The sequence below is a fragment of the Gopherus flavomarginatus genome, chromosome 2 (genome assembly GCF_025201925.1).
Source record: "Gopherus flavomarginatus isolate rGopFla2 chromosome 2, rGopFla2.mat.asm, whole genome shotgun sequence".
NCBI classification, from domain to species: Eukaryota; Metazoa; Chordata; order Testudines; family Testudinidae; genus Gopherus; species Gopherus flavomarginatus.
The window spans coordinates 63,889,739-63,952,738 of record NC_066618.1 but is presented as its reverse complement, the minus strand read 5'-3'; the positions used below and the strand labels follow the sequence as shown (position 1 = coordinate 63,952,738).

General features: G+C 42.6%; 1 protein-coding gene and 1 long non-coding RNA gene across 7 annotated transcripts; one reads left to right on the top strand and one right to left on the bottom strand.

Annotated features, from left to right (window-relative positions):
• Positions 1-15,308: 15,308 nt before the first annotated feature.
• On the bottom strand, positions 15,309-24,545 carry LOC127044216 (uncharacterized). 2 transcript variants are annotated; one of them, XR_007772424.1, is made up of 4 exons: positions 24,423-24,545; positions 20,796-21,034; positions 17,327-19,530; positions 15,309-16,094 (listed from the first exon to the last, which is right to left on the bottom strand). It is a non-coding gene; the product is annotated as an uncharacterized LOC127044216 (long non-coding RNA). The 2 variants fall into 2 exon arrangements; XR_007772423.1 differs by lacking the exon at positions 24,423-24,545 and adding an exon at positions 24,073-24,202.
• Positions 24,321-59,555, top strand: GSDME (gasdermin E). 5 transcript variants are annotated; one of them, XM_050938636.1, is made up of 11 exons: positions 24,321-24,474; positions 30,186-30,416; positions 31,998-32,190; positions 38,262-38,357; positions 44,722-44,776; positions 46,254-46,374; positions 51,669-51,857; positions 53,777-53,904; positions 54,114-54,306; positions 56,413-56,486; positions 57,936-59,555. In XM_050938636.1, exons 1-11 carry the CDS (start codon positions 24,456-24,458, stop codon positions 58,164-58,166), a joined length of 1,530 nt encoding a protein of 509 aa, XP_050794593.1. In that variant the 5' UTR covers positions 24,321-24,455; the 3' UTR covers positions 58,167-59,555. The 5 variants fall into 5 exon arrangements, with proteins under 5 accessions (XP_050794593.1, XP_050794590.1, XP_050794591.1 ...); XM_050938633.1 differs by having other exon boundaries at positions 44,722-44,893; XM_050938634.1 differs by having other exon boundaries at positions 24,321-24,493; positions 44,722-44,893.
• Positions 59,556-63,000: the final 3,445 nt, after the last annotated feature.

Sequence of the window (63,000 nt, the reverse complement as noted above, 5' to 3'; positions counted from 1 at the left end):
GAGCAATTAAGAAGGGGGGAGCCCTGCAGAATTTACACCATCTATTTGTTTTACCCTTGTTATTTTATGTTTGCTTTGCTTGGTACTGTTGGTGTTATATGTTGAGAATTGCATGAGTAAAAGTGAGCCCTAATAGGATAAGGAAACACTATCTGGTTCTGGTTCTGTTCTGTTTAACCGGTTACTGTTGGTTTTCTGCTCTGTTCATTTGGGCGTTAGGAGTGTGGGCCGAACTGAACCTCTTGTTCGTAATTCCTCCGAGTGGAAGCCATGCGTGCGAGAAAGTTCTGAGGTTGAATTGAGATCCTTCTGTCCCATCCCCTGTAGCGGTCAGTGTATAGAAGTGGGAAAGCCTGGCTTAGACTGTAATTCCCTCTGCTCTGTGTAATTCTCTTTTCTGTTAAAGTGTCAAACAGATGAATGAGTCTCTGGGTAAACCCTCTAAGAATAGTCCTTTAAATTATATGTTAAGTAAATGGCCTTTGCCCAATGGGCCATGTGTTTTTGTCCAGGTGACAAGCCTCATGAAGGAGGACTCGGGTAGTCTTGTAAGTAAGAATGTTTAAGGGAAAAGACCAGGAAGGGTGGGGGCTAGTTGAGAAGCCCACCCTCCTAGCTAAACTGGTAGTGGAACAAGTTGGTGCCCATGGAAGGGACGGTTCAGTGAGAAAGGCAGGATCGGGCCCAGGCGGGCAGGCAACAGACAGAGAGATTGGAATATGAGTTGGAAAACTTTAAGGGTGTAGTGGAAGGAAGGAGTCAGTAGTGTAAGCATGGAGATTTCAAATACCCAGAACTTACTTGGAATGGTGATTTAAGTTGATAAAAGTGGCTGTTGGAAGACAAGCAAGTGATTTAAGGAAAAGTGAGAAGTTAACTCTGTAGTTGCTGGAGGGAACAGCAGTTGAACTTTGTGAAAATGCTAAAGAAAAAAAGGTTTTTGGTGTCTGTGAAATGTTTGTAAATAAATTCAGGCAAAGAAGTTATTGGATTGCAATCATTTGGTTTGCTATGAACAATTTAGTTAAATTAGCTGAAGAATGTATACAGTGTTATGTAATTGAAAACCTGGGCTGCCTATGAAACAAATACAAGAAAATATGGGGTAATTCCTCTGTTTTTGCCTGAAGTCAACAAGGGTATTTGTATATTTCAAGCGATGATTGTCTGCCCAGAAGGGGTGGGTAGACCTCTGTTTTTTTTGTCTTTCAGATAATCAGAGAAAACTGATGCCAGCTGAACAGCATTCAACGTACCATGCATTTACTGGCACAATAGAAATTATGTTTTGTGTTCTATGTTCTGTCTTGTGGTGTTTGTTTTGTGGCCGGAATTTTTGTGTTTAATATTTTTATAAAATAATCTAGTTTAAAATCAAACAAAAAGATTAAATTAAAATGCAGATACTTGTTTTGTTCAACTTGGAATACAAAGTATTTGGGTAAATCAGAAGAATGTAATATACTAAAGTCTAATGCATTTCCTTAAGTAAGGAAAAGAAACTTCATTGGTCAAACTGTTAATTGCAAAAATTGTTGTTAAAATTTGCATACCAACAGTCTTTGAAAGCAAGGACATGAAAAGTTAACCCACTCCCCATATTGTACATGGGATCTTTCTGGCTACCTCAGATTTCTAGCCAGACGGCTGGGGATGGTGGAAAGCTATTGGACTAGAGGTTAAATTTAATGAACTCCTCAAAGTGGGTGTGCTTGTCCTGGCTTGTTGCTCCAAAGCTCTGTAATAAGGTTATTTTAGTAAAAGGGTGTGTGTGGCATATATTAAATAATAAGACTAATGTACTGTATAATGACAATGTTTATGTCTTCATTGTTGAGAAAAAGGTGTATAAGTAAAAAGTGGAAGTTTCCTTTGCAGGTTAAAAGAAGACAAGAAAGGAAGAAGAACAAAGCACAGAATGAGTTAACGGGGAAAAAAAAGAATTAGCTAGCAAGCTCAGGCTATAGATAAGACACTGACTCCATTCAAGGACACTGCTCACAGTTAAGACTTGGCTAACAACTAGGAAAAGGAGGGCTTAAATTTGCCCACACAGCTATGAGATCTAAAAAACACTGCCAGGCACTAATGAAATGTGTAAGTTTCTTTTCTCACAGGTAAAGAAGCGCTACCCATAGACCCTAGCAGCCCTGCCACTCCTTGGAACCAGGAGACGGGATTGATGTAAAGGTCCACCGACGAAAGACTGCCTTGGCTCCACCCTGAAAAGGCCCTTAAGTCCCGGTGACTACCAACATTGCTGTAAAATGTCAAAGACTGACTGCTTGGACCCAAGATTCTCACTGCAAAAAGACCCCTTCACATCGGGAGAATTCTCCTACTGATGATTAGCTTATTTCACCTTCTAGCTCCACTGTGCCTTTTGGACAGCAGGGAAAACGTACAAGGTGACGTGCTAGTAACCTCTCCCTTATCCACTGACAGATCTACTGTGCCTTTGACTTTTTCTAGAAGAATCAAAACCGTTACAGGGTTATGTGCTAGTAACCTCTGCCCTGTAGGATGCTGTACCACGACTGTTTTGGGAAAGAAGAAGGAACGCTCGCTCCACTGAAATTGCCAAAGTCCAGGAATTCCTGACTAGAAAGGACATTAAGAACTGACCCTGGTGAAGAAACAAAGAATTATACACTGGTGGGAGGACATTTGTGGGACCCATGTTTGGGAATGTGGTATTGAATGGATTTTGGGGTTTATTCTACAGGCTGCGCCCTGTGTTTTGGATAAATCCCTCAGCATATATAGCTCTCTCTAATTGGATTTTAAATAACAAGTACCCAAAAGTTTGTTCTGCTACTAGTAATTTCACCCATATTGAAACCATTCCAGTGACTAATAATGTATGCTATTAATGGCAATGCCTTTTGATAGTACCTGAGAATAGTTAAACAACAGGTGTATTATAGTACTACACCAAGAAAAGATGGTATTAAATATAACTAAGGCTGGGAAGGCATTGCAGTGGGATCTAGTATGTTTAGGAATTCGGGATTTCCTGAATGACCAGCTGATGGCCATTCGGAGTGATCTTGAGTACCAGACTTGGCCCACTGCCCTTACAGACGCATCAGGAATACCATCTGATCTGTGATCATGGAGACATATGTGGACACTTCCTGGGTGGAAGTGTGGCTTCCCAGGGCGGGGTATGCGCCCTTATAGGGGATGAATACTGTACTTATGTCCCAAAAAGCGCACAGGATATTAACAAGCACATCCTGTCAGCCAAACAGGTTTTTGAACAGTGGAAGGCCCAGGAAAGGAAACCTACTATATCTGATTCCCCCTGGGGCTGGTTGCTCAACCTGGGAGAACTAAGGGAAGGTATTGTTCACCTCCTGCTCACTGGTGTGGTGTTGTGTATCGTTACTCTTTTCTTGCTTGCTTGCTATAAAGCACTCCAGTTCCCTAGAGCTTAATCACATGTTATCCTTTAAATGTGAGAACACTCAGCCAAAAGTTTGTTGAGTATTCTCAAAGGAGGGAGTTGTTGGTGTCACTCTGGCATAACCCTAGGTAACTCGGAAAGGTGATAGACCACAAGTGTCAGTGAAGCCCTCCTGTTTTAGGCCTCAATGAACCAGTGTTGCTCCATGTTAAACACTTTGTGTAACCTAATGTACTAACAGCTGCAAAAATGTAGTGTTAGCAGTTAGTTTTGGTTGTAACAGCCAGTTCTCTGCTGTAATACACTGAAGCTCGGCTAAAGCCCGCTCAAGGCCGTTTTAAGATACTGTGTACATGTCTCAGCAGCGGAGAGGGAGGAGGAAGGGGGAGGTCAAAAGATTGACTGAGAAAGGATACTGCAGCTGGATGAGAAAGTACAGGGGAGTGAAAGATCAGCTAGTCAGCATCAGAAGAGGAATACAAGAAGAAGGGTATAAATATTCCTGCCCTGCCTGTGTGCTGTGTGCAGGATCTGAGATTGTTATTTCTCTCTGGCACCTTATTTGAGCTCAAATAAATTTGGTTGTTTGCTTCTCCACCCTAGTGTGTTTATTGGCGCTTAAGCACTCTAGGCAACGAACCACTGTTGCTTGCCTCTGGCACTGCTGTGTCTGCAACAAGGGGACTGTTATCCCCTTACTAACATTCAGTGGGGGTGTTTGGTTGCTAGCTCCCAGCACGAAAAGGGGAGTGGATCGATGGCAAATCAGGACCCTGAGACTGACAGTCCCCAGGAACAATGGCAAGAGGCCAATGCTCCAGGTCCGCCTGACTGACAGGGCGGGCAGGCTAATCGAAGAGACAGAAGGCCAGGGTGGGTCCCGTCCTCCATGTGAGCTGCAATTGCCTGGGTCTGACAGAGTGGGGCCAAGCTAAGGAGAGAGCAGGGGCCCAGGCTAAGCTGCTAGGAGCAGAGCTGCAGCCCAAAAAGCCAGAGCACAGCCCAGAGAGAGCAGACCTGCCCTGGGAGGGGAACTGCAGCAACCAGAGCCAGAGGGGCCAGACAAGCAGCCCAGGAAGCAGGTGAGAGCTGAGAGAGAGTCACAGAAGCAGCCTGTAGAGCAGCCCTGCCCTGGGAGCAGAGCTATAGCAACTGGAGCCAGAGAAGCAGCCCGGGGAGCTGGAGACAGAGCAGCAGCAGCAGCCGTGCTGAGGCAGTGTGGAGCTGGGGCTGGAGCACTCCAGAGCTGGGTGCGGTGAGCAGCTGGGGAGAGCGAGGGGGACCCTGGGCAGTGGGCCCAGCACAGGGAGACGCCTCAGCCAAGAGTCCCTGCAGGCCAGACTTGGAGGGGGATCGTAACCCTGACAGAGAGGGGGTGACCTGGGGAGAAGGGTCCTGCCACCCAGAGCCTGAGAGTGTGTGGCCACCGCCAGAGCAACTGTCTGACCCGCAGCGTCCCTGCAGCACAGCCAGGGCCTGAGAAGGAGGCCTGGGACCTACAAAGAACAGACTGTGAACTGCCCTGACATTCCAGAGAGACTGTTTGTGATGTTCTCTGCCACAGAGCAGGGTGATGTGTTTTCCTTTAACCTTTTCCACTTTTAAATTAATTGTTAATTAAATAACTTGTATTTGCTTTAAATTGTATGAAATGATCAGTGGGTCAGGGAGGTACTCAGTGCAAAGAGAGTACCCCGGAGTGGGGACACCCTCGCCCCTGTCCTAGGTGACCGCAGTAGGGTTGGGAGTTGAGCCCCCCAGGAATCGTGGGCCCAGCCTTGTTAGGGTTACGAGGACTCTGCCAGACAGGAGAGTGGAAGGGGAGTCCTCAAGGGCAGGGAGGCCTCTGGCTAAAGGAAGTGGGAGCGAAGACTCAGATCCTTTCACTGGCCCACTTCACCGGGGTAGTGCAGAAGCCAGGAAAGTTCCCTACAATAGCAGGACCATTCCCTGCCTTACATTTATACAAATTCTTTCAATACTTCTTGTTACTGTTTTGAGCGTTGCATAGTTTTGTTTCACAAGAGGACTTTTGAGGGTTGCTCCACAAAAGAGAGGGAGCTTTCTCAATTCTGCTGAGTTCGGTGGGAGTTGAGCATACTCAGAATCTCTCAGGATCATGTCCTTTCTTATTTGTTTTTTGCTAGTTTGTGTTTGGAAAAGTGTATTGTGTATGTCTGAGCTATTACAAATATTAAACTGTTAAAAGAATTAAAAGATGTATTTGATTTTCAGTGGGGCACTAGAGACTAGACAGGGGTAGGAAGCCTATGGCGCTGGTGTCAAAGGCAGCACGTGAGCTGATTTCACTGGTCTACAATTTTTGAGAAGTCGTCTGCTTCAGAGATAAAATGAAATATTTATTATGTATTTTGATGTGCTGAATTCAAATATGAGAATTAAAACAACTGATTGGCTACCGTTTCTAAGATACTTAAGTTTTTACATTTTATGTCTATGTATATTGTATAGATAGTAGAGTTTTAATCATAAATTGTAAACCTAGGTCTTTTCATGTGTTTATGGTTGCCCTACATGATAATATTTCACCTGTCCTGTTTATGAAACACTTTAAAAAGCAGCAAAAGGGTTATATAAATAAAATGTATTATGAAACAAAAGGCAAAAAACTATTAGGTACATAGTTTAGTCCTATTCAGTGTCTACTCGGCGCTTCTTGGCTTGTCTCTTGTATTCGTTAAATGGAGCATCTCTTGTCACTGTCCAGCAATAGTCTGCAAGCATTGATGGGCTCCATTTGCCCTGATAGCCTGCCAGGAGATTCCACTGCTGTAGTCTGGAGCCCAACAGCTCTGCCTTACTCTTGGGTAGTTCCAAATCCCCGACAAGGTCATTCAGTTCACCTTGTGTTATGAGGTGTGGTTCAGAGGAGGAGGATGGGAGAAAATGTGGGTCCTGTGACATTGATGGTTCAGGACCAGAAGTTTCATCCTCTTCCTCTTCCTCGTCTGACTCAAGTGAGAATGATTCTGGTGCATCAGCAACCGGCAGTCCTTCTCCGTGGGGTACTGGGCGTATAGCTGATGGAATGTTTGGATAATGCACAGTCCACTTTTTCTTCTTTGACACACCTTTCCCAACTGAGGCACCATGCAGAAGTAACAATTGCTGGTATGATCTGTTGGCTCTCTCCAAATCATTGGCACTGCAAAAGGCATAGATTTCCTTTTCCTGTTCAACCACTGGCGAAGATTTGTTGCACAAGTGTTGCAGCATATGTGTGGGGCCCAACTCTTGTCCTGATCTCCAATTTTGCAGCCAAAAGAAAGGTGATAGGCTTTCTTAACCATAGTGGTTATACTGCGCTTTTGTGATGCAAAAGTCACTTCACCACAAACATAGCAGAAGTTATCTGCACTGTTCACACAATTACGAGGCATCTCTGCTCACTTTGGCTAAACAGAAATGTGTCCCTTTGCAAAATCAAACAGTGACATAAGAGAGCACGACACTGTATGATTTCTAGAGCTGAAATAGGGCAATTTGCTCAGCAGAGTGATGTAAGCTTCATTATGATTGCATCATCCATGATTCTAGGAATAACATGATGCAATTCATATCATGTATGATGCAATACCAGCTTCAGATTGCATCATTCATTGCTTTGCCTAAAAAGCAAGTACTGTCCAAACCCAGTCATAAATTTATTCATAGATCCAGTCAAAGATGTATTTTAGTCATTTCTGGTTTAAATTGAGGTCCCTTCTCTTTATAACTCACTTATCCTCCGCCATTCCCAAGTCAAGGGTCGTATATACTGACCCAGTAGCATATCTTGAAAACTAGAGCCAATCAACAATTTTAAGCATCATTTTCGTTCTCAGTGACCCAGAATTAGTAAAGTTGGACTACATTTATTTCAGAAGCATTTTGGCTGTAGAGCAGTGTTTTCAGTGGCACTCACACTGCCTGGGTCCTAGCCACTGGTCCAGGGGGCTCTGCATTTTATTTAATTTTAAATGAAGCTTCTGAAATATTTTAAAAACCTCATTTACTTTACATACAACAATAATTTAGTTATATATTATATACTTATAGAAAGAGCCCTTCTAAAAACATCAAAATGTGTTACTGGCACACACAAGCTTAAATCAGAGTGAATAAATGAAGACTGAGCACACCACTTCTGAAAGGTTGCCGATCCCTGGATTAGACATTATGCAGGGAAGGTTTCAGAGTAGGAGCCATGTTAGTCTGTATCCGCAAAAAGAACAAGAGTACTTATGGCACCTTAGAGACTAACAAATCTATTTCACGAAAGCTCATGCTGAAATGGGGAAGGTATTCATTCATTACAGTTATCACTATGTCTATTTTGAAGATACTACTTCCAGTCAGAATCACTTCTGTCCTCTTCATTTGCTGAGCCATTACACACATTGAATCTATTTCCCCATGTTAAGTATCCTCACACCTTCTTGTCAAACTCTGAAATGGGCCATTTTGATTATCACTACAAAAGTTTTTTTTTCTCCTGCTGATAATTGTTCATCTTAATTAATTAGCCTCTGAGAGTTGGTAGGGCAACTCCCACCTTTTCATGTTCACTGTAGGAGTATATCTATCTCCTTACTATATGTTCCATTCTATGCATCCGATGAAGTGGACTGTAGCCCACGAAAGCTTATGCTCAAATAAATTTGTTAGTCTCTAAGGTGCCACAAGTAGTCCTGTTCTTTTTGTGGATACAGACTAATACGGCTGCTACTCTGAAACCTGTAAAAATACTGGATCATCCTACTGTGTAATTTGTGGCTTGTTTTCTCTCTCTAACCAGTTTAGCTAGATGTTAATGAATATTACATCTGAAAGGTCACAGAACATCCTCATTTTTGTTCAGATTTATTTCAGTTGTCATTTATACAGACGCCAACAATTCTATCTGCTGTAATGCCTTATGATTTTATACTTTCAAAATGGACAGGCTGGAAGTACTCTCATCTGGTGGAGCTGATGCATCTCTTTCACAATCCTCCTAGGACTTAACTTTGCCATTCCCCAGTGAAATCTATGTGACTGTTTACCCTTATCTGCACACATGGTAAAACACCACATCATGGATATTATGCTGAGGAGTGGATGGAGGGAAAATCATGGAATACATTCATACCAAAGAGAAGATTAATCTTAATGAGAATGATCAATAGAAAAATGCACAGCCCAGAAATATGCTATAACACATCTAGGGAGACCACAGTCTTCACATTCTATAAGCAACAAAATCTTTAAACATAAAACTAGTACTTATGGCTGCAGAGAGAACATGAATGTGAACCAATACAGTGCTTTCTTCTTGAGTCCACATATAGACACTGAATCAATAACACTATGGTGGAAATCTTGCTCTTCCTTTTATGGGTGCAGGGATCCTGAGGTGTAGTTTGGCTGCACAGGGGATGGGTAGAATAGGATGTGGGGCGCACACAGAGATGGAATATACTCTGATCAGCCTGGAGCACAGCTCTGCTGCATTTCCTATACTCTGCTTGTAGAGAGGGCTTTGGAGGCATGCCATGGTAGAACTGGGAGAATGTGATAATTGAATTCACCACCATAAGATTACAGTCATTTCACTAGGCAGAACAAGCATAGAAGCCTAAGGTAAGTGTGGCTACAGCGAGTGAGAATTCTTTCCTGCTCATTCCCTTAGGGAAATCCAGCCACTTTGGCCACATGCTGGATTGAGGATTTGGCCCTACGTCAGTGAACTATCCCTGGTTCATATCGGTGAGGTGTTAACGTCTTCCTGATCATTTACATGGTAACTATTTCATTGGCTGAAGTTTCTATCAACATGATCAGCAATGTACTTGAGCCAGTGTGGCTGGAGGAACTGTAAAGAACACTTCACAGAAGCAAATGTTGTTTATAAAATATTTGATTGGAGATGAGAGCAGCAGGATCTTCAAGGTTGGTTGCTCAAGAGGAATAGGGTGCAGTGACTGAAGACTTAAGGGGAAAGGAAGATGTGGGAGAAGAGATTGGGGGAGGGAGTAGGGAAAAAAGTGACAATTTAAAGAGGAAGGTGAATGGTTTGGGTTTTTTTTTAATACAGAAGACAAACATGCAGTTAACTTACTAGATTAGACAATTTATTAATGTGTTGTATGTGTGTTGAGTTAATGGGCATTAAAAATGTCCGACTTCACAAAACATTTCCACATATCCTATAGGATTAAATTCTGCAGCATGTGGTATATTTTCTACAGATTGCCGATGGCCGTTATAATAGACCAACCATCAACAGTGCGCACAAACAACCCACTACACAGTTCCTACTCCTTAGGAGCTTCCAGTATAAACTGAGCCACATTTGCTGTACTTACATTATGCTGTTCAAGTGTCCTACAGGAGTCTCCATTTTAAAAGTCAGACTTTGCCACACAATGATTTGAGAAGATACTGCCTCTAAGTATAAGAATACATTTTGACAGTCGAGATGTGCTAGCCCTGTATAGTAGCTTTTTGCAAATGTTAATTTTTTAATAAAATTGTTTTAAGTTTCCCATCTTGCAAATGCTTATGTCCATGCTTAATTTGACACACAAGACTTAGTTCCATTGTGTTATATATATGCACAAGAATTTTTAGGACCAGGGCCTAAGTCTGTAAATCAGGTCAAGTAGAAAGCCTGGATGCTCTAATATATCACTGTGTGTGTACACTTTTGATTCCCGCCCCCCACCGCGTTATCAGTAACACCCCTCTTTATTTGTTTCTGAGAAAAACTATTTCCTAATGTGTCAGATTCTCAAATTATATAAATCAGCATAGCTGCATTGAACTCAATGCAGCTATGCTGATTTACATCTGAGGATTTGGCCCCTAGAATTTACTGATGCAACTTTTTTTACAGTTTTTGGAAAAACAAAAAACAGTGAATTCCTGGAACAGAAGAACTTGTACATACAGTAATTTACACCAGTGGAAGTTCTGGTCTGTATTTCCTTAGACGTCAACAGTGATTTGACTTCTTGTAACTTGGTGAGACACATTCCTTTCTCTTATTAAACTTTATTTGAAATGCTTCCTATAATTCCATTTTAACTTCTGTTGCCCCAAGGCCAATGATAGTAATCAGAAAATAATGATATTTGCATAATAAACAATACTTTTCTTTTACCAAAAATTGAGTTAGCTGTATCACCAAACATATTACTGGAATATTTAAAAAAGGCATGAAAAGATTTTATCTTAAGCAAAAGACTGCACTAGAAACTAGTCTAAAAAGAAGTATTACAATAGGTGGCTTGAAACGTATTTTTCTCTGTTTTTTCTCAGAACATTGCTGCAATGTCTGGAATTTTGGAAAGATTACATGGATTTATCATTAGATGCGATCCTGTCTAACAGCTGAAAGAGAGAAATGATTTACCATTGTGAAATGGTGCTAGACACAAAAGTAAACAGTCGTTATTAAACTGAAGATGGAGTGAAGTCAAGAGATCATCCCTCTTGTATTCAATGTATGCTACTTACCCATTAGTCAAAGAAACAAATCTTCTGGAAGCAGCTAAAGACACAGAATTGTTAAACAGCTTTGAAAAAGACTGCATTTTCTTAAAGATTTTAAAATACTGAGCTTTATCCTGCAATCTTTATTCAGACAACCCTCCCCTCCCCCACAGATTCCAATGAGAACTTTGGCCAAGTAAGGACAATCTGAGGAGGCCAATTACAAGTGTAATTTATTCTAAACGAAAATAAAATGATATAGTTATTTGATTTAGTACTATTTATACTAAAACATGGAAAACCCACTCCCTTCTCTGTCCTAAACTGCTACCTAGCCTTCTTTCAGAAAATAAACAAAATCCAGACTTTTACGTCTGCCAGATTAAATGTTGGGGCAGGGAGGACAAAATGAAGTTAGCAGAAGATGGATGCTCATTGCCTAGTTATCCACTGCAGTGCTTGTCCAGAAACAGTTGACTGCTTCAGTGTGTTTAATCTATAGAAACTCTGGCTCAAACAAAACCATCTTGTTTGCCCTGTTGTACAGTGAGGGTCTTTTGTTCAGGGACACCTGAAAGGTGTTCAACTGTCTTTATTCAGAAAATAATGTAAACCTCCCGTGACAGAGTGCTGACCAGAAAGACTGCAGAATCAGACCCCTGCCACGCCAGCCCCATTTAGGTGAATAAAGTGGAGCTGGCTGGAAAGAACCTGCCCTAATTGGGGAATGAGAGCTAGCTGCCAGCCCAATTAGCCCAGGACTATACAAGAGGCTGGGAAGAGGGAAGGTGGAGTTGAGTGGGAGCAGCCTGCCCACCTGCCTGCCCTGGGGTTTGGACACCAGGGACCTAGAGCTGTGCACACTGTATGGTGAGAAGACAAACTTGTAAATAAAAGCACCCGTGGTTTCAGAACCCAAGGGTCTCTGAGTGACTTTATCTGAGCCTAGCAGAGCCAGGTGTGCTTTGTTACATCTCCTTCCAACTAAATTTGCAGCTGATAAAAGAGGCCCTGACAGTAATTAGTCAATTTTGCACAGCTCTTTGAATATATAAAGTACTCCAGAAATGCTATGTTATTACTTTTCATTAATACTGGGCTGACAAGGGCACACACAAATGCCAGCGCCTACCCATGACTTTGAAATTACAGGGAAAAAAGCATGTATAAAATTCATGGAAATTAAGTACCAGGACTTCCTGCCCACATAAAGAGCACAAGGGAGTACTCACTGTGCCTGCACCAGTTAATCATTTTTTCCTGTTAGCGTAACATTGGCTAGCAGGACATAACTCATCTTCCCTCTTGATCAAAGGCTGCATGACTTATGTCCTGATGCACAGCCAGTAATTCCTGGAGGGCTGTGGCTCAGCCTCATCAGGCCAGGCTTAGACCTGTCCCATAGAAGGTAGTATGTTTCCAACTGCAGCAAAGTGAAAAGGCCACAGCCACCCATAAGAAAGCCATCAATGGAAGCTACTTGCATCATCTTCCTCAGCAGCTGCTCATCTGCTTACCTTCCAACCTAACACTCCATTCAGCCCTGCAGAAAGCTCAAAAGGAGAGAAGAGCTGGAGTGTTTGTTGGAACCCTGTGACTGAATGCCCAGCTGACATTGTAAACTCTTTGAAGAGGAACCTTCTCTTTGCTCTAGGTTTGTATAGAGTCTAGTACAATGGGGCTCTGGTTTCTACGTACTACTGCAATATAAATAGGCTAGGCAGAATTAGATTTTTTTTATAATTGTTTTAAAGCACATCCTTTTAAATTTAAATTTTCACAGTTGTGCAAAATGCTGGGTTTTAAGGATTTTTTTTATTTAAATTTTCACAGTACCAGGAAATTAGGGGGAGAAGGGGTATGATCAGACTATGAGGGGAGTCAAACAATTATTTAATGACAGTAAAGTAAAAACTGTATAATTATTAAAACCCAAACTGTCAACATCATGTGAAAATATACAAAGTAAATAGATTTGCATCAGACTCTAATAAGTGCTCAGGAAGCATTTTTCTTACTTTGCTTATCTATCTATAAATTCCAATTAGCAATTACAATATTTTTTCCTGGTTTCTGTGTGTAGGGTAAAATTGACATTACTGACATTTACCAATAAAGATGTTATCTTTTCAAACCTAAATATAAATAGTAATAATTATCTGGAATTGGGCAGTTTTGGCCATTTCCAATATTCCACTGACACACTGAGGTGGCTATTAAATCTCTTCCCATCTGCTTCCTCACATGTAGCCCCTTTGGTTTCCAGTTTAGCCCGTGTATTTTGTCACCATACCTGGTTTCTGATTTCCCACGCAACTGGCAACCCTTGTAATTTTCAGCAATATGCCTCCAGTGTTGCTAGCTCTTCTGATGTTATGGCAAGTCTCACAATATTTGGTGTATGAAGCCACAGCTCCTGGAATCATGTAATTATGCAAGCATCTTAGCTTCATATAAAAGGAAACAATAAGTGAGTTACTGTTGAGAAGAAAAGCTTGAAAACTTGACCCAAGTGCACCCTAAAGTCTCAGAACCAGATTATATTTACTTCAAATACATTTTGTAGGATGATGCCTAATTTTCAAACATTTGAGATTAAATCTGCGTCCTGTATCTCCATGCTGCAAACATTATCAGCTTACGAACTTCTACACTTCCGACACCAGGTGTCATCAGAGCCCATGTCAATTCTGCAGTGACAAGGAAAAATTGCTTGTGGTCTGTGTAGAAAAGAGACGGAAGAAGATGAGAGCAAGAGAGAGGATTTTATTGAAGAAAATGGGAGGAGAAAATAACACAAAGAGAGAAAACGGGGAAGGGAAAGGGAGAGAAGAGAATAGAGCTTTTCATACAGAATGTTTTGCTGATAGAAAATGCCAATTTTATCACAATTAAAATGTTCCAAAAGAACGTGTCAATTTTGATGAAATGCAAGTGGAACCCTACCTGGCCTCCTGCCAAACTCCACAGCAGCTCACCTGGTGGGGATGCTGGAGTTCCAGGCTCCCTGCTCGTCAGCAGCCTAGAAATTTTTCTAAATTAAATTTTCAAATTCTCTTTCTCTGGGAAATTTCAGAATTTTGGTTTCTGTTGTTTCGGAATGAAATGTTGGCATTTCCCATACAATGGGAATTCCGGTTTTCAGCCAGCTCTAGAGGAGAAATTACACTGAACATAAAATGACAATGAGAAAGTCAGGAGGAAGGAAGAGGGACAGCAGGATCCCAGAAATAATAAATGAAGGGACAGAAAAAGGAAAGCAAAAAAGGGAGACACAGTATGTTAGGTTTCTAAAACTGGCTCCCCACACCAGTATAATACATACACAAATGGGTCTGGTAAATTGTGAGCAGCAGTAGTCAAGTGTTGTGGGCTGTTTGGAAAATATTGCCCAAACTCCATGTGCCCACCAATAGGGGACTTAGCTCGGTTGTGGTGTGTGTGCAAGAAAGAAAGAGTGTCATATGAACTAGATCAACCCTGAAGCATTTTACCAGGTTGGTGAGAAGTGGAGTCTTTATTTCAGTCATGGTCCAGTCTGTATGAGCTTCTCAACAGCAGCCAGAGCTCCACTCCTGCGGATCAATTAACTCCATCTGCTTTTCCAGTTTCAAAGGCTCATCCCCAACCACCACACTGAGGCTAACCTCTTCTCCCTAGTTCTTCTGCCCACTGGCCTTTAGCTTTAAATCTGCCTCTGGTGCCACATAATTGACATAGTCAACAGAATCAGTACAAATGGCACCAAATGTATTAGCTCTTTGGATTAGTAACATAAATGTTATAACAGAATAATGATGTAATAACCTACGCTGTGTTATTAGAATCACATTATTAATCAATTATAGTGCAGGAGCACCTAAAAGGCCACAACCCTGTTGTGCCCCACTGTGCTAGATGCTATACAAATACATAATCGTTAACAGTCACTGCACCAAAGAACGTAGCGTCCCAAAGATATATTGGTGTAGATATAGAAAGATGAATGGCCTGATAGTCAGACATGCTGAGCACACACAACTCCACCTGGAGTTAACAGCTTGGATTCTCAGCACTTTTGGAAATCAAGCCCTGATATTTCTTATTCTAGTATAGTCTGTTCTTTACTTCATAAACTATGTGAAGGCAAAAAGAACAGGAGTACTTGTGGCACCTTAGAGACTAACAAATTTATTTGAGCATAAGCTTTCGTGGGCTAAAACCCACTTCATCGGATGCCTGCAGTGGAAAATACAGTAGGAAGATATATATACACAGAGGACATGAAAAAATGGATGTTGCTTACTTAGTATGGCAACACCCATTTTTTCATGTCCTCTGTGTATATATATCTTCCTACTGTATTTTCCACTGCAGGCATCCGATGAAGTGGGCTGTAGCCCACAAAAGCTTATGATCAAATAAATTTGTTAGTCTCTAAGGTGCCACAAGTACTCCTGTTCTTTTTGCTGATACAGACTAACATGGCTACCACTCTGAAATATGTGAAGGCAATCTCCTAAATGTGTAAGACAGAAGCTTATCATTTTTAGAGATACTGTCAAGAAGTTTGGTTCCAAATTTTAATTTATATTTGCAAAAATCCTTATCTTCTGGTGTGGAATATTTAAATACTTTTTGGATTTTTTTAAAGTTTATGTAGGACCTACATAAAATGTTTTGTGCTCTTATCTGTGGTCTTCATAGCTATTCCTTTTGCTTTATTTATGCTAAAATCGTAATATTCAATATCTTGAACAATGCAACAGTCAGATGGTCCTTAATAAAACATTAAAAAGACCAGATGGTTCTTAATAAAGTATTATTGAAGCAACCTTGGAAGTAGGCAAGTAACATTATCCATACCTAACCCTTAATTTACCACTCTTACACAGGAAATAAAGAGGACATTTCTATGTTTTACAATTAGTCCATATTTTATGGTTTTAGTATCACTTAGCTACTGACAGATTGAGTTTATCAGACTTATTATTAGATATATTCTCCATTATATTATATGATAGGCATAGCCGGATGATTCCTAAAGCAACCAGCAACCAAAACACTATGCCACTAAGAAGGAATCAACGTCTTCTTTCTGCCATATTTGATCAATCTCCTTCTTCAATCTTCTGATCTAAGAACCATCATATTTTTAGGTCTTCAAGGGTAGATCTTTAAAAATGTCTGGCAATCTCAAAATCCCATCTCTGATCCTCTCCAGCCTTTCCTTGAGGAAGAGGAAAAAAAGTTTTAGCAATGACATGTAGGAGTCCAACAGTATAATGTACTTCTCAGCTATAACTAAATATGGTAACTTCTTTCCCAAAGCCAAGTTCAACATCCCAGACACAAGTGGTGAATTCTGCATTACATTTAAATCAACTAACAAAGCTATACTGAATAACATCTGTCTGTTTGTCTATCTAGGCTCCTTTATGTCCCTCATCACCATAGTATCCAAGTGCCTTCTCCTTGAAAAGATCTGTAAACAATTATCTTTCCCTTCTCCTCCTTCTGTAAGGGTAGCTAATAAGCACATAAGCAAATTTGTCAAAATAGTTCCGAAATGTCTTCTGCCTCTAACCTTCTTCATTGGCCTTTTAACCACGGTGTCTGTTAGACATACTCTGAGCAGTTTCAGTAATATGGTGTTTGTTAACACACTGCTGGCTGCTGGTGCTTTGGTAGAGCTGTCAATATTGCTACCACCAATAGCAATGGTGGGAAATTTTTTCAAAAAAAATCTTAGATTCTTCCTAGTAAACAAAAACAAGCAATGTTTGGGGGATTGTTTGTTTTTTAAGGAAAAACTATTCAGATATTTTGCAAATGAAATGAAAATGCCAAATGCAAGGGGCACCCAATTGCTCATTTCTTTGTTGGTTATCTTTAAACAGGAAATTTGCTCCACAAAACAGCCATACATTCTAAATAAAAACCGAAAAGGTCGCCCCATCTTTCTTCTTCATCCTACTTCCCGGAAGGAATCTAAACCAGTGGAGCCTTCTCCAGCCAATTTGATGGTTGAGAGGCCTGAAATGGAACCAGAGAGAGCTATGCAAGATTTCTTACAGTCTTACTAGAAAGAAATCATGCAGCATATATATATATATATATATATATATATATTAATTTTTTCTCTAATAGGCACAGATGCAGATGGTAAAACCTCTAAATGACAATTAATAGGACTTTTATTCAGTACATATTAATACATGCACATAATTAAAGGATTGAAGAGAAGTACAAATTAGGTCATAGATCAACAGTACTGACTATTTTCTGTCTAAGAAATTTCCCTTTGCAACTAATTATGCTTACATAAATGATTGAAAAATAAATCAATGTCATACTACTATATAAAATAAAAATATAAGCTGTAGCATTAAGCAGTGCAAGGAAGTAATCTTTCTACAATACTGACACCTGGTGGCTTTTAAATCTTATTTACTCTCTTACCATAGTTCAGACACAATGTGAGAGGATTCTCACACCAAGGCATTTGAGGAACATCTTAACACTTGGATTTTTTACTTCATACTTCTCTGCCCTCATCTTGTATGGGTCACTATTTACAGGTGAAGTGTATTTTCCGTTGGTGAAATGTAGTGATATATCTTTTTCAGTTCTTGATCAACTTGCATCATTTTGTCTGCTTTTTGTTTGTTTGTTTTTTGTTTTTCATTTGGGTGATGTAACCAATTGGGTTACATCTCTGTCCTGTGCTGAATGTTGTTCTGTCCTGTGTCACACTGGCCACATGTTTACAGTTTTCGTCTGGTTCAGCTAGTAGTGCCTTTCTTTCATGCAGCTCTATACAATGGACTTCATGCTTCAGCTGTTGGTGTCCAGCATCATCAAGACGTTCAGAATGTGGCAAAGAGATTCTTACACAGGCTCTCTGATAGACTGTATTTCCTAAGCGCTTTGGCCTCTGTGTTGGCTTCTTGTTCACCAGTGAAGTAATTTCAGAAGAATGACCACATTGGGTCAGACTAATGATCCATCTAGCCCAGTATCTTGTTTTCTGATAGTGGCCAGTGCCAAGTGCTTCAGAGGGTATGAACAGAACAGGGCATTTATTGAATGATCCATCCCCGGTCATCCAGCCCCTGATTCTGGCACTCAGAGGCTTAGGAACACCCAAGGCAGGGGTTGCATCCCTGACCATCTTGGCTAATGGCCATTGGTGGACCTATTCCTCATGAACTTGTCTTATTTTTTTTTTAGACCATTTATACTTTTGGCCTTCACAACATCCGCTGGCAATGAGTTCCATAGGTTGACTGTGCATTGTGTGAGGAAATATTTCCTTATGTTTGTTTAAAACCTGTTGCCTATTAATTTCATTAGATGACCCGCAGATCTTGTGTTATGGGAAGGGGTAAATAACACTTCCTTATTTAGTTTCTACATATCATTCATCATTGTATAGAGCTCCATCACATCTCTTTTTAGGCCTCTTGTCTCAGCTGAACAATCCCAGTATTATTAATCTCTCTTTGTATGAAAGTTGTTCCATATACCAATCATTTTTGTTATCCTTCTCCATACTTTTTCCAATTCTAATATATTGTTTTTGAGATGAGGTGACCAAATTACATGCAGTATTCAAGATGTGGGTATATCATGGATTTCTGTAGTGTCATTATATTTTCTGTCTTATTATTATCTCTCTGGTAGTAGTTCCTAGCACGTTTAGCTTTTTTGTTTGCTGCTGCACATCAAGAAGATGGTTTCAGAGAACTATCCAGAATGATTCCAAGATCTCTTTCTTCCTTCTATCAGTTTCAACTGCTCTACATGTCTGAACATCACATATTTATATTCTGACTGAAGTACGAGTGATTACTCATCTGCCTCTGGCATCCTTCCATATTCGGTGTTCCAGGGATCAGGTATGCCACCATTGTAGAATGTGTGAAAATTGATAGAACTGTATGGTCTTGAGCTATCAGAATGATGATATCTAGACCTAAATTATTGTATCTTCCAACCAACGTGAATGTATTTCAAAACTGTCAGGACTCCTGCCATGTTGCAGATAGATGACAGCTGGCTGAACTTAAAACACTGGTAAGATGGAAATATCACTGGGGGAGTGAGGAGGATTTCACTTGTTCAGTAGAGCTCCTGACTATCAATAAGACACACACCAAGCTGGTTGACAAGATTTGCAATTTGTGGATACTTTTTTTTTCCTATTGACGTTTCCACGGTGATCCATTTCACTGACATCTTGGCTGGATTTCTCAAATGAGCTTTACTAGGTACTTCCATGTACAATTACTCAGAGGTTGTAACTGCAAAGAAACCCATCAATGAGAATGGATGACACCTGCCCTATATCTGTGGGTGGCTGGTGGGGGAGATTCTTACTGTCATCCACAAGACTTGGTGATTCTGCAACTGTGGCCTGATCCTGAGAACGGCTGAGCACTTGCAGTGAAGACAGAGAGAGCTGTGGGTGCTGAGCCTCTCTCAGGATTAGGCTCTAGTTTAAGGGACGGGCTATGGTAGCGATTTTTGTTTTTTCTGTCTCTGTTTTTATATTATTAGGCCATGTTGCCTTTATGAAAAATTGTCATTCGTTTTTGTTTTGTAACTTTTCACATTTTGTAGTTAGTTACATTTCTGCTCTTTGTTGAGAAGCCTTTAGCCAGCTAGAACCATAGAAAGAAAAAAAAACAAGTATTATTGAGTCATTAAGGGTATTAATGAGGGCTATTAAGGGATGGAATGTCAGATCTAAACCTCACTGAAATGCATAGAAGAAGCTGGGACATTTAGTAGGACAGAATGAAAACCTGGTAATTGGCCTGCCCTTTTTTTTTTTTTTTTTTAAAGAAACTGTTACACCTAACCAGAGGCTGTTCATTAATTTAAGGTCATCTGACTTTGAGCTTCTTTTTGTTCCAAAGCCCAATCTTGGGTTTATTAACAGCTAGTGATTTGACATTTTTGTCATTATGGCCAAGATCCTCAAAGGACTTTAGTTATCTGAGGGTATGTCTACATCTACAATTTTGCAGCGCTGGTTGTTACAGCTGTATTAGTACAGCTGTATAGGGCCAGCGCTGCAGAGTGGCCACACTTACAGCAACCAGCACTGCAAGTGGTGTTAGATGTGGCCACACTGCAGCGCTGTTGGGCGGCTTCAAGGGGGGTTCGGGGAACGCGAGAGCAAACCGGGGAAGGAGACCAGCTTCCCCGCGGTTTGCTCTCGTGCTCCCCGAACCCCCCTGCAAACCGCAGGGAAGGAGACCTGCTTGCTCGGGGATTCGGGGAACGCGAGAGCAAACCGCAGGGAAGGAGACCTGCTTGCACGGGGGTTCGGGGAACGCGAGAGCAAACCGCAGGGAAGGAGACCTGCTTGCACGGGGTTTGCTCTCGCGTTCCCCGAACCCCCCTGCAAACCGCAGGGAAGGAGACCTGCTTGCTCGGGGATTCGAGGAACGCGAGAGCAAACCGCAGGGAAGGAGACCTGCTTGCACGGGGGTTTGGGGAACGCGAGAGCAAACCGCAGGGAAGGAGACCTGCTTGCTCGGGGATTCGGGGAACGCGAGAGCAAACCGCAGGGAAGGAGACCTGCTTGCTCGGGGGTTCGGGGAACGCGAGAGCAAACCGGGGAAGGAGACCTGCTTGATTACCAGAGGCTTCCTCAGGTATGCTGGGATACCTGCTTATTCCACGGAGGTCAAGAAAAGCGCTGGTAAGTGTCTACACTTGATTACCAGCGCTGGATCCTCTACACCCGAGACAAAACGGGAGTACGGCCAGCGCTGCAAACAGGGAGTTGCAGCGCTGGTGATGCCCTGCAAATGTGTACACCTCCTAAGTTGCAGCGCTGTAACCCCCTCACCAGCGCTGCAACTTTGTGATGTAGACAAGCCCTAACTCCTATTGATTTCAATGGGTGCCTAAATACCTGGATCTGGGCCCATTTCACTGCAGTGTAGAACTCCTTCCCCCAGACACTCAAGGAAGATACCTGTTGTGTGGTGTGATTCATGAGAAAAAGGCATCTCTGATTTCTATGCAAAGTTGCACATTCCTTGAAAAAATGACTTCCTTCTGTTTCTGCAGCCAGATGTAAAAGCCAAATATACTTCTTCTGAATCAGACCTTTGATGTCTTTAAGAGCAAAGTTAGGAGCCCAGAGCAGACCTACATTCAAAGATAAGTATATGTGTATGGTGTCATATAAATAGTTTCACAGTGTATTTCATAAATCCCCCCTCTTCCTGCTACATTTTATATGGTTTTTTATTTACTTGCATCCTGTTTTATAACCATGTGGCTCCAGATTTGGGGCTAGATTGGGGATTGGACCTAAATTTATGGTAGAAAATTGATTTCTATCTTAATTCTTATGAAAGGTGTCAGTTGGACTGCACTGGAAACTGAACAAGCAAAGTAAGTAGCAGAACAGGCTTCTCCAAGCCATCCTGACAAAACCAGCCTCCAGCACGTTATGGAAGGAAACATCTCAGAATAGGAGGGTAATTCAGTCCCCATGGGTCATTCAGTGCTTGGACTCTGCTAAATATGATAAAAATGCCAATTGTGATGACATCTTTTGAGTTGTAGACAACCTGGAGAACTGGGGCAGACGCCACCAAACTCACTTTATATAGGCACTGAACCTCCAGCAGATTTTTGGTCACTAGTGACACGAGCCAGATTTGAACAGGTGACTTAGACTTTGTCCTCACTGATGAGATAAAGGTGGTGGTTTTTTTTGTCTGTTTGTTTTTACAGCAAGGTAACTAACACGCAATAGTTATTTCGCTGTAAAATCTTCAGTGGAGACAAGGCATTTATAGTGTTTATCAGGAGGTATCTAACTGGGTTAAAAAAGAAAAGTATATTGGGAGGTAGTTAGGGGAGGTCAGTACCATCCACCCTGCCTTTGGCTGACCTTGCTTCATCTATTTCATAATAAAATTAAAGTGCCTTGTCTCCACTGAGGCTTTACAGTGGGCTAGCTCATACACATTAGTTATTATCCCTAAATAAAAACACACCTACAAGTGCCTTGTATCCACTTTGGATTTTACAGTGAGATACTAATTATCTTACTGTAAAAACACCACCTTCGTGTCAGTGAAGCTAAAGCCTTAAAGGCAAGTCTAGTCCTCAGAATTATGCAGTACAATACAATTATCTATACTATGTGAATAATGATGTTTACCATCCTTATTAAAAACGTTAAGAGCTATAGACAAAAAGCACTACATAAGCGCAAACATTACATTTTTCTGCATGTGTAATGCCTCATCTTAACATGGCACTTTTTTAATGTGATGGAAGCACTTTTTATGTTAATTTATGTTACAAACACAGTTATATTGTTTCGTGAACGGCAAGGAATGAAAATAATAAGGCTGTCAGGCAATTAAAAAAATTAATTGTGATTAATCACACTGTTAATAATAGAATACCATTTATTTCATAGCATCATAGAAGATTAGGGTTGGAAGAAACCTCAGGAGGTCATCTAGTCCAACCCCTGCTCAAAGCAGGACCAACTCCAACTAAAGCACCCCAGCCAGGGCTTAGTCAAGCTGAGCCTTAAAAACCTCAAAGGATGGAGATTTCACCAGCTCTGTAGGTAACCCATTCCAGTGCTTCGCTATCCTCCTAGTGAAACAGTTTTTCCTAATATCCAATCTAAACATCCTCCACTGCAACTTGAGGCCACTGCTCCTTGTTCTGTCATCCACCATCACTGAGAACAGCTGAACTCCATCCTCTTTGGTAGTTGAAGGCTGCTGTTAAATCCCCCCTCACTCTTCTCTTTTGCAGACTAAATAAGCCCAGTTCCCTCAGCCTCTCCTCATAAGTCATGTGCCCTAGCCCTAGCCCCTTGATCATATTCATTGCCCTCCAGGTCTTCACTAAATCAAAACCCACTGCATAGATTGCAGCAGCGTGGATCTCCCCATCGTGAAGACAAACCCCTAACTCAGTGGTCCCCAACCTTTTTGTCTGGTGCCCGCCAGATGAAAGACCGTGGTGACGGTGGAGCACCCGCCAAAATGCCGTCAAATTTCTGTGGCATTTCGGCGGTGACACCTCTCGATGACGTCACTTGGTGGCAAGCGGCATCACCGAGAGGCGTCGTCGCCGAAATGCCGTAGAAATTCAGCAGCATCTCGGTGGATGCTCCACCACCGGCCAGGACGTGGGCACATTTAGATGCCCCCATGGGCACCATGGCTCTCACAGGCACCGCGTTGGGGACCCTTGCCCTAAGTGCATCTACAATGGGTGGTTAGGTCAATCTAACTTTGTCAAACAGGGCATGAAATCTTTCACAGCCTTGAGAATTGTAAGTAGGTTGATGTAATTTTTAGACCAGGCCTTAAGCCCGCTCCTGCAAACACTTCCTCATGTGCTTATCTCTAGGGGTTACTCCAAGAATAAAGTTTCACATGAGCATGTTTGCAGGATTGGGGTCTTACTGATCTGCTGGAACTGCTACCTTGGTTCCATTACCCAGGTGGTCATACTAGGGTCACCAATTCTGGTTGGAGGTGTTCCTGGAGGTTTCATCATATGACATAATCTTTAATTCAAAATTAATTTTAATTCCTTGAGACTCCAGGACAATCCTGGAGTTGGGTTGGCAACGCTAGTTCACAGGGTACCTCCTTCTCAGTGCCCTTGCAGACTGTCACCACTGTTGTGGAATTGTTTGTTGCTGAGGCACGTGTCATAGGAAACACTTAGGGTGACCCAATTTTTCACACTTGCTATCTGGACAAGGTGTGGGAGGTAATAAGAGCCCATTTTTAAAAAAGCCCCAAATATCAGGGCTGTCCTTATAAAATCGGGACATTTGGTCACCCCAGAAACACTCCCCCAGGCTGTGGCAGGGGAAGTCGCTGGTTTTGCAGGTTCTGTGCACTCAGACTTTCTCCGGACTCCCAGTGCTTCCCCTGGCCGGCAGAAAGAAACCATGATGGGAAGGACAGTTTCGGCCTCTTCTGCAGCTGACGGTTCCCTTCCAGTTTCAGCTGCTCGCTCTCCCACAACCCCCGGCAAGAAGCTTCCTTGCCCACCTCTCCCTCCCACGGAGCGTGCTGCCCTGTCTCTTCACAGCCCCCGCCGGCAGGGAGCCACCCCCTCCCAGGTGTGTGCGTGCAAGCAGCTGATAATACCCCCCCCCACACACACATAAACCCCGCCAAGCCACTCACGCCTTCCCAGCCCCGCTGCCGAGGCCCGGCGAACTCAGCTCACGAGTGAGGCTGTGCTGGGCGGCGCAGGCGCCAGCCAATGGGCTAGAGAGCGCGGCGAGCGTCTGTCCTCCGCCGGGCAGGCTGCGGCCGGGCGGGTGAGTACGAGCCGGGCGCGCCGCGGTAGCGGCCCCGGTATGCTGGGAAGGCGAAGGGAGCCGCTGCCCCGCGTCCTCCCGAGGGCGCTGCAAAGGCTCCACCCCCCTCCGCTCTCTCCCTTTGTTCGGCAGCGCGTCCCCGGGGCGAGGGGCGGCTGGGCCGAGCCCCGGTCCCCCTCTGGCGCCAGCTGCTTTTAGCGGGGCGTTAGTTACATCGGTGCGACTACGTGTCTGGATGGCCGGAGGATGATTTCGGACGGGCTGGGTGAGGCTGGCTAACCCCAGTGTGTGTCTCCACGCCCCAGGGTTAAAACGGCAAGCGGCTGTGAAGACACACCCTAAGGCCTAAGTATGGCTTGAGGGGGTAGGAGTTGGGGGTGTGATTTTTTTTTAACTGAAATAGCTCTACGGATACCTTGCACCTCTATGCAGTCTTGCACCTCTGATTCTCCTGCCTATAAAGCGATGAACTGTACTAGCATAAGCAATTTAATCCAGTGTAAACTCTGTCCATGCTAGGGATTTTTTTTACTGCTTTAATTATACTGCTATAGTGAATGCAGTGCATCTTTGCAGACCATCCCTTAGAGGCAAACGAAATTGAAAACAATCATCTTTTCAGTGCTGCTAAATAATGTGCATGTGTTTTCAAGGATTGCAGGGAGGAGGGCCTGAAATTAACTCCTTTGAGGGCTGAATAACTGCATGAAGTATCAGAGGGGTAGCCGTGTTAGTCTGGATCTGTAAGAGCAGGAAAGAGTCCTGGCACCTTATAGACTAACAGACGTTTTGGAGCATGAGCTTTCGTGGGTGAATACCCACCTCATCAGATGCATAACTGCATGAACTTTTTCCCAAGCATGAATGGACCATTCTGATAACCCGGTCTGACCTGTGTTTAGAACTTCCCACAAAATAATTCCCACACTAAATTTTTGGCGTTTGCTTTTATAGTTTTTAAAAATTTAAGTTATCCAGAAAAATAAGGCCATGAAAATAAGTTCCAAATTTTGCTATAAATGGGTAATAATGTGTACATGCTACTTGTTGCTACCTACTCTTTACTTGTCTCTATATATAATTCAGTATAGACTCAGGCCCCATTAGAATTCAAAGGATATGTCCTCTGTTGCAGTTCTTCACTAAATATAAAGTCTCACAGTTCTTTAGACTGTCAAACTACTTGTTCAGATTTGTTTGGTACATAAGCACCCTCCTATGAAGTATTTGATTACACATTCAAGTTGTTTAGTAATGTTCTAACATTCTGTAGTATTGCTTTCTCATCCTCAACATCAGCCTTCCTCTTTCTGCCGCCTAAGGCTTTGAGCAATTTTGTCCTTTGTCAAAACTGATTTTTTTTTAATTACATTTTAATATACTGACAAATGGGAAATACTGGGTAACTTTCATGAAACTTCCTGTTTTGCTGCCCAGAGTAAAATGTACTCACTCCCACAATCCTCTTTGCCCCTTGAAAAATGTTCCTGTAGAATTAATATTCCTAACTACAGATAACTGGGGTTCCTAAACATATAGCTATGAAATTGCAGTAAATTTATACAAATATTATGAAGTACAGGGAGATGTGTTTATTTAACTAGATTGCCACAACAGTACAAATAAATAAAACACCTACAAGCCCTAGTCATGGACCAGAACCCCACTGTGATAGGCACTGCACAAATACAGGAAAAAAAAGATAATCTCTACTCCAAAGAATATTGAGGTGTCCATCATGGGGGACGGGACTGAGTTTAGCTGACATGTTTTTCCTCTGCAATTTTTTAGTGATATTCTTAAACACTGTCTCTTCCCTATCCCATATGCAAACTCATTTTAAAGGCTTAGCTCAAGTCCCCAGTTAAGCAAGGAAAGTACCCCTCCTCTTCTCTGCTGGTTTCTTTCATCAGTCTACAATAATTTGTTTCATTTAGACATGGGGAATAGCTTTCCCTCTAGTTCTGTCAATCCAAGCCCTGGTCTAACATAAACCTCCAAAGTAAGAAAATGCAAAGGTAATGTCCTCTCAACGCTTAGTGCCCTGCTTGACAGGCCTCTGCACCCCCAGCTGAAGTTTTTTAGGAAACCCAGTAGAACCAGGGCTGCCCAGAGGATTCAGGGGGCCTGGGGCAAAGCAATTTTGGAGGCCCCTTCCATAAAAAAAAGTTGCAATTCTATAGAATACTGTAGTCTCGTGGGGGGCCCCTGTGGGGCCCGGGGCCTGGGGCAAATTGCCCCACTTGCCCCCCCCCCACCTCTGGGCGACTCTGAGTAGAACATTGTTTTACCATTGAGACTAGAAGTGTCCCTTTGAAACGGTTTTATCTGAATGGAAATCTGTGAAAGGAGTATGTAGGACTAGTTGGCATCAAGTTCAAGGAGACAATAATATTTATATGATTAATAGGTTTAGAATTTGAATTGAAAAAACAAGATAACGCCTTCATGTAGCAGAAATTTATCTTAACAGAAAGCTGTTCTAGGATTCTTCCGTTGAGATTCAGGTTAACCTAGAGACTTTTTGAAGGAAAAAGTAGTCAAGGACATTGAGGTCAATGGTAACTGGGACAAAATACATGGTTTTACAAAAGGTAGATTGTGCCAAACCAACCTGATCTCCTTCTTTGAGAAGGTAACAGATTTTTTTTAGACAAAGGAAATGAAGTGGATCTAATTTACCTCGATTTCAGTAAGGCATTTGATACAGTTCCACATGGGGAATTATTAGCTAAATTGGAAAAGATGGGGATCAATATGAAAATTGAAAGGTGGATAAGGAACTGATTAAAGGGGAGACTACAACGGGTTAAGGTTGAACTGTCAGGCTGGTGAGAGGTTACTAGTAGACTTCCTCAGGGATCTTTTCTGGGACCAGTCTTATTTAATCTTTTTATTACTGACTTTGGCATAAAAAGTGGGAATGTGCTAATAAAGTTTGCAGATGATACAAAGCTGGAAGGTATTGTCAATACAGAGAAGAACCGTGATATCATACAGGAAGATCTGGATGACCTTGTAAACTGGAGTAATAGTAATAGGATGAAATTTAATAGTGAAAAGTGCAAGGTCATGCATTTAGGGATTAATAACAAGAATTTTTGTTATAAACTGGGGAGGCATCAGTTGGAAGTAACAGAGGAGAAGGACCTCGGAGTAAGGGTTGATCACAGGATGACTTTGAGCCGCCAATGTGGTAAGGCCATGAAAAAAGCTAAAGCGATCTTGGGATGCATTAGGCGAGGTATTTCCAGTAGAGATAAGGAGCTGTTAGTACCGTTATACAAGACACTGGTGAGACATCATCTGGAATACTGTGTGCAGTTCTGGATTCCCATGCTTAAGAAGGATGAATTCAAACTGGAACAGGTACAGAGAAGGGCTACTAGGATGATGTGAGGAATGGAAAGCCTGTCTTATGAAAGGAGACTCAGAGCTTGGCTTGTTTAGCCTAACCAAAAGAAGGCTATGGGGAGATATGATAGATCTTTATAAATGTATCAGAGGAATAAATACCAGGGATGGAGAGGAATCATTTAAGCTCAGTACCAATGTGGACACAAGAACAAATGCATATAAACTGGCCATCAGGAAGTTTAGATTTAAAATTAGACAAAGGTTTCTAATCATCAGAGGAGTGAAGTTCTAGAAGAGCCTTCCAAGGGGAGTATTGGGGGCAAAAGACATCTGGCTTCACGACTAAGCTTGATAGCCTAATTTTTGCTGTTAATTGATCTTGGACTATTAGCAGCGAATATGCCCAATGGCCTGTGATGGGATGTTAGATGGGGTGGGATCTGAGTTACTACAGAGCATTTTTTCCTGGATGTCTGGCTGATGAGTCTTGCTCACATGCTCAGGGTTTAGCTGATTGCCATATTTGGGGTCAGGAAGGAATTTTTCCTCCAGGACAGATTGGCATAAGCCCTGGGGGTTTTTCACCTTCCTCTGCAGCATGGGGCACGGGTCACTTGCTGGAGGATTCTCTGTACCTTAAAGTCTTCAAACCACAATTTGAGGACTTCAGTAGCTCAGACATAGGTTAGGGGTTTGATACAGGAGTGGGTGGGTTAGATTTTGTGGCCTGCATTGTGCAGGAGGTCAGACTAGATGATCATAATTGTCCCTTCTGACCTTAAAGTCTGATTCTATGATTTCTGAAATTCCTATAAGATGAGGGTGCTGTAGAGTAGATTGAGGTAAATGATGTCATTTTTAGGATCCATTTCTGTAATTGTATCTGAGGCCACGTCCAGACTAGGAATTAAAATCGATTTTAGATACGCAACTTCAGCTACGAGAATAACGTAGCTGAAGTCGAATTTCTAAAATCGAGGTACTCACCAGTCTGGACGGCGCGGCATCGATGTCCGCGGCTCTCCGCGTCGATTCCGGAACTCCGTTCAGATTGATGGAGTTCCGGAATCGATGTAAGCGCGCTCGGGGATCGATACACCGCGTCCAGACTAGACGCGATATATCGATCCCCGAGCAATCGATTTTAACCCGCCGATGCCGCGGGTTAGTCTGGACGAGGGCTGAGTGAGTGGTGAACTTCCTTTCTGCATTAACCTCTTTGAAGTCAGTGGCCCTTTTCATATGTAGAAAGGTCTGCCTATGCAGACCTGATTCACTCCATTTCAGCGTAAGGAGTAAAGGATATGCAAACCTGTGTGTATTGAGAGAAGAAGAATGTTCCTTGGGGATTAGAAGTCGTTGGACATTTAGAAACAGGTACTTTAGCAGGGAGTGAGAATTTCTCCAGTATTCCTCATCCACTACAAATAACTTGTCAGGTTAGTTCCAGAAGTCAGTTTCACCATAGTAGAAGTCTGTGGGGGAAACCCTGCCTGTTTGTTGTTGAGGTTCTTCCCTTCCAAATATAAATTGAGTTGAATGATTGTCTTTTAAAATGTTCTGAAAATGTATCCCATACTTGTACATATGCATGTCAGTTTTAAATTTTCATTGAGCCTAAAACTGGGGATGTGATTGGGAATTGATCCACCAGCCACTGAAGTTAGTGGAAGTGTTCCCATTGGGCTTTGGACTGTGCCCCAAGTACATTGCAATAGCAGTTTATAATGAAAGTGCTGAGAGACCTTTAGGTAAAATATTGTTTGACTTTTAAAACATTGTTAAAATTCCTTCCATTTTTTGTGTAGTCAGAAAGTACCTTTTACTAACCTTGCTTAAATATAGAACTAAGAATAGGCCACAGGGGTCTCATGAGAAAATACCTGAACATCAGTTGGTTAACACTGTGTGAAGTATTACCTGAAATGGAATTTTGGGAGAATTAACAGGCAAGTTTCTGTCTCTGTAAGATATTTTCTTCCTTTCCTCTATTAACGATGAAACAAGCTCTATGGCCAAGCTCCCCTCAGTATTTTTCTTCTCCTTTTTTTTTTTTTTTCTGTCAATATTCACCAATGCTCACCGAGTGTCTGTCCTTGCTTTGAAGTCTGTCCTCCCCCTATCCTGGTCTGCATCTCTAACTGACAAATCTAATACCTGTGTGGAACAGAACAGATAATTAATGAAGAATGTGTGAATATACAGCTTCAAAGAAAAGAAATGGACGGATATGTTTTACATTTCAACTTGAACTCTTTAGCGGTAGCAGTTGGATTTAAAAGAACACTGTCAAATTAAAAATGATACTTATTCTGAAAATATTTTACTTAACTGTTGGTACAAGTAACACATGCGCATATAAAAACAGATGGGAGAAAAATATTTTCCTCAGTTTATAAACTTTATGTAGTAATTTTAACTGTTTCCTCTGTATGGTTTCACTTTTAGAAAAATCTTGTGAAATACACTGATTTGGGTAGACATAGGCCCTTAAACAAAGAGAGATACTAATACTGACATTCTCATATTAACTCTTTAAAACTCTAAGCTTCTTTAAAGGGGACAACTAAGCACAGATACTTTCCAATTGCACTTTTTAAAGGGGATTTGTTCTTTCAGATATTAAACGATTCAACAAGATGTTTGCAAAAGCAACAAAAAATTTTGTGAGAGAGACTGACTGTGGCGGTGACTTGATCCCTGTATCCCGCTTGAATGACTCAGATAAATTACAACTTCTGAACTTAGTAACAAAGAAGAAGAAATTGTGGTGCTGGCAGAAACCGAAGTACCATTTCTTGACAGTCACGCTGAATGATGTGCTTACTGAAGACAAACCTATAAAACCAGGTAAAATTAGACTTATATGACATTACAGTAGATAAGAAGAATGCAAAGTACAATCTCTTCTAACCATTATTAAAGAAAGTTCTTGCAGCATGTTACTGCAGGGTTTCTTTGGCTCTGAAATATTCAGCACTTTTAAATGAGATGGTTTGATCTTTTCTATACTTGACTTGTCATTTAGTTAATAACAATACTAATAAAATGTTAGTTAAAAAGTGAAATGTCTTGTCCAGTGGGAGGAGTGTGATTGAATGCTGGAGACTCCAAATGACAGTGTTATTAAATGATATTATTTTATGGCTTGACATTCTGAAGTGCTCTTTCAGAGTCACTGTCAGGCTCCAGTGTGTGGTAATACTGTGCAGTCATAATGCACTCTAGGTGAGAGCGCACTGTGATATGCTCAGCAGTTACCTGTTGCCCTGCCACGGTGAGGTGAGATGCATCTCATAATCCTCAAGCCCTGGGGCAAATGATGATGAATTTTCGGGCAGATCAGTCTTGACAACTATCTGAGCTTTTATAATACAATTAAAACAAAAAGTTTGTTTCAGATGCGTAATTAGCTGACGTGGAGAACAAGGTTGTACATTGATTCCCTAAAACAGAAAACCACGCAAGTAGCAGGAATGTAAGCTTTCCCATAGGCTCCCCCCAATATTTATCAACCCTGACTTGGAAAGTCCAGCTCCAGTTGTATACAGGGGAGAGCGCAGTCTTCCTTGGCATCTCTGCCAAAACTGAAGATCTTTGGTCACAAGTGACTAAACATAGATTTGATTGAGTGACCAGCAAGTGAAGGAGTCTGGGTCTGATTCTGATACTGGTTTATGCTAATGTGTGCCAGTGAAAATCGGCTGGTGATAGCAACATTGGAAGTGCTTGTGTAGACAGGGCTCAGGCATTTTTATCCCCATGTCATCATCTCCTGTGTGGTGTGTCTGTACTTGTGTTTCCTCAAGTTGTTCCCACCATTGAGTTACACCATTGCTAGACTTACATTCAAAAGGGTTATAGCATGGAGAAGGTCAGTATCTCTAGGCAGATATGAGTGTCCAACATAAGCAAGTAATCTGGAGTGATCTGTTTATAATTTGCACATAACTGTTCCCAATTTTGAGTTCTGTGCCTAGAGTGTGTTTATGTTTTTGGCATAGAAGCCATGATCCAAAGCCCATTTAAATCAATGGGAGTCTTTCCATTGGCTTCAGTGGGTTTTAGGACAAACCAAGATAATGGAAAATAGAAAGTTGAAAACATACGTATTTGAGTTTTGTGTATTAATTCTGTGTATGGCAGGAAAAAATCTCTAGGGTACTTTATAAATCTCTCATAGGATTTGAACTCAGTACTATAATCATAATACATTTCCTTAAAATGCCAAAATGAAAAATAGTTAGAGCAGATTGGGGAAAAGATGGAACAAACAAAAATAAGGGTTGTAGGCCCGTTAACTCTTCTATGTGACTTTATTTACCTGTTTATATTTTCCACAAGCTTCTGTTTTTCAATCACATTCTGCTATTGTTTCAGGATCTATTGTTTTCAAGTCTGCATTAATCTTTTTTAATTATTTTTTCCAAGTTGTTGTTGAGTCTGACTTTGTGAAATATGAGGGGAAGTTTGAAGACTTTGTCAGAGGAAGTATTGAAACTTCATTTGGAAAGATCAACCTAGGTGCTGGAGGAAAAGGCTTTGTAGAAAGCCAGTCTTCATTTGGAAACCTAAAAAAGCAGGAGGCTGACTTGCAGCAGCTTATGAAAGACCTCAAGGGAAGGTATGAGGTTTTTTTGTTTGTTTTTAATTTTGCCATCCACATAAAGTTTTTAAAAAGGAATAATGAAAGTGGCTTACTTTTATGCTGAATTTACATGTTTAACTTGGAGCCAAATCCTCCCTCTGTGGGGCTCTGTGTGGGTGCAGGGATCTGGTTGTTTGGTGGTTGGTGCAGGATTGGAGCTTGAGTTTTTGACAGGTTGTAATCAGTGGGAGTAATGAACTATGGGAGAGGAAAAGAGAATGCCAAAGATATGGAATAGAATCAGGCAGTTTTTTTGGATTGTAAGTCTTGATGGATCCAGTAAGAATACTTTTTTTCTTTTAATGTATATTGGTTGTTTACAAACTAGAAGATTTGAGGATTTTCTTCATCAGCTGTCTAGTGCAAATGCTCATGGAAACCAAACTTAAATACCCAGTATTCTAGTAAGCAAGCCTTAAAATCCATTCTCTGAGTGTTCAAGCTAGTAAAACTTGATTGCACAAATTTAATAGGCATGAAATATAACAGGGGAGCAATATGTCAATGAAAATTCATTTAAAAATTAAATGAATAATCAAAACATTTTAAACTAAAACTATTACTTACAACCTGAGAAAAATAGACTTCCGAAGTCAGGGGCTCAGTTCCATGATGTACAGAGCACCTCCTGCCAATCTGTGTGTGCCCCATATCTCATATAAGGGCCTCATACTACAAAGATTTGTCCATGGACAGACCCCTTTGTGGAACCAAACTTACTTCAGTGGGAATCTTGTGCACTTTGGCTTGCAGGAGTGGGGCATGAGTCATATGGGAGTATCAAGGGTAGTCAGCATGTGGTAGGATCAAGCCCTTAATCTATCAGATTCAATGCAACATAATTAAACAGCCATTACTAATGCTCTGATGAGAGGCGGCAGGTGTAGAAATGAGATGGAAGAATTAGTTTCTTTCCTAGCTGCATGATAGTTGTCTAAAGCAGTGTAAATTCCTTTAAACAGCTGCTCTAAACGTAATCAATTTCTCACAGTGACAATTGCCTGCTGTTCTACTTGTCGTAAGTCTTTACAAACAGCCATCAAACTTTCTCTGTTGAAAGGCACCTTGTTACTTTCCTAGTAAATTTTCTGATTAAAAACATAAACATCATGGCAAATGTGTGTGCCATGATTAAAAAATGAATTTATATATAATAAAAAGGAGGGGGGAGAATCTCAAGATTTAGAGTAGATAGCATGACAATGATACACTAGATCATACCTAGTATCCGCTGGAAAAGATGAGTTTTGAAAAAGCTAGTTAGCTGCTCCATTAGAACAGCCAACTCTCCCATAGCAAATGGAAATGTTCTGAAGTTAATCCAATGTCTGTGGGCTCACAATCTTCACAGTAATTAAATCACATTTACAAACATTATCTGTATTCCACTTGGGATGTCATAAAGTATACACCAATCTGTGAATATCTACAGTGAAAATTAAGATCCCAATGATACACTACACTTACAAACATGAGGTGTATTAAATTAATACAAGCCCTAATCTAGTAAGAAATATATATTTGGCTTCTAAAGTGTGGGAATGCACATGGGACTGCAGAATCCTTGGTTTGTTAGACTCAGAAACCACTTATTGAGGCCCTTAATTTTCTGACAGTAATATGCTATGTATATGAGTCTCACTGGATTGTTTATGCAGATTTTGCACTGGAAGTATGCCAGCGCAATATGCCTGCATTGCACCCAAGCATCTGGCTCATTTTCTCTAGAAAAGTCCTTTCATAAGCGTTAATAAGTTATGATACAAAATATATTGCCAATATTCCAGCCAGTCCTAGTTTCACTAGGAGTTGGGAGATTACGGAACAAGATTAATTTGCGGTTTTTCTGTGTCCCTGGTCATAAGCAGTATGGCCCTTAGAATTTACTATACTGAGGCTGTGGCAGTTCTTTAAAATTGAAATTTCCTATATTTGTATGTTTCATGATGTGCCACAATTTTTTTCAGCATCTACCTATTATCTTGCTCATAAACATTTATATGATAACATTAAGAAACACTGGTAACCTTGAAACTGAGGATTTGATTTTAACCAATATATTATTAAAGGGATGCTTACTTGATTTCACCTAATGAAATTACTGTTATCCAGGTTTGCTGGATCTGTAATTTTGTTCATTTTTAATGTATATTCTAATTATGTTTCTTTGCAAAAATGCAATCCTTGTTTTGCATTACTTGAATTGTGATATAATTCAAAACTTTAAATAAAGCTTAAAAAATAATTTTGTCCTCAATGTACAGAATGTAATACTGTGCGGCGTGGTGTAAAGTCAGCTTCCCTCCCCTTATCTGTACCTTCTAAAGGAGAACCAGAGTAAAGCTCATAATTAAATTACCAAAACCTATAGTGTATCCCTTTTTTAGCAAGGCTTTAACAGCTGAATGGTGTGATGTAAGGTCTCGCATAAGTAAAATATCATTACTTTTACAAAATATGCCACACATCTGTTAACATAATATGAAGCATCACAAATAATTAAAGTGCTCTTGTCAAGTATATGAACAAAGCACATTTTGTGATACATTATCCTTACTCTTTTTTTTTTTTTTGTGGTGTTTGCTGAACTAAATTGCTAATTCACAAAATGCAATAATTCACTGTCTTGCAGCTGCTTAGAGTGAATAAATGAGGCTCTACTACTAATCAATTTGTTAGAAAATAACAAAACAATTATGATCTTTTATACCATCATAGAAGTGTAGGACTGGAAGAGACCTCAGTAGGTCATCTAGTCCAATCCCCTGCACTCAAGGCAGGACTAAGTAGTAGTGCTAGACAGGTATTTGAAGGTTTTTAAGAACAGATGAGACAATGAGGGAGAGTCTACAACCTGCCTAGGCAATTTGTTCCAGTGATTAATCGCCCTGTCAGGAAGTTTTTCCTAATGACCAACCTAACCCCCTCCTTGCTGCAATTCAAGCCCATTGCTGCTTGTCCTATCCTCAGAGGTTAACAAGAACAATTTTTCACCCTCCTCTTTGTAACAACCTTTTATGTACCTGAAAACTGTAATCATGTCTCCTCTCAGTCTTCTCTTCTCCAGGCTCAACAAACCTAATTTTTTCAATTTTTTTCCCTCCATAGATCATGTTTTCTAGACCGTCAATCATTTTTTGTTGCTCTTCTCTGCACTTTCTCCAGTCTGTCCACATCCTTCCTGAAATGTGGTGCCCAGAACTGGATACAATACTCCAGCTGAGGCCTAATCAGTATGGAGTAGGGTGGAAGAATTACTTGCTTCCAGCACTCCTGCTAATACATCCCAGAATGAAGTTTGCCTTTCTTTTTTTCTTTGGCAACAGTTTTACGCTGTTGACTCATTTAGCTTGTGACCCCCTAGAGCCCCCCAAATCCCTTTCTGCAGTACTCCTCTTTATGCAATTATTTCCCATTTTGTATAAGTGCAATAGATTGTTCCTTCCTATTTACTTTGGACTATTTCTCCAGTTTGTTCAGATAATTTTTGAATTTTAACCCTATCCTCCAAAGCACTCACAACCCCTCCTGTTGTGGTATTGTCTGCAAACTTTATATATGTTCTGTCCATATCATTATCTAAATCATTTATGAAGATATTTTAAAAGAACCAGGCCTAAATTGAAATATGTTCTGGTATATTCTACATTAAAATTCACTTTATTGCTTATGCACTGAGTTAATTAGCCAGATAACCTATACATATGCCTAAACTGAGTAATGGTGGGAGTTTTATTGCTGTTAATCTTGTCAAGTAATGCATTAAGTTTAAATTGTAATCTCATCAAGGCAGGGATTGTGTGTTTGTATTTGTTTTTTAAAGCACCTAACACATTTTTGAGCACTGCTGAAATACTTAGAGGCTGGTAACATACCTGGGCCAGTTCTCTGTTCAGTGTAGATTTCAATCAGTAGTATTACATGGCTTAAGTGAACTCATAAAATGTCACCACTCAGAATTGCATACAATCAGGTGGGTGGGGGGGTGTGAGAGAGAAAGGCAAAAATGGAGTACAGGAAGTTGTATAGAAAATTCAGGAGCAGTGTCCTCCTTTTGAACTCAGTCCTAAGTAAGGGAAGATGTGGTATAGAGTAATTGCCTAGTGTCTCTGTAGGGGAACTCTGAAATACTGTATTTAAGGAGATTACAGTAAGTATTGTGTTGTGTTATGGTGTGATGATAAGAAATCACTCAGAAAACTGATTTTTAAATGGCTTAATAAAGGAAATAATATGGAACTGTTTGGTGGAATGTGACAGTGGATTAGACTGCTGTTCTCTGCTGTCTGAGACCAGGCTACAGACTTTTGTTCTGAGAAGGAATAAAGCTTTGCAAGAGTTGACACTGTAAAGTAGGAGGCAGTATTTGAATAGAAGAAATAGGCTATTGTGCTTTATAAGTGAGGTGGAGAAGATTGAACCAACTAGCACATTTCTGTTGAGTAGGTCAGAGGAATGCATTTTATAATGTGAAGAAGTAGATACATTTATTTTCCTGGGGGTGGGGTAGCATCCATTTGTGATTGGTACAACTAGATATTGGTTCACATGTTCAGCAGTATGGGTGATTTTAAAATGGTGAGCAGAAATGTGTTGCCCATCAGTGAGTGTGCCTAAGGGCCTGATATTGCAAACCCTCTCTCTTTGGCAACTAGCTGAGTACTTAGCATAAAGAGTTTGCAGGATTGTGCCTTTCCTCTTGTTTCCCTGGAAAATCTAGGTAGGATTGGATGGAAGAGTGGTCCTAGCCCTCCTGAGGAAACTCTGGCTGCAAGGGACCGGAGGAGGCCACTCAGCTGGTGGCTCTAGATTTGTATCTGCCTGTCGTGCTTCTTCCTTTTATTGGCTTCTCTAGTTTTCTCTTTGCAGTAACCATGGAACTCATTGACATAGAACATCACTGAGTTACAGAAACTTTCATTTCATCTTTTAACTTATAACATGCATACTGAATTTGAAGTAGCATTTCAAATGTGTTGTATAAGGTTTCCTTTGTAAGGCATTTCAGCTCACCTTTAAAGAGTTTGAAAGGAATGCAGTGGAGTGATAGGAAGCTAACCCAGATCAATGATGATGCATGTAAAATAGAACGTGAAAGTGATTAGAAGAGGGATATGTTGCATACAATAAATAAGAGCATTAAAATACGACTTGTGAAATAAAAACTGCAACTTCATTTGTATGCATCCTCATTCATTTAATCTAGCTCTTCCTGCATCTCATGTTAACTGTACTCATAGTACAAGGCTAAGGTAAAACTGAGTGAATGAGGTGTCTTAGGCTTGGCCTATACTACAGAGTTAGGTTGACTCAAGGCAGCTTATGTCGACCTATGTCAGTGTCTACACTACAGCCTTGCTCCCGCCAATGTAAGTGCCCGACTACACCAACGTCATAACTCCACCTCCAGGAGAGGTGTAAGGCTTATGTCAGTGTAGTTAGGGTGACATGAACACTGTTTCTTACATCAGCTGTTGGCTCTCTTGTCAATTTCAGGGCCGGGGAGCTGCCAGCTCCCTAGCCTGGCTGCTGTCAGGTCTCAACAGGAAGACAGGCTTGGGCTGCCACTCAGGCTCCCCACCGGGAGCCCTGCTGCCCCCCAGGGTCCTGGGACTTCATGTGCAGATCTCTCTGCTGAAGGCAAGAAGCTCCCAGCAGGGAACTATGTGGAGCTGAACGCTCTGGCTCTCATTCCCCCACACACTTCCCCTCTTCAGTCGATGGAAGTGCTCCTGGTGTGGACTCACACTACCAACATAAGGAAAGTAGTGTGGACATCAGCGACTGCAGTAATTACTGTGGTGCCTGTAAATCCATGTAACCTCAGTTGACTTGGATTGTATTGTAGACTTGCCCTCATTGGAATTCTCTGATGCATGGTGTGTATGTTCCCCGATACATTAAAACCCGCTCTAACTGCTGAACCTTCGCCTAGTTATGTTGTGTCCCTGAAGATAATTACGATAAGATGGTTATTCATTTACTTCATCTGGTGAGGTTTATTAAATGTTTGATTGATTTAGTTTTCTTTTTTCTATCCAAAATAGCACAGTGTTCTCTAGGGCTCCAGTCCTGCATTGTTATACACATGAGCAGTTGACAGCACCCCAGAACTTCAGCAATCTGCCCACGCAGATCACAATGTAAGACTGGGGGCTAAGATGTTTATATTATAGCTGTTTGAAAATAAACCAAGTGGTGTGTCTCTGTGGGAAGTCATTTAACTGTGCTGTCCTTAAGAGACTTGTTTCAAGATTAATCATTATAAAAAACATATCTATAATGGCATTCTCAATCCTGTTTACATTAAAATTAGTGAGGACAGGAGGGAGGCCGCTTCAGGAAAGCATTTAGTGCATGTCCTGTTGGAGTCAATGGAATTGAGAATAGGAGGCTTCAGTTTTGACACAGGACTCTTAGTTGGTTAGCTGTACTTCAGAGTCAAAGGGTATAAGGGTTTGGCCCAGATTAACTCCATTGTAGTAGATGAAACTGAACTCTGCAGGGCCATTATTTTTAATAAATTTTAACCAGGTTTTGAAGTACTTCTTGAGTTAGTACTACTTCTGGTACCAAATTAATCTGGTTATATTTTTCTACATTTCTTTTTTTCTTTTCCTATAACTGTACAGAATGGAGGCTGTCCTGTAAGTTTTTAACTACCGAAAATAGGTGGAATGAAAGCAGGAGAGCATGGGGGAAGTGTTTCTGTGTTGCATCCCTGTTGGTCCTTATGTTGCCTACTGCAAGTTCTTTGAAGCGTGGACCCATCTTGCTATATATATTCAAGATGCCTAGTACGCTTCTGAACACTGCATAAAGCTTAATTACAGTAGTGATAATATGGAAAGTGTAATCTGTTAGTTACTATGCTGCTCAGGAGCCCCCGTTGTGCATGTCAGTGGGAGTTTCCAAGAACAGCGGTGTTTGTGACCTTGTGAAAATTCTTGGATTTCGACTTAGATTTCAGAGCCTGACCTTTCAGATATAAAACTAAGCTTTGTAAATAAATTAATTAAATATAAAAGCCCTCAAAAATCTCAGGAATGTTTGGGTACATTGTTTTATAATATAATTTTCCTCATCTACACAGTGTTTAGGGTTTCTAGACAGTTCTTCCTGAATGATTGAGCTTTCACAGAAACAGTTAGAGGTTTCTAAATTCCACACAGATCAAAAATTGTCTGAAAGTGTGGGGAGTTTTTTAGGGGGAGGGTGTTTTTGTTTTCTTTTTTGAAAGAAAATAAAAGAACCACGCTGACTTCCATCCGATGTTGTGCTCTCTGTATAACTTCTGAAGCGCCAGAAACTGGGGTGTCTAAACTTTTTTAATTGAAGGGGGAAAGAGGGGAAGCTAGATTGATTTAAATGAATCTGAGGCAGTACATGTCTTATTTTTTTCTCGGCATTTATAGTTTAACCCCTCTGAATACCCCATTTACAGTAGAATGGAGAGGAAAGGATTAAATAACTCCTGTCAAGGATAGCAATCTTTTAATCTTCTAGCTACCTTGCTAGAGCTGTCTGTTAATAAAAGGTATGACACCTCTTTTAGGAACCTCAGATGAGTATTTTGAAAAGTTGGTATAATTTACTCATTTTTAGTTGATGGAATACAGTTAAAAGTTCCTTTTAACTTCACTGACAGGACTGAATCCTTTATCATAGACCCCAGAAGATGTGGTAATGAAGTATGTCATCATTTCTTAGAAAAATCTTGTGGCCTCTTGATACTTTCAGCCCTGCCTAAAAGTAACTTAAAGGACTTGCCAGTACTCCGGAATCTGGAGAAGGGGCGTGACCTCCACCGGAAGAGGCGGAGCCTTTAAATCCCCAGGCCCTTTAAATCAGGATTTAAAGGGCCTGGGGCTAGGGCTGTGGTAGCGGCGGCTGGGAGCCCCAAGCCCTTTAAATCACCCCCTGAGCTCCCAGCTGCAGAAGTGGGCAATTTAAATGGAGCAATTTAAAGGGCCTGGGGCTCTAGCTGCTGCTACCACAGCAGAGCCCCATGCCCTTTAAATTGCTGACAGAGCCTCAGTGCTCCTGCTGCCACTACCCTTCAGGGCCTTTAAAATCGTCTCCGGAGCCCTGCTGCTGGATCCCTGGGGTAGCGGCGGCAGGGCTTCGGTGGCTATTTAAAGCGCCCGGGGTGGTAGAGGCAGCGGGAGCCCTGAACCCTTTCAATAGCCACCAGAGCCCTGCCGCTGCTACCCCAGGGCTCCAGGGGCTATTTAAAGGGCCTGGGAGGGGTAACTGCAGCAGGAGCCCTGGGCCCTTTAAATCGCCACTCGAGCCTCGCAGTCGCTACCTCATGGCTCTGGCAGCAGGGCTCTGGCAGCAATTTAAAGGGCCCTGGGCTCCAGCCCTTTAAATTGCTGCCTCAGGAAGCCAGTCCACCCCGTTATGGCACACCAGCTCTTGCCGGCAGGGGTGGCAGGTTTGTAGAAATTTTGGTGGTGTCCAGAACCTGCCCCTGCCCAAACTCTGCCCCCCCAAGCTCCACCCCCCACCTGCCCAAGACTCTCGGAGGGAGTTTGGGTGGGGAAGGAGGTCTGGGGTGCGGGCCCTGGGTTGGGGCAGGGGACTGGGGTGCAGGAAGGGTGCAGGTTCTGGGAGGGAGTTTGGGAATAAGAGAAGATGTGGAGGGAGGGGGTGCAGGGGTGAGGGCTGTAGGATGAGGCTGGGGGTGGATTTGGGATGTGGCTGGGGATGAGGGGTTTGGGGTGTGAGAGGGGACTCGGGCTGAGGCAGAGGGTTAGGGTGCACGGGGATGAGGGCTCTGGCTAGGGCTGGAGATGAGGGGTTTGGGGTGTTGGAGAGGCTCAGGGCTAGGACAGAGGGTTGGGGTGCAGAGGGGATGAGGGTGCTAACTGGGAATGTGGGCTCTGGGGTGGGGCAGGGCTGAGGATGAGTTTGGGGTGCAGGCAGGCTGCCCTGGGACTGGAGCCAGAGAGGAGGACTCCCTCCAGCCCTTTCTCTGCTTGCAGCAGCGAGCTCTGGGGTAGGGATCCCCTTTCCCCTCCCCGGCAGCACACTCACCCCCCCCCCATCACTGCACATGCTCCTAAGGCCCCTCTCAGGTCCAGGAATCCCCCTCGTCTCCCCTGTGGTGGGTGCCATCCCGGGGGGGAAGCGGGGGAGGGCGCTGCCATCACATGTGCACCTCTTCCCCTTCTGCTGCCCCTCACTGGGGCTGCCCCTTGCCCAGCGTGGGGCAAGAGCAGTGACTGCAGGCAGGGGGCGGCTGTACTGGTGGAGGGTCCCACTGGAAAATGAAAGGGTCCAAGGGGGAAGGGCAGACTGTCCTGGCAGTAGTGGAGGGGGGCACTAGGACCCTGTGGTGGCAGTTAATGCAGGCAGGCAGCATGAAGCTGCAGGGGATGGGGAGAGACAAACGCTTTGCTCCCGGACCCAGGGAGGTGCATGGGGGTGGCAAAGGGGGGCTGGGGCACACTCAGGAGAGGCGTGGGGGGGCAGCAGGTGGGTCTGGGGGGAGACCCGGCCCCGAACATACATGGAGCTGGGCTCCCGGACCCTCAATTTTGCTGGAGCCAGGAGGCACGTCAGAGAGGGAGAGAATGCTCCATTTTCTTGCCGGTAGCTACTGCACCTTTTCTTACCGGTCCTCCGTACCAGCCCGTACCAACTTACTTTCACCTCTGCTTTTAGGGCATGATTCTGGTACCTTTTGTCATGTTGAATAGCATCTTACTTCAGGAGTGACTTCAGTGGAACTTAAGGACGTGCTTAAGTGCTTCGCTGAGTTGAGGTGATTTGCTAAATTGAGGACATACTAAGGCGCTACTCAACATGAGTAAAGGTGGCAGAATCGCTCCTCCCTCTTAATTTCCCTTTCTCACCCTCCATCTTTTGAATGTGACAGTTCTGGTAATTGACTGTTTTTAAATGTATCCTTGACCTTCACAGGTGCATTGGAACTGGCACAGAATAAAATCGAAGTATCCTTTTAGTCCACAGAAGAGCTTTAAGCTCAACAAATTCACACTAGAAATAAAGTGTGCATTTTTAATCGTGAGGGGTAATTAACCATTGAAACAACTTCCTAGGAACGGGAAGGATTCTCCATTTCTTGAAGTCCTTTTTTAAGTCAAGACTGGATTTCTTTCTAAAAGATGTATGCTATCACTGAAATAAAGTTATGGACGCAATACAGGAATGATTGGTTGAGGTTCTGTGACTTGTGTTATGCAGGAGATCAGACTGGATGATTTTAACAGTCTCTTCTGTCCTTAAAATCTATGAAATGTTATCTATTTCCACCATGTAAAGTATTTGGTTGTGATCTCAGTTTACCAGCCATGAGTCTGACTAGACACTAAAACTGATTTATTAGTAGCAAGATTAGAAAACGGAGGTAATTAGTTATTATAGGTGGGGTTGGGAGCATGACTTCTTATGAAGGTTGCCTGATAATGTCCCATTATAAGACCTGTTTTCAGTTGTTTTATAACTTTACCAAACTTTAACGGATTGGTCTGAAATTTTCCTGGTCATTCCCAGTAGATGGTACAGAACGGCTGGTAACCGTCCTCATCATAGCAACTGGGGGCTGAGCCCCATCAGCCCCCTCCCTTTCCTGTGTAAAGAAAAGATTCTGTACTGCCTGGACTGTCATAGCACCAGGAGGCTGCCTCCCCCTCATTTTATCTCACTAACAAGTCACTGTTTCTTATTCCTGCATTCTTTATAACTTCATGACACAAATGGGGGGGACACTGCCACGGTAGCCCAGGAAGGTTGGGGGAGCAAGGAAGCAATGGGTGGTGTTGTTGCAGGGGCACCCCCCCCGTGAATGGCATATAGCTCATCATTTCTGCGGGATCTGACACGAGGCAGCTGTGCTCTCTGATACACTGGTTCTCTAGTACGCTTGCCCCATATTCTAGGCAGGACTGACTCTATCTTTAGAAACCATAAAGGAGAGATTGACTTGGGGAGTCATTCCCAGTTTTGCCTTTGCGCCCCCGGCCGACCTCAGCCAGGGGCACCCATGATAGCAGCAGACAGTACAGAACGACAGATAACCGTCATCTTATTGCCAATTTACAATGGCAGCAGATGGTACAGAACGACTGATAACAGTCTCTGCTATCATGCAAAAGCAAACGAATGCTGCTGTGTAGCGCTGCAGTAACGCCTCTGTTAGCGGCATCCAGTACGCATACGGTGACTGTGTGTGTGTGTTTAAAAAAAAAAAAAAAAAAAAAAAAAAAGCTGAACGGGCTCCATGGTTGCCGTGCTATGGCGTCTGCCAGGGCAATCCAGGGAAAAATGGCGCAAAATGATTGTCTGCTGTCGTTTTCCCGGAGGAAGGAATGAGTGACGACATTTACCCAGAACCACCCGCGACAATGATTTTTGCCCCATCAGGCACTGGGATCTTTACCCAGAATTCCAAGGAGCGGGAGAGACTGCTGGAACTATGGGATAGCTACAGAATAGCTACCCACAGTGCAATGCTCCGGAAATTGATGCTAGCCTCGAACCATGGACGCACACCGCCGAATTAATGTGCTTAGAGTGGCCACGTGCACTTGACTTTATACAATCTGTTTTACAAAACCGGTTTATGTAAAATCAGAATAATCCCGTAGTGTAGACGTACCCAATGATATCTCACCCCTGCTGACACCCAGATGGCGTGGAGGAGGAAGCTATCTGATTCAAATGCCGAGGGGACAAAAAGCAGAGCAAGGCAGAAGGAAAAGGAGTAGATTGGGACAAGGAGATTGTTGGAGCTGGGACTGGGAGACTACAGAGGCAAATTAATTCTGGTATTTTTTTAGCATTTGAGTGCTCAATTTTGCAACCTTAGAAGAAAATTAATGTGTTTTGGGTAAAATTAGACATCCTCCTTATCTACTAGCCAGTAATTTCAATCTCACACCCTTAGGTATGCCACTGGAGGGAACACAAATATCTTTTTTTGGTACTTACTGCAGTCCTTATTTGGGAATTGGCTATTCTGTGACTCAGTTACTTCAATGGGGCTATGCTTCTTAGTCTGCAATAGACTTTGAAGCTAGTGGGGCAGATTTTCAGCTGATGTAACTTGCCATAGCTCCATTAAAGTCAGTGACAACTGACCCACCAGCTGAGGATACGCCCTTAGGTTTGCAAGATCAGTTTATTTGTTTTCAAATCACAAAGGAGTCTTCTATTTGTCTGAAGTTTATTTGGCTTTTATTTAAACAAAAATAACTAAATAATTGCCTCGATTGACATTTTTGCTGGAAATGATGAACCAAGAAATCACTAAATATGATGGGATTTAAATTGTTCCAAGCAGATAATTACAGTCTTGCTGCTACCAGATAACAAAAGAGAACATCATAATTTGAGGAGGATACTCATACTGAAACCATTTGTACTTAATAATAAAAGCTTCTTACAAAGATTGCCAGGTATACAATTAAGAATGCTGTTTTATCAACTGCAGTGTTTATGCTATTAATACTTTTCTTTCTTTCTTTTTTTAAATTTCAGGACAATAAATCTAAACAATAATTTACTGCAACAAGTGCTAGAAAGAAAACATGAGGTACTGTGTATCTTGACAGAAAAGATAGTAACAACTCAAAAGTGTTTGGTATCTGAACATGTTCAGACAGAAGAAAAATATGGTGGCATGGTGGGACTCCATACAAAAATTGTAAAGGTAAAAAAGAAAACAACCCACCAACCATGCAGCACACGCAAATATTTCTTCAACATCATTAGATGCCTTCAAAACCTCAGTTACAGTATTAAAAAAACAATAATTGAAAAAACTGCCACTTTTTTTTTCCTCCCGATTTTGGACAACCCATATTATAACTGACCATATCCTGCCCTTGATCTAATAATTGATCTAATAGGTCTGTTCCTTCTGTAACTGCCAGAGCTAAGCACATAATTGGCAGTAAACATGTTGTTATCAATTAATTTAGCTCTTTTTCCTCCATATGAATTTTCTGAGAACAGATCAGTTTCCTCATATGTATTCATTATTTTTAAGTATTTGACAATTTTTGTCAATATTTTAAACTGTATCTGTTGCAAATAGTTCTCCACAACTTGTGGGCCACAAGTATTCGATACATTGTTTAGTTGTCACTGATCGGTGGAGTTCCCTTGTTAGATGAGAGTGCAGGCTCTTCTTCTGGTGTGAATCTAGAATGTGGTTTCCAGGAATCCTCTTGACCTGTGATTCAGCTTTTGTGAACATTCATGCCCATAACATAAGATCACACAAATATTAAAAGAAACGGCACATTAAAGGGGTAAGAGCACAGCTGAAGCCAATTCATTTAAAGATACAAGTGACTTTGGAAACCAGGTTTTGCCACGTCTCCCAGCTCCATGGAATACTAGCATCCTAATTGCTTGACTGTCTTTCTTCAGGTACATTACAAGCTCTTCTGAAATGACTGTCTGACAAACTGAGGCAAAATCATCAGAACTACTGACAAATCCTCACTATAGGGGGAGCCTCCACTGGTGTAAAGCTGGCAGAGCTAGCTAGCTGTGCTAATCTGCTCTACCAGCTCTTGTGCTGCCTGGCTGTAAAGAGGGAAAGGGTGTCAGGATGGGACAGCAGGCAGAGCAGAGCTGCAATATGGCGAAGCGAGGACCAGTTTTCCACTGGTGTCATGGGACTTTACACCAGGAGCATAAGTGAAAGTTGCCCCCTGCACACGGTAGGGCTGGGAAGCTGAGGGTTGAGGAGCTGCTCTTGTCTCCTGCCACAGGGCAGAGCTCAGACACAGAGAGCTTTGCTGGCATAAATGTTCACAGACATCTAATATCACATGTGATCTTGACTCGGGCTAGGGCAACCAGACAGCAAATGTGAAAAATTGGGACGGGGGAGGGGGGGAAGGTAATAGAAGCCTATATAAGAGAGACCTTCAAAATCAGGGCACAGTGGAGAATTGAGCTAATTGTTTTCCTAATCTAATTTGTGGTGTTACCCTGAATTTGTGTGCAAGCTGCTCTGTAGTTGAATCAAATAAACAGTGGATGAATATGTCCCTCAGGTTTCAGTGAGCGAAAATGGGAATGTGAGAAAGGATTCCAATGTGGTCTTAGAGATTCCTGCTCCCACCGTGATTGCCTATGGCGTAATTGAACTATATATAAAGAGTGATGGTCAGTTTGGTAAGTACGATGTCCATTTTCTTTTACATGTAGCTCTAATATGGAAAAGAGCTATCTCCTCAAGTAAAGCCTTTCATTCACCTGCAGGCTCACAGCACCCGGTTCTTCATTGCCCTGCATCTTGCGTGGTCTTCTACACCAGTGCAAAATGGGCATAAAATGCTGCTACTCTTTTGATTTAGTAGCATTTTATACACTCTTCGCACTCCCTTTTCACTAGTATAAATAACTACATAAGATGCAAGGCAACAGTCAATCAAATATTGTCTGTTCAACATTATTTCTTCATCATTTTTTCTAATCAAAAGTGTAAGGCTGGTAGTTCATGAACTTTACTGATCTACATTCAAATGAATATAGATCAGCTTAGAAAAGTGACCGTAAAAATATCCTTGCCATGTTCAGTCTTTTTTCTCTTGGTTACTCTAGATCAAATTAGCTGAGATTACAAGTAAAAATACATTTGGGGTTGGGGATTTTGGTTTGGTTTGCAGGGTTTTTTGTTTGTTGTTTTGTAACTCCCTGCTCTGGACATCCATCTGGGCTCTTCCTCCTTGTGTATCCTCACTACAAATCCCAGACCCATGTGAGGTTACTGAGGATAATGTGCAAGAAGGAAAGAACCCAGGTTGGGTGTGCAGTGCAGGCAGTTAGAAAAGTTGAAGTGCATCTGAGATGAACTGTAGATGTCCTTAAGGTGCAAATGAGATGTAAATCTAAAATGCATTTCATTCGGGTCTGTTACAGGAGATGATGACCAGCTGGAATCTGAATGACTTTTTTTGAATCTCCTGATGAGTTTGTAGGACTGGCAGTAATAATAATAATATAATTTTATTTATTTGTAAACAAAATGTATTTGGCCTAAAGTCGTCAAGATGCGATAAACAGGAAAATTCCCTAAGGCTGTGCATTTTATAGTCACTTTACAGAAATGAATTGCATTTCCCAGTTAACTACACTGCTTGCTGAATCAGGTGTTAATAAGACAGATTAACAATGTGTATTAAAATATTATTTAGTAAGTTTGTAGTTGGGAATCTCTCCCTGGGAATATCATGTGTTCTGTCAGCTGGTGTGCACGCGTGCATTCATTGATGTCTTTCTTTACTGCTGCCTGACCCTATTTTCATTTTAATTATCTAATCTTTCCATCTTCACAAACAACATATGTCTCATGTTGCCTTTATTTGTTGGACCTCATAAACAACATATGTCTAGTGTCTGGGTTTTGTTTTGTTTTATGTTTTGTATTTGTGACGATCATCCATCCCTTCCCTTCCTTTCGGTAGGCAGGGAAACCAGTGGGACTAATTGCAGAGTAAGGTACTCTTCAGCAAGAGTAAGAATGGAATTAATGTCTGGTTAGGACTAGAAGAATTACCATACTGGGTAAGACCAGAGGTCAATCTAGTCCAGTGTCTTCCCTCCGATAGTGGCCAGTTCTAGCTGCTTCGAAGGAAGATGGAAGGATCCCCATAATGGATAATTATGGAATAACCTGCACATGAGTTTTGTTTGTTCTCATTTCTGTCAGTGGTTGGCTTATGCCATAAGGCATGAGAGAGTCTGTGTCTCTCTCTCTCACTAACATGACCACGGAGGTCTTAGCTATAAAAATGTCTAATCCTTTTCTGAATCCTGCTGAGCCTTTTACCACAGTGATTTTTTTGTGTGTGTGTGCCTGTGTGTTCCATGGGTTAATTATGCACTGAATGTAAAAACACTCTCTTTTTAAAGGGTTTAATTTTTTTTCTTTTGCCTTTTGATTTCATTATGTCCCCTGTTCTTGTGTTACGAGAGAGGATAAGTAGTAGCACCTGGCTGATTTTTCTTTGTACCATTCATTGTTTGACATGTCTCCCCTTAATCATCATAATCTCTCTGCTTCTCATCATTTTCATTGCCCATCTCTGGATCTCTTTTGTTCTACCACCATGTTTGAGATAAGGTGACAAGAACTGATCACTGTGTTCTAGGAGAGGGTGCACCATTGATCTTGTATAATGGCATTATGATATTTTGACTTTCCAATCCTCCCTGCCCTTACCCCACCTCCATAAAGGGTCATGCAAACTTAATGTGCTATAAAAATAATGAACAATAGTAACAATACAAACTTTCATGGCCTTGCGTTTTGCTTTTGAATCCAGATCTGTTATGAGTTTTGACAGTTGTGACTGCCTCACTTATTTTCACATGATGCTGTGTATGTATTTCAGTCACCGGCGTCATTCTTCTGTAAAGGGCAGTTAGTGTGTGGTGTTAGCTTCTCCCTTCAGGGTATGTCTACATCTACAATTTTGCAGTGCTGGTTGTTACAGCTGTATTAGTACAGCTGTATAGGGCCAGCGCTGCAGAGTGGCCACACTTACAGCAACCAGCGCTGCAAGTGGTGTTAGATGTGGCCACACTGCAGCGCTGTTGGGCGGCTTCAAGGGGGGTTCGGGGAACGCGAGAGCAAACCGGGAAAGGAGACCAGCTTCACCGCGGTTTGCTCTCGCGTTCCCCGAACCCCCCTGCAAACCGCAGGGAAGGAGACCTGCTTGCTCGGGGGTTCGGGGAACGAGAGAGCAAACCGGGGAAGGAGACCAGCTTCGCCGCGGTTTGCTCTCGCGTTCCCCGAACCACCCTGCAAACCGTAGGGAAGGAGACCTGCTTGTTCGGGGAACGCGAGAGCAAACCGGGGAAGGAGACCAGCTTCGCCGCGGTTTGCTCTCGCGTTCCCCGAACCACCCTGCAAACCGCAGGGAAGGAGACCTGCTTGTTCAGGGAACGCGAGAGCAAACCGCGGCGAAGCTGGTCTCCTTTCGCGGTTTGCTCTCGCGTTCCCCGAACCACCCTGCAAACCGCAGAGAAGGAGACCTGCTTGCTCGGGGGTTCGGAGAACGCGAGAGCAAACCGCGGCGAAGCTGGTCTCCTTTCGCGGTTTGCTCTCGCGTTCCGCGAACCACCCTGCAAACCGCAGGGAAGGAGACCTGCTTGCTCGGGTTCGGGGAACGCGAGAGCAAACCGGGGAAGGAGACCAGCTTCGCCGCGGTTTGCTCTCGCGTTCCCCGAACCACCCTGCAAACCGCAGGGAAGGAGACCTGCTTGCTCGGGGTTCGGGGAACGCGAGAGCAAACTGGGGAAGGAGACCAGCTTGATTACCAGAGGCTTCCTCAGGTATGCTGGGATACCTGCTTATTCCACGGAGGTCAAGAAAAGCGCTGGTAAGTGTCTACACTTGATTACCAGCGCAGCGCTGGATCCTCTACACCCGAGACAAAACGGGAGTACGGCCAGCGCTGCAAACAGGGAGTTGCAGCACTGGTGGTGCCCTGCAGATGTGTACACCTCCTAAGTTGCAGCGCTGTAACCCCCTCACCAGCGCTGCAACTTTGTGATGTAGACAAGCCCTCAGTTGTGCATATGTATATCTGATTAACACAGGAGTTCTCCAGCTAGGGGTCAGGACCCCTCAGGGGGTCATGAGGTCATTACATGGAGGGTCACGAGCTGTCAACCTTCACCCCAAACTCCGCTTGCTTCCAACATTTATAATGGTGCTTAAATATATTAAACAATGTGTTTTAATTATTAGGGGGGTTGCACTCAGAGGCTTGCTATGTGAAAGGGGTCACCAGTAAAAAAAAGTTTGAGACCCACTGCATTAACAGTAATGGAAGTAACATAAGCACATTGAGACAAGACTATACTCCTTAGTCAGTAATGTCTTGGTTGCTGCCCTTGCTGAGAGACTTTTATTTGTGTTAATCTCTTTCTGTTCCTCTATAAGTTGCTTTCACCTTTAAGTTGTTTTACAGGTGACAGCAGCTTTCTGAAAGGTTGTTTTTTCCTCTTTCTGTAGCAGAGATTTCTTTCCACCCTCGCCCTTTGAAATACCTGTTTACTTTTGGACTTTCCTCTCTCTTTGTCACATACTACTTTAAAACTGACTTCCTATTTTTTTTTAATTTTTTTTTTTAGTCTGCCCATTTAGTTTGCTACAAAATGCCATGGATAATGTATGGTTCAATATCTTTTGGGGCCATTAAATTTTGTAATAACATACAGGGTCTTGGATTATTTCACATATATTATTCTTTTGGGCATGGCATAGTAGCCTGAGTATAGGTCTGGAAGTTACAAACTTGTACATTCTAATCCTGGCTCTGATAATGGCTCCCTTTTGTGTCTTTAATCTCTGCTTTGGTTTCCCCATCTTTAAAATGAAACTTGTGTAACTCTCAGGATAGTTACTGTTTGAAGAACTGTAAAGCTGAACATTGTTGGGTAGACTGTACTCTGTTACTAGCAAGTGTCTTCTGTTTAAGTCAGATTGTGCCCTCTGAATTGAGTGGAGAAGGGATCCTCAGCACACGTCTCCTTTCCTTCGCAGAAGGGTGGATCAGTGCCTTCTGTGGCACTGCTCCTGCCTCCTTTCCTGTATCAAACATAGAAATCTGGCTGGGGGCAGGGAGGTGGCAGCCCCACATTGGGTGGGGTAGAGGATGCACATCAGCCCATTGTGAACTCACAGAGACTAGACTGGAACGTAATGCAGCTTGAAGCTATATTTCCTTTCCCATGGAGTCTCCTCCACAGTGAGTGTCTCCCTTGAAGAGTCGTCCTGGAAGCATCCATGGCCGGAGGAAGACCCTAGTGATGCAACTCTGTGGGAGTCAGGCTGCTACTGAGCTGACATGGACCTGGCCTCCCACTGATCTGTGGGGCTTAGGGATGGACCTCCAGCCTTCCCAAAGCAGTGCGGCACACTGATAGAAGGACCAGGGCAAGGCTCTGAGGGATGCTTATGGAGTTTCTGATCTGTAGCTCTTTCACGAGGGTTTCCTGCAAGAAAGGGTGATCTGAGCCACTGTGTATAACATCTAGTAGTTTTATAGATAATGTGAGAAATATATAGCTCCTTCCTTCATATACAGTATGCAGGTTTTCATTGTCCACAAGGAGCATTGCTGTGCTAATTTACCAGGTTGCTGCTTTTCTTGGTATTTGCTGAACGGATTATTAAATATGTCCACAAAATCTTGTCTCAGGTTCTGTAGTTAGTACGTGTTTCCATTTACATCAAGGCAGATCTGTGCACAGCACTGTTCTAAACACGCACCAACATATAATGTATAGTAGTTCATGTAGACAGTGACTGACTTTTTTTTTTCCATACAAGAAATGGGATACATAGCCTTCCTGAATGCACGTTTCTAACGCCTACATTGAAAGTACAATCATTAATATTTGCTTCTGTACACTCATGTGGTTTTATTTATTTATTCGCTTGTTTCTAATTACAGAATTCTGCCTGCTAGATGAGCAAGAAGGAGGTTTTGAAAGAGAAAACACAGAAGGCTCATCTTACCCATATTCTTTACCGATTAGAGACTCTTCCTTTCTATATCAGCCAGACGCTGTGGATAGTGACAGGCACTCTGGAGATAGAAACATCATTCCCAGCGATGTTTCCTTAAGTGTACTGAAACAAGGTATTACCAGAAACACTTTATTTGATTACACTTAAGAGTCTTAAGCAAGATAACAGAAGGAGATATTCTTGCAAAATAGTACATAGAAATTATGTCCTGTTTTAATAGCCACTTAGCAATAACTCCATGGTGATCACTTAAAAAAACATGAAGATATTGTACTTCTGGAATGTATGAAGGGAATCGGAATAAGTTGTATATCTCCTAGGAACATGTTTGTTACCGTTTGTCATAAATATAACCTGATACAAGTTTGGTTTTGCATCAGTTTTGTTATATCGTTGCTAAACTGCACAAGATTAGTAATTTATGTTGGCACTGAAAAATGCTCATTGAGAATGTTTTCACATCATGTGTCAAATATTCTCTTAGTAAAGCTTCTCGGGTGAAGGTTGTTTGACATGTCCAGAAATACAAAGCTGTTTTGTTTTTTTTTTCTTCCTGAACCTGAGTTCTGAGAAACCTGGAAAAAATCAGAGTTGGACTAAATTCAGATGCAAGCTAAATGGCAGTGTGAATTGCATGTTGATACATGATTTAAGTGATTAGGGAGTGGAAGGATATGGCTGTACCAAGAAAAACAACAAACAGGAAGGAGTAAGAAGGTGTAAAACAAAGGAGGCCCCATCCCTCTTTTATATTTTCTCCTGTAGTCCTGCCTTTACACCCACTTCCACATACCAAGGTGTGATTTACCAGTTATGTCACCTCTGAATTTGGCCCTGAGTTCACAGTTAAGTCAGTAAATTATGGCCAAAATAACCATTTTATTGTACTAGAATAAATCCTATTCTTCTCTAGTGTAGACTTGCTTAAGAGAAATTTATCTCTTTGTAGGGATAACATTTTTGTGTGAAGGACTGTGTTGCACTGTTCTTTATTACCCTCTGTGCCTGTTAAAGAATTGTCATTCTGTTTCTTTATTTGATTAGCCTATTCACTGAAATGCTTATAAAAACTTCTTTATATTGGAATAATTTGGGGCAGGTGTTTGACCTGTCCCGCTTTTCCTCCCATCATGATGTTCTATTATTTGTATAGTTATTTGGTTGAACCATATGTAGAGACACTACCTATAGTAAAATTGTTTTTCAATATCTTATAATTATTGATGTGAAATAGGCATCTTTAAAGATCATTTGTTTGTTGACAAATGTTACATGTAGTGGTATGGCTTTAAAAGTAACATCAGGCATCCTCAGGGATAAAAAAAAAAAAAAAAAAACCCCAAGCCCTAAAGTTCTGTTGACTGGAACTCACAGCTGGAATGATGATTTGCTACTCATAAAACATCTTGGCTTAATGCCACGTTTGCATTGCAGGGAAAGGAATCTAATAAACTAGCTGAGTTTCTAAACTACATACTGGAATAGATTAAATATTATGTAAAACATAGAGATCCTCTTGAAGCTAACTAAACTTTTCTCCTTTGACCAAAAAAAAAAAAGTGTATAAAGCCTGTGATGAAATATGAGGACAGTAAGAAATAGTGTTACTGTCTGAGATTTTAATTTGAAGTATGAACAACACCATCAGCCTTAGTTATTTATGATATTTTACTATAACATGAAACAGTTGCAGAATAAAATATTCTGGTTGAGAAGTGAGACTACCTAGTTCTAAAAATGAACATCCTATTGGGAATCATTAACAGCTTTCATGTGAAAAACAGTATAAAATATTGAAATCTTAAAATTGAATATTGATTCCTAATAACAGTATTTTATTTTATTCTCTCAGTTTGCACTGACACTTCATTAATTTGCAAAGGTCATTAGGACAGATTTGGTTACAGATGTGTTTTACTAACATTTCATTATGAATTCTAGAGATTAGTGGTTAATTACAGATTTTAAGTTGCATATACTGGCACTTGTAAGAATCATGAGTTTTTAACATTGTGTTTCTGTCTTGGAAAGATCTGTTGCTGTTAAAGATGCAGTTCCAACCCTTTGTGAAGCTTCCAGAAGACAAGCAAGGAGCTTTAAATAAAATATTTTATGAGCTCTTGCATCATGAAGAAATGGTGACTGCACTGGAGGAGATGGTAAGAGGATGGAACCTTTTTTTTTTTTTTTTTCCTTCTAAAAATAATGTTAAAAATAGAGCTAACATGTCCCTCTATTCAAACACTTCTTTTGTAAGTATTTTTTTAACAAGTTTTTTCGTTGACTTCAGTGGGAGGAAGATCAGGGCTTGTTTCTCTGTCTAGTTTAAAATGTGAGAACCTAATGTTGTATCTTTTCCTCTTTCCAGTTAGATAGTATTTTCACAGGAGAGGAACCAGATTTTACAGACCTGAAGGAGTTGAAACCTCTACAGCAGCAAAACCTAACTGACTTCTTGCAGCTGGTCGGGTACAGTTTACAGAATGAGCTGTTGCAGAAAGACCAACTTCATTATAAGGGACTCTTCTCAGCTGCTCACATCCTGATCAGTGCAGTGGCAGGTACAATGGAGATAGTTGCAGCTTTCCCACTTAAAAACTCCTCTTTTGTGTACAGCCGGAATTTTTATTTTGTAGGTAAATTGTAACAGCTGGGTAGCTTCAGTACATATATTGATTTTGGTTTCAGTTTTATGGGACTAGGGTGGATAGAGAAGAAAGCACTTTATGATTCAGGCTAAGAATTAAATTCAAACACCCTTCAATGAATATTTTTACAAGTAAAATTTAACATTCCCTAGAAATCATTTGATTTGAGTTTTCATTGAAGCCAAAGCTTTTCACTCAGTTTTGTAAATGAATTACTGTTCTCACTGTGCGTCAGAATCCTTCATATCTAGTGTCTCAGGGTTGCATTGTTGGTGCTGGCTTCCTTGTATTTGCTGAATATGTGGCTTATGTTAAAGTAAAAACCATATTTAGCAAAAATACTTAAACATGTAGATCTGTAATTAGAGGGTTATTTTGCTGCCACAGAAAAAGGAAATTACTCATAAATGTAAATAAATGCCACTCTCACAATGAAATTGGCAGTACAGTATTAATTAAAGCCACCTGCAAATCCAACTTTTTCTCATAAAAATCTTTGTTCCATTAAGACAGGTGTTGAGAGGCAGTGAAGTGTGATATTGGGTAAATATGTAGCACTGTACAGTGGAAGGTCAGTTTCCATGCAACTGTACATGGTGCCAGTTTATGAAAGATGAGAGAGACATTGAAAGCATGAGCTAGTTGCAGAGAGTCAAAAGAAATTGAACAAAACAGACCCACCGATACTTGTCAGATTCTATTAAAAGTAATGTACAGTTACTGAAATGTAACCTGGCTCTGGACATAATATCTAGATCTGACATTTCATGTGTACCTGAGGCAGTATCAGTAACCAGAAAGCTGTTTTGTAGCTGTTTTCCATTGGGGAATTATAATTATGTGGAATGTACACGCTGTGTCTCATATTAATATTGGGGCAGGGACCCTGTCTTCCTTTAGGCCCAAATCCTCTGTCCAGCACCCAGACCTAATACCATGCCTGGCACTAGGATAGGCAGGAGAGAAATTCTCTCAGCCAGGCTGGAAAGCTGCCTTTAGCACCCAAAGGCTTACATAGCCCTCCTGGCTCCACCCCTCTGCCAACCTACTTGCACTGCCCAGTACGCTGCTGCTCTGGAAGTTCACACAGAACAGGACTCTGCAACACATGGAGAATGTACACAGTGCAGGTCCTAGCGTCCATTTCCCCACACATAGTCTCAGAGGTGGTAAGGCCAGAAGGGACCATTATGATCATCTAGTCTGACCCCCTGTACGTTCCAGGCCATAGAACCTTGCCCACCCACTCCTGTAATAGACCCCTAACCTCTGGCTGAGTTACTGAACTCCTCAAACCATGAGTACAAGACCTCAAGTTACAGAGAACCCATTTGCACTAGTTTAGACCTGCAAGTGACCCGTGACCCATGCTGCAGAGGAAGTTGGAAAACTCCCCTAGAATCTCTGCCAATCAGATGTGGGGGAAAATTCCTTCCCGACCTCAAATATGGCCGTCAGTTAGACCCTGCGCATGTGGGCAAGACCCACCAGCCAGATACCTGGGAAAGAATTTTCTGTAGTAACTCAGAGCCCTCCCCATCTAGTGGCCAGTCACTGGCTGTTGGAGCTATTTGCTGCTAGCAGTCACAGATCAGCTACATGCTGTTGTAGACAATGTCATCACACCATCCCTTCTATAAACGTATCAAGCTCAGTCTTGAAGCCAGTTAGGTTGTTTTGCTCCCCTTGGAAGGCTGCTTCTGCTGCCTCAAGAGCCTTTACATGCTCAAGGAAGGGACTAGATTTGCCTCTTATGGATGTGTGGCACAGAGCACGCTGGCAGGGCTCAGTAAAACACGTAATTGCCTTCAGTGGTGGGTTTGTGGTTAGTCTCCAGAGCTAATCAACGCAGCACTCAGGAGAAGCAGTGGGTCTGTCACTGCCCAGCAGTGGAATTTCGTAACTCTGTGTGTAGACTTAGTTTATTCATATACATTCCTACAGTCTCCTTTTTAGCAACCAGCCTGCTTCAGAGATCATTGAAACTAACTCTTCTCCTTTTTGTATCTCCTTCCACAGAATTGTCTGACTGCACACTGGCTCTGCTGCGTGCTTGCTGTGATATACAAATAATCCCTGCCTTGTGTTGTTTGGTAAGTAATCCAAAAGGGAGTGGACTACCTTGGTGTTCAGAGGTCAGTCTTAGTGACTGTGAGGAGTTTGTAGGCTCTGGCTGATTTAATCTGTCATTAAATAAAGGAGAGGTCAGAATATGCTACAAATTAAATCCATAGGCATTGATTAAGCCTAGTCACCATCTGGTCCAGTGTGTTAAAATGACTAACAATGCAGCTAGTTTAAACCAAAACTGGATTTCCTCCTTCTGACATCTTGTGGCATGTAGAAAACTACATCAAATGTGAAGCAAGAGAAAATAGGAACTCTGGTTTGAGTGTCAAAGGTTACAATTTTATTTTACTAAACATCTAATTAGACCACTTCATAAACCAAAAACCTGCAGTGGGCATCAGAGGCAGGTGAGGTAGGGATTGCATTGTGCAAACAGTAATATGTGGGCAGTGGTAAGTTTGAAGTGCAGAAGCTCTGAGCTGGCCTGTTACAATACTTTAAGTGAGAGGTTGTGAGGAGAGGGGTGGGAGATCCCAGTTGGGTTCAGTAACACAACCTTGGTAGGGAACTATAAGCAGGCTTGTGAAGAACAATCAGAGTGGAAAGTCAGTTGTGGGAAGAGCTGAACTTGCCGTTTGGATGCAGAATGACGGGAACTCTTTCACTGTGGGCAGGTGTTGGGCTGAGATCAGAGGCCTGCTGAGGCTGTAGAGTGCTCTTGGCCGTGCACCACTCTGTCCTGTTATACAACCATGCATGGTTGTAAGCCTGAGCTTCAGAACTTCTTTGGAAGTTCTTTGGCCAGCTGAAATTGTCACAACACCCTCTCAATTGCTGGTCCATGGGCTTACGTCAATAGTGGCCAGAAAAGATGATGTGGGTCTCACCCTATTGGAGCAATGGCATTCTCTGTAGGGCACTAGGGAAAATAGTAGCCCCCACAGTGAGGATCTGAGCAAGAGGCTTCACTCAGTTGCTTTTGAGTAAAAGGGTTGCAGTTAAATCATAATTTTCCTTTAACACCAAGCCCCTACTTCAAATGAGTGTTGGGGCAAAACGAGTGCCTCAACTGTCAGTGCCAGTCTGAGATACCTTGGGCCTGATTTTTAGATTTGCCAAGCACCAAAACTCCCAGAGAGGTCACCAGGAGCAGCAGGGTGTCAACTCCTTTGAAAGCCAGGCTCATGTTGTCTCAAATTTGAACACCAAAAATGGAGGCATCTAAAAATAGTGGATGCTTCTGAGAATCTGTCTGCATGAGCTTAAGTCTCCATTCAGGCTGAGTGTATCACATTGGTTAATCTTTACCCTACCTAAATGTACCTTTTTGGCAGCAAGACAAGATATTTTCTTGTTTTTAACAGAACCTGAGCCTCCTGAGTTTTACTGCAGAGAGCAAAGTTGTATGATGTCAGAAACTGTACTCTATGAAAATAGCTTTAACATCTCTTTCTGTCTCTCTATAAATACAGCCTAATGTCGCTTCAACTGATGGCACTTTGACACTGAGAGATCCTGCCCTGGCCCCTCTCACTGACACAGGAAGATTTCTTATAGTTCAAAGGCTGTTCGCCCTATCAAACATTAACCTCGAAATGATGGAGTCTTCAGTGAAAGCTGTAACCATGAAAGAACCTAGCTTTTCCCCATTCATTCTTTATATTGCATTGTATGGATTTTATGCCTTAGGTGGGACCATCTGAGGGGAATAAAGAAAAACCCAGAATAATAGTTGAAATACTGCACTAATAAATGCCAGTTTTTTCAGTGCTATAGAATCCTGCCAATTCACACTCGTATTCCTGGGAGACAACTGCAAATCACTGAATTTTGTAACCAAGTGGGTGAGTAAATGAACATGAAAAATACAAGGGCACTGCATCCCAGCATGTTCTTTGTTCGTTTAGGGCCTGGTCCTGCAGAACGCCCTCAAGTACTACTGAACTCAGCACCTTGCGGAATCAGGCGTTTATTTTGTCAATAGTAGTTTAGATTGATTTATGGCAATCTGCACAGTATAGCAAATACTCCATGTCTCTCATTTACTTTCCTAACACTAATCAAATTAGTGATTAGACCTCACTACAGCATCTTTGCTGATCACTTTTTGTGCCAGTTAGCAAGTTTCAGCAGCATGCTATGTTTAAATTGCACCCTAAACTCTCCCTTAAAAATGTAATGATTCCTTTTGATGTGTATGTATGTGCTTCAACCTGGTTCAGTCCAGACAAATACTTATTATACCCTTCTGACCTCTTCAGTGTGGTGGTTTTTTCAATAAAAGTAATTCTCAGTGCATTACTTTGCTATCTGTCCTCTTTAATCCTAATTGTTGTTTTTTTCCTCATTGTGTGAATGGAGATAAAATGTCCCTGTGCTCTAAAAATACAATGCAAATGATTGCAAATGTTGTTTTGGGAAGATTTGAGTTACGACTGAGGATCATGTTCTTATACTGCACACAGTGGATCGTAAAGTGAAAGGTAGCATTGTGGAAGTGTGCCTAGGCAGGATGAATGGTTCAGTAGTTAGGGTGCTAGCCTGGGATTAAGGAGATTGGAGTTCAGTTCCCTGCTCCCTTCCTATGTGTCTTTAAGTATGTCATTTAGGGCCAGATTATCAAAGATTGACACCCAGGGATTTACAAGACAAGATTTCAATGGCCATTAGGTGCCTAAACTGCTTTGGCGCTTTTGGAAATTCCATTAGGTGCCTATCTGCATCTTTGAGCACCTAAATACCTTTAAAAATCTGATCCCCGGGCTCTGTGCCTCCATTCCCCATCTGTAAAACAGAGAAAACACTTCCCCACCTCACAGGATGCTCTGAGGGTACATACATTAAGATTGTGAGCTGCTCAGCTTCTGTGGTGGCAAAGGCCGTGTAATTACCTTATTACAGACACACACTGTCTATCATTTACTGTAGTCATGTGTTTGATTTGTGAGTGGAGTGGCAGAAGTCCCTTTCTTTAATAATAATTAAGCCTACTTTGCTGCTTAACTGCCAATCACTACCTCTTTGAAAGCATTTTCATTGTAACTATGTAAGTTATCAACTGTTTGAATTAAACATTTGATGTGAAAACAGAAGCGTAATTTATAATTGTGTTTTATACATTATGGACGTAGTAAGTCTTTTGGGCAGTTAGAGTCCATGGCACGAGTTGCCGTTTGACTGAAATCCTTTTACATTATTTGGGAGAAGCTTGCGTACAGTATTTTGTTCAGGGATTTCAGTGACTGGGTTAGACTGATGGATTTTATGAGGGCTGTGTCCCCATTCTTCCCCAGATGCTACCACTCCCTTCCTTAGGCTTCAGAGCCTGGAGCTCCAGTCTGAGCCACGGATTCAACACTGTCTACGCAGCTACTTTTAGAGCACTAGTGCAAGCCTTGCTAACCCAAGTCTGTTGACCTGGCTGGGAAGCTTGCTTCTGCTGGCTCCAAAATGCTGTGTAGGCATACCCAGAGAGTAGAATGGCCACAGATCTGCTCCAGAATGGAAGGTGCTTTCTGTCCCCATCTATTGGTGAACAGAGGGAAATGTGGCTAAAGAGAGACTTGCATAAACTTTCTATCCAGAATTCTTCCATTGACACTTCAGGATCCACCATAGTAGTACACAAACTCAGAATTGCTTGGGTAATGGAACTGAAAGGAGAGTAGGAAATGGCTCTTATCTAGTAGCAAGGACTTTTTCTGTTTAAGGGTCCTATATGTTACTGGTTATCTGCCACTGTGGTCCTATGCCTTCAGGAGGACTCATCAAAGGAAGACAAAACGGGAGATAGCAGCAAAGTTGAATGAACACGTGTGAGAACTTCCCATGAGGCCATAAATAAAGCTCAAGTCAATATATCTAGGGTGGCATCTCAGGACAGGACCAGGCACCATTTCCCAAGGGGCTGGAGTCAGGCATGCCTGAGTTTATTTCAAGACTTTGGATGGCTGCTTCCGGGAGCTGTGCAAAGCAGCGGCAGGCAGGGAGCCTGCCTTAGCCCCACTTCACTGCTGATTGGACTTCAAATGGCCTAGTCAACTCTGCTGACTGGAGCCACTAGGGTCCCTGTCCAACCAGGAGTTCCTGTCGAAAACCAGAAGCCTAGCCAACCCTACCTGCTTCCCCTCACTTATCTCCAATTGCCCTCCCCTCCAAGGTCCCTTCTGCACTGCTTTGACTCCCTCCTCCCAAACCCCCCAGCAATGGTCTTTTAGATGTTTCCTCTTACCTACCCCTCAACTACCAGTGGTGTCACTTGAGGCCTCAAGCGGGGTGGGCAACCTTTGGCACATGGCTTGCCAGGGTAAGCATGCTATGGGGCCAGGCTCGTTTGTTTACCTGTCATATCCACAGGTTTGGCCAATCACAGCTCCCACTGGCCATGGTCCGCCATTCCAGGCCAATGGGGGCGGTGGGAAGCAGCGGCCAGCTGTCAGCCCACACCACTTCACACAGCCCCCAGTGGCCTGTAGCAGCGAATCGTGGCCACTGGATCTGTATTTGGCTGAACCTGCGGATGCAGCAGGTAAACAAACCGGCCTGGTGGGCGGCATGCTGAAGATTGCTGATCCCTGATAGTGCTTAGCTCCATGAGCTAGGGCCTCTACAACCTAGGAGCATGTGACAAATCAAGTGTGTGGAGGGAAGGTAAGGTGACCAGATGTCCCAATTTTATAGAGACAGTCCTGATTTTGAGGTCTCTCATATAAGCTCCTGTTACTCACCCACCCTTTCCTGATTTTTCATATTTCCTATCTGGTCACCCTGGGCAGGTGAGGCCTTATAGCTGGAGTCAGGTACGTGGGGTGTGGGATGGGAGGCCTATCACGTGATCGTGCACCACAAATGTGATCTGCTTCTCTTCACCACTTTGCTCCCTCCTTATTGGCAGGCAGGACTAGGCCCTTTGCTATGGCTCAAGGGATGGGATTAAGCCATCCTGGCCCCATTCTGCCTCGGGCACTACAGGAAGAGAGTGGTGCAGTTTGGGCTGCTGGCTGGGGCCTTCACAGGAAAAAAGGCCTGGCAGAGGAAACACCATTCCCTGGGCACAGTCATCTCCTCCCCGCAACCAGCACCCTCAGAGCCAGCTCTGCAGTAGCATCCCTTCCCCCTAGCAACAGAACCTCCTTCCCCCTACCCCTACGGCCCTCTTCACAGCCAGCACCTCCTGCCCCCATAGTACCCACACCCCATGAGCCAGCACCTCCCCTCATGACACATCGCTCCCAAGCCAACACCTACCTCCCCCATGGCACGCTCCACCCCAAAGCTAACACCTCTTCACCCCATGCCACTACCCCCCACCCCGAGGCAGCACCTGTCCCCTCCATCCCCCAGAGCTAGCAATTCCATCACCTATAGCACTGCTTCTGATGCAACTGTCCAGCACCACCAGGGGCAGCGGGTAAGCTGCTGGCTCAGAGAGGCTAGCCCCCAGCCACTCCCAGCTCTCCTTCCCCTGCCAGAGCCACAAGCACCCCATGGCTGCCAGCCCTGCCCCCCCTTTCCCCCTCAAGCACAAGGTGGGCAGCCCCAGCTCCCCCACTGTGGTCGAGCAGCATGGCCCCAGCCACCCCAAATCCCAGCCACATCTATCCTAGCCCCAGCACACTGCCATGAAGACAAGCAATCAGCCTGCCTGGGTTGGGGCCAAGGGGGAAGGGCAAGGGCAAGCAGTGAGGGGGGTGGGTCTTCCAGACAGAACGTGGGCAGGGCCATGTTGGGCTGTTGGGGAAAGCACAGCCTCTCCTGGCCTACTATATATGCCACTCACTGGTACCTCCTGCCCTGACAGGCAGCATGTGGACAGACCCAGAGAGGCAGCACTACCCCTGCCAGCCAGCAGCTGCCCAAGCACCTCTGCCATGGGGTGTAGGAGGAGCCCAGCCAGCTAGGCACCATATGGCCTCAGAGGTGGCAGCAACACTAGTAGCTGGGGGATCAACTTTTACTGAATGAGTTGACGGAGGAAGCACCTCTCTCCAGATGCTTGTGATGCCTGCCAACTACCATGCACACCTCGCCCCCTACCCTGCAGTGCTCCCTCCTGGCTGCTCTGCACCAGTCACCATCCTGACCATGTGGTGCCCAACCCTCATATGTACTTTCCTCCCTAAACTCAGTCCAGCTGCCATGGTTCCTGCTTCTCTCCCCTAGGGCTGGGAATGTTAGGCACATTCTCTTCCTGCCCAGCTTGAAGTGATCAATGGTTGTCTCGCTCTCACACACACACACAACCTATCTCTCTCTTCTTCAGGGCACCACCCAGGAGGGTCAATGGCCTATCTTCCTGTTGTGGAAAAGACCACCACCCATTCGATTTTGGTCAGACAGGTCAAGGCACCTTTATTGATAAAACAAGAGTACAAGTATGCACACAGGGAGAACAGAAATCCCATGCAAGGGATAAACTGCTCTGCCCTTTACAAATTTTACCAAGCTTATAAAGGCTAAAACCACAAAATGTCATATTGATTACACAAGTTATTTGCTTATTTTGGTAGTTAATATTGCAGATCAGCAGGTTATTTA

Bases quoted from the DNA above. Each gene is read 5' to 3' on its own strand.
- GSDME (XM_050938633.1), top strand. The intron at 44,894-46,253 runs GTAAAAAAGAAA...TATGTCCCTCAG, and splicing joins TCCATACAAAAATTGTAAAG to GTTTCAGTGAGCGAAAATGG. The intron at 56,487-57,935 runs GTAAGTAATCCA...CTATAAATACAG, and splicing joins TCCCTGCCTTGTGTTGTTTG to CCTAATGTCGCTTCAACTGA.